The sequence below is a fragment of the Nicotiana tabacum genome, chromosome 3 (assembly GCF_000715075.1).
Source record: "Nicotiana tabacum cultivar K326 chromosome 3, ASM71507v2, whole genome shotgun sequence".
In the NCBI taxonomy this organism is placed as follows: Eukaryota; Viridiplantae; Streptophyta; class Magnoliopsida; order Solanales; family Solanaceae; genus Nicotiana; species Nicotiana tabacum.
This window is the reverse complement of record NC_134082.1, coordinates 153478299-153550387: the sequence shown is the minus strand read 5'-3', so window position 1 is coordinate 153550387 and position 72089 is coordinate 153478299. Positions and strand designations below refer to the sequence as shown.

Sequence of the window (72089 nt, the reverse complement as noted above, 5' to 3'; positions counted from 1 at the left end):
GTTTTTTTTTTCTTCTAAAAATAAGTAGTTATATCTCTACACTGTTATTTTCTCATTTTTTCACGATTTTCTAATTTGTGAAAAATGATGACAACATACAAAATCTTTTGAATTTTCATATTTCTACACTGTTATTTTCTTTTGGAAAATGATGAAAACATACGAAACTCTTTTGAATTTTCATGCTTTGTTTTTATATGTATTTTTATTTTTTATATTTATTATTATTTTCAAAAATGTGGCATGGGAGACATAAGGATTTCCAAGACTTCTTGGATTCCGCAAATGTTTCCCATGCGCTTTTCCCAAAATATGAAGCATGGGGGACATAGGGAATACCAAGGCTTCTTGAATTCCACAAATGTTCCCCATGCTTAATTAACATAATATCATGCATATCTAAAAAATGTGCAACTTTCTTATTTAACGTGATCAGCATGATAAGGAGTGCCATTTGTCCTCAACTATCATTGGTCCGCCCAAATGAACCCTTGAATAAATACAACATGTAGCACATAGGATGCCTTAAGATGGTCCATTATTTTCAGGTTGCTTGTCCTAGACGGACCCAACACCTGTGTTGAGTCCCCTAAGTCAAATGCAACGTGATGCAAATAAGCGTTCCTACTAGGGATCCGGCATGAAGTCACGTTATTCTATGTTCAAAACCTGGGTCGGTGTTCTAGACAGTGTACCCGAGCGGACAACTCGAGCTGAGGAAGGAGCTCCTTTCCGGGAACCAAAAGGCCAGCCGGCTTAGAAACTTTCCGAGCCTCTTTTATTTAGGGTACGACACTAACAGAATAGGGAGTCTCAACCAGTAAGCACATCCCCAGAGGTAAGAAGAGAAGGGTTTCGGCGCAGTTTATATACAGTTCAGATAATATCAAAGCGGTAAAAGCAGCATTTAGCACATTAGGCTCAAACATGTAAAAATCAGATAAAATCAAATATAACAATTTATATAAGCTCGAATTTCTAACCCTGAACCATTGGTTTTGGATTTAGTCCCCAGCAGAGTCGCCAGAGCTGTCACACCTCCTTTTTCCGTACCCGCAAGGGGACAAGGGAGTTTTTTCCAATTAAAGGACAATCGAAACGGAATTGGTTTGTTTATTTCAGGGTCGCCACTTGGGAGATTTAGGGTGTCCCAAGTCACCAATTTAATCCCGAATCGAGGAAAAGAATGACTCCATATTACAGTCTGCGCACCAGAAATCCGGATAAGGAATTCTGTTAACCCGGGAGAAGGTGTTAGGCATTCCCGAGTTCCGTGGTTCTAACACGGACGCTCAACTGTTATATTCGGCTTGACTATCTGATTTAATACATGTTGAACCTATGTGCAAAATTTAAACTTTTAACCGCTTTTATCATTTACTGTTATTTTTATCAAGAATTGCAACGTTGTGAAAATGTATCTCAAACCGCGTTACAATCAATGTACCCGTGGTCGTCAACACTTTGACTTCATTGAGATTTGGATTTGGGTCACATCAATGTGCACCCGAGTTTAAGAAAATTAAATTATTAAAGGCGCGCCTAAAGCGACTAGCGTATTTATTTTGGGTAGGACCGTGGAATTTTGCTAAACGGTCCATCCCGAAATCTAAGCAATTTGAAAGCAAATATTTACTGAGGGCCCCGCAATTTTGTATTTTTATTTGGCGAGGCTCATCTCATTCTTATTTTTTAAAAGGAATTTGCAACGTCATGGATACGCATCTCGAACCACGTCACAATCAATGTACCCGTGATTAGAAACGCATTTCGACTCCGTTGAGATTTGGATTTGTGTCACATAAATGTGCACCCTAATTTAAGAAGGTAAGATTTATTAAGGCGCGTCCTAAAGAGACTAACGTATTGTTATTTTAGGAAAAGGCCGTGAAGGTTCATTAAATGGCCAAATCCAAAGTCTAGTCAATGGTGATGCATTTTATTGAGGGCCCCGGCGATTTTGTGATTTATTTGGCGAGGCTCGTCTCATTTTTATTTTTAAAGGATAAACCTATAGTGATTACATTTTTCTATTAAGTTCGTCTCTAAAATAAAAGAAAATCTCTTAATTATTTACATGCTAAAAAAACGTAACTTATTAGTTATTAGTTTACGGCTAATGCGAATGGAAAATTGCGATCGAGTTTGTACAAAGAAAAACTGCTTTCATTTTTATATTCTGTTATTCAATAATACTAGAACATGAGATTGACCATAATATCAAAACAGATTAATTATTCTTCGATTAATTTAAACTAACATTATTAGATGAAGAAAGTATACATAAGCAACCTCATTATTCATTAATCATTCAACTACATCTTTATATGAAGAAAGAAAAAATTATATTCAACCACAAATCTAAACAGGAGGAATTCAACAGGAACAAAGCCTGATTAATATTTCATTTTTTTTGCTTCAAGCCGAGATTGTACAAATGTGTACCTGGAAACAGCAGTACAAGAACAAAAGAAGGAGAAGTCAGCAACAATAATACCACAGCAACAGCAGATTCAGCAACACCGCAAACCAGTAACAACCAGTAGAATAACCCAGCAACAGATTGAAAACTTAGTAATACCAAGGTGCAATTGCAGTCAAAGCAGAAGAGAGAAAAGATACAAGATGCAGTAGTTTCGGATTTTTGAATAACACTCGAGAAAAGCAAACGGAAATTATTTGAGTAAAAGTTCAAATTGCATTTCTCTTTTACTCTCAAAATGTTTCAAGTCTGTCTGCTCTCAAGTGTAAAAATCTGTTTAATGTTCAAGCTCAAGTATTAAAACTCTCTCCCCAAAATCCTCTCCTCTTATGTTCAAGTCCTCTTTAATGTTCAACAATAACTCTTATTTATAGCAAGACCTTGTCTTGAATTCCCAACCCCAAATTATTCCCCCAATGGCATGCTTTTTCCCCACTATTAAATGTCTTCTTTATTTTAAACCTTGTCCCCCATGCCTTCATTAAATAAATACAATATTCCCTCCCATTATAATTTGTCTCTCATGCCTACATTAAATAAGTACAATATTCCCTCTCATTATAATTTGTCTTGTCCCCCATTATATTAAACAAGTACATCAAAAACCCCACCCCATTATATTTTGTCCTCCATGCTTAACATAAAGAATCAAAATAATGTTCAATTACCAAACTACCCCTCCGACCTTATTGCAATTACAAATCTACCCCCGAATGCAATGCAATTTACCAAATTACCCCCATCAGCTCTAAACACTCAATTAATCATAACTTGACCAAAATATAATCAAGATGACCAATTTTTCAAAAATCTTCAACAACAATTATATGAACACGATGAACAACACAACTCAAAATTAATGGAATGAATTAACCATATCGGGAACCAATCCTAGTTAATTTAGACCATGAATGTATGAGCAAGGATACAACAATATTAACAAAAATATATGATTCAAATTAAATCAACAAATCAAAAACAAACATAAACTCACATTACATCACTGGATTTAAACATGAACTTCAAACAAAGATGAACATGAACTAAATCTATTTTTCAAACAACAAACATGACGGATTCAAACGATTCAAACAACATTAATAATTTCTGGAAAATACATAGCACATGAAACAAATTGAAGAAATAATTAATTAAATTTCAATTTGAATCTAACAAACATTAAACTAACAAATATTTATCTAAACAACAATACAAACATGAAATAACATGAAAAACAATTAATTAATCTTTCATTTGAAATCTGAAAATTAATTTAACAAAGCACATGAACAAACTAATAAAAATTAATTCAAGCGATAGACATGAACAAAACAAACATTTGCCGATTTTAGATTCGAAAATATCAAAACAGAATATGGACAAACATAAAACTCAAAATCTACTAACCGGATCGAACGACATACGTACGGACTGTTTTGACGACCAAAGCATCGAACGAATGACGATGAACTTGGGTGGAAACAATCTGTTCGGAAATGAATCTCGCACCAAGATAACTTGATGCCGAAGACGACCGAAGAAAGGACGACCAAAGAAGTGTGGCAGCCCGTCACAAGAAGATGGATGAAGTAGAAGGCAGCAGCACCCCGGAGAAACAGTGGTCGCTGCTGCAGCGTCGCCTGGGCCTTGAACGTGAAGCAGCTGGGGCACGTTTGGTTGTTTGGATGGAGGATATGAAGGCAGAAGAAGCAGCTCGGAGGAAGGCAGCCATGGCGATGAGCCTCGATGAAGCTGGAACAGCAGCGTCGGGGAAGCAGCAGCGGTGGCACGACAGGTTTTGGTCGTGACGAAGCAGCGACGACGGGGCTTCGAACAACAGAAGGAGTAAACAACGGGCTGGTCGACGCAGCAAGCAGAAGCAACTGGTGGTGACGACGGACTGTTTTGACGGAGAAGATGAAGCTCGACCAAACGACGACGAACTGGAGCAACCATGGTGGACGAAGAAGATGAAGTGCTTGGGCAGCAGCTGTTTGGACGTGAAAGAGCAGAAGCAGCGGGTTGTTTGGACGACGAGGGTGTGTCGAAGAAGAAGGTAAAGGGCAGCCATGGATGCTTGGGGTGGTTTAGTTTTGGAGAAGAGGAAGATGGAGGGGGGAGGCGGATGTTAGTGTTAGGGTTTTTGTTTTCTTATTTTTTGTTTTGTTTTTTATGTTTAGACCAAAAAAAATGAAGAAGGGGGTTGGGTATTGGGTTAATGGGGCGGACCGGGTCGACCCATATGGAGATGGACTGGGTCATGGAGAAGGTTGGACAATTGTTTGGGTCTGGGGTTGAATTTTGAAAAAGTGGCCCAATCCGATTATTCTTTGTATTTTTGTTCTCTTTTCTTCTTTTATTTTCTAAAACTAAATTATAAAAATACTTAAATTATTATTAAGAACTAAATCAAGTTATAAAAGCGCAAAGTAACTCCCAATAACAATTAACGCACAATTAAGTAATAATTAAGCATAAAATTGTATATTTGGACATTAAATGCTAAAATGCAAAAAATGCATATTTTTGTAATTTTTAATTTTTGTAAAACTAATTTAATTACTAAAAATTGTATAATTAAATCCTACATGCAAAATGCGATATATTTTTGTATTTTTTATTAATTTAACAAATAAGCAAACACAGACAAATACAAATAATTATCCGAAAATATCACAAAATCTCACAAAATTGCACACCAAGGAAAATCATTTGATTTTGAATTTTTTGGGAGTAATTCTCATACAGGGTAAAAATCATGTGCTTACATTTATGACCAAAAAAAAGGAGAAAGAAGAAGAGAATAAGTGAAATACGACTTCTTCAATTAATATCCATAACAAAAGGTGATTTTCGTAGGTTAAAAAAAGAAAAGAAGAAATAAAAGGAGGATAAGTAGGAAACATGTCACGACCCAGATTTTCCACCCTCGGGAGTCGTGATGGCACCTACTAATGGGAGCCAGGCAAGCCAAACCTTAACTACCTACTACACTTTCATATTGCTTCATTTTAACAAACACGAGGCGATAACATGAACAATGGAATTTTAAGTAAATAAGCGGAAGTCAACAATTATATAACTTAAGGTTGTGTCTATTACAACTTTAAAAACCTCAATACCCCAAAATCTGATGTCACATTTGTAAGCACGTGATTTTTGCCCTATATGAGAATTACTCCCAAAAAATTCAAAAATAAAATAATTTTCCTTGGGGTGCAATTTTTGTGATATTTTTGTTTCTATTTGTATGTTTGTCTGTGCATGTTTATTTGTTAAATTATTAAAAATACAAAAATATGTCGCATTTTGCATGTAGGATTTAATTATACAATTGTTAGTAATTAAATTTGTTTTACAAAAAATTAAAAATTACAAAAATAGGCATCGTTTGCATTTTTAGCATTTAATGTCCAAATATACAATTTTATGCTTAATTATTACTTAATTGTGCGTTAATTGTTATTGGGAGTTAATTTGCGCTTTTATAACTTAATTTAGTTCTTAATAATAATTTAAGTATTTTTATAATTTAGTTTTAGAGATATAAAAGAAGAAAAGAGAGCGAAAATATAAAGAAAGTCGGAATTGGGCCTCTTCTTCGATTTCAAGTCACAGGCCCAAAAAATAGCCCAATCTTCCCAAACGACCCAGTCCATTTCGAACTGGGTCGAACCAATCCATACCAAAAGACCCCAAACCCCCTTTTCTTTCATTTTTCATAAAAAAACAAAACAAAAAAACAAAATAAACCAAAAAACCTAAGACTACCCGCACCCCCCCCCCCTCTTCTTCTTCCTCTCTTTATCTCTTCTTCTCCAAAGAGCTCAAAGCCCCTCCCATGGCTGCCCCTCTCCCGTTCCCTTCATCCCCACGCCACACACACAACCACGTCGACAACACACACACACACAACCACGGCGACGTAACACACACACACCCGCTACCCGTGTTTCTTCTTCTTCAAGATCGCGATGGTTTCTTCTTCTTCAAGTTCATGTCGCTTATTGTTTCTTCTTCCTCGACACATGCTGCCCGCCATGGCTGCGTCTACAGATCTTCAAAATGATCAAAAGATCTCATCATTGCTGTCCGCCATGGCTGCGTCTCCAAGCTCTTCAAACGAGCACGAGATCCCGTCGTATTGTTGCCCGTTGTTTCTTCTTCTTCGCTCGTCGCTACTGCTGCTTCTCCTTCTTCATCCGGTGAGTAGCTCCAGCCATGGCCGCTGCCACTCTGCCATGGACAACCACCAAACGACACCTGAACAAGACGACCATCTAGCTTCGGACTGCTGTTGCGTTCTTCACTGTCCATTTGCTGCTGCCCGCGCTCCTTATCCTCCAAGATCACGTTGGATTCTTCTTCTCCAAGATCATGTCATTGTTGCTGTTGCGTTTCTTCATTGTTCGCGCTGCTGCCATGCTTCCTTCTCCGTCCTTTTCCAAACAAACAAACTACTTTTCGTTCGAGTTCGTCGTCGCTTCGATCCGGTTAGTAGATTTGAGTTTCATGTTGCCCGTATTTTTGTTTTGATATTCTCGGATCTAAAATCGATAAATATTCGATTCTTGTTTTGTTCGTGTCTATTATTGAATTAATTTTCTAGTTTGTTCATATGTTTTGTTGATTTAATTTTCAGATTTAAATGGAACTTTGATTAATTAGTTTTTCAGTTTATTTCATGTGCTTTTATTTATTTTTGTAAAAAGAGATTCTTAGTTTGATTTTAATGTTGTTAGATTCGAATTGAAATTTAATTAATTGTTTTTCAGTTTATTTCATGTGTTTTATTTGTTTTTGTAAAAGAAATTGTTAGTTTAATTTTTAATGTTGTTATAATCAATTGAAATTTAATTACTTATTTTGGTTTGTTTCATGTGTTTTTATTTATTTTTGTAAAAGAAATTGTTAGTTTAATTTTAATATGGTTAGATTCAAGTTGAAATTCAATCAATTATTTCTTCTTCGGTTTATTTTATTCGTTTAAAAGAATTAAGTTGTAATATAGAAATATGTTAGTTTAATCGCTTGAATCCGTTCTTTGTTGTTTAATTTAGATTTAATTCGTGTTTATTGATTGTTTGAAGTTCGTTTTAATCTAGTGAATTAATGTGAGTTTATGTTTTGGTTTGTAATTTTTGATTTTGTTTGAATCATGAATCTTTGTTATAATATTGTTGGATTTAATTTGAAGATTAATTGATTAGTTGAGTTTTAGTGATTTGAATCTGTTCATTTATTTTGTTTAATTTGAATATATTTGTTTGTTAATATTGTTGAATATGCAAATATATGTGTTGTTAAAAAATTTCGTTCAGTCAAAATAATTCCGATTATTGATTTGTTGTTCATAGTTTAAGTTGGAATTCGTTGATTGAACTGGATTAAGGATTGGTTATAGCTGGTAATTTAATTTTAGGTTCTTAGATAATTTTGAAGTTAAACAGATTTTGAATCGGGGCGTAACAGTAGTTTTAGGGGTAAAACGGGAATTAACCAATTACGGATTATTTAATTATGGTGGGGACCAGACATAATGATAAAAGCAAAAAGGAAAAGGCGCGTAATGATGTCTACTTTACAAAAAGAGGGAACATGGGGCCCACTTTGACTACTTTTCAAAAAGAGGGAACATGAGGGCCCACTTTGACTACTTTTCAAAAAGAGGGAACACGGAGGGCCCACGTTGACTACTTTTACTAAAGTAAAAATGTGAGTAATAATAAAAGTTAAAGGGTGCACATAGTGGAAGGATGGGGTCTTGTTTGGATATATAAGAGGCTCATTTGACACTTAATAGGGGAGGAGAATTTTTTGGGAGAGATAAAAAATTTCAGAACTAAAGAGGAGATAAGAACATACTTTTAATCTTGAAGAAGAGGATGTCTAAAATATCTAAATACTATTTTCCGTATATTCCTGAGTGTGATTTCTGCCTATTGTTTGCTTCCGGGATTTTCAATTGGTTTCTTGAATTAACTGTTGGTCCTTTGTTATTGCTTTATTGGGTGGTTGCTGGAATTTCTGTTCGGTTTTCAAGTCTACTACTGGGTTTTCTGACTGTTGATTGTTTGTTGTTGCCGCGCTGTTGCTACTGCTGCTGATCCTATTCTTCCTTTCTTTGTATTCAAATACCAGGTACACTACTCTGAATCATTTCAACATATGTATTGAAGATGAAATGAAATGGCCGGAAGATTTAAGTTTTTTTTTTAATTATAGAATATTCGCATTTTAGTTAAATATTCATTATGTGTCTCATGTTATGTAAATGGTAGAAGTATTTATTTTGTGAAGTATTAAACTGCGGGACTAGTGGATGGGTGTCAGTATGAACACCATAAGTATTAGTTTCGGTTTTGTTAATTTTTTAGCTTAAAATCGCATTCAAATCGTTAGTAAATATTCAATACGGGAAACCGACTTAATTTGAGGGAAGGTTAGTAAACTCTAGATTTGAATTTGCAAATTTTGAAATAGAAGCAATTTGAGTTTTCTTTCTATCTTTAAATTTTGTTAATAACAAAGGCCCGCAAATATTAGGCAAACATAATAGGCCAATAATTTTGTAGAATCTGCAGGATTACAAATATTTTCATTTTTTTTTATTATTATTATTTTATTTTTTTCGTCATTTATTTAGTTTTTTTTTTTTTTTGAAAAAGAAATTTATAAAAAATAAAAAAAATATTTTTTTTTTTAAAATATTTTCATTTTTTAAGAAAAAAAACTGAAATGATCTTTTAATGGGTGATCAACGTTGCAAGGCTAAGAGCATTAATCCATTAGGTTCGAGTTTGAGCAAGATGAGTCAACGTTTAAGTTTAATAAACTTTTTAATAAGCTTTAGTAATTATGGTTAAATCTAGTTTTAAATGGTTTTGAATAACTAATTTCAATAGTTTTTTTATAACAATGCAAGCTTTAAGTCAGCTATAATCAGGATCTTTTGATTTTTAATTGTCGAACTTCGTAAATATTTTACAATTTCGAATTTTATTTATTTATTTTTAGTAAAATTCCTTTCTATTAATATTTGTCTTAATCTAGCAATTAGTATGTTATGTGTTATTATTTTTAAGCTCGTAATTAATTAGGATTTTCTTTCTTTATTTTAGAGACTAATTTTAATAGAAAAATGTAGTCGCTTTAGGATTTGTCCACTTAAAATAAATGAGATGAGCCTCGCCTAGTAAAATATATAGATTGCGGGGCCCTCACAAATGTATGCATTAAATACTTAGAACATCGGAGTTGGCCGTCTAGAGAAATTTTACGGCCTTTCCCAAAACAACAATACGCTAGTCGTTCTAGGCGCGTCTTTAACAAATCATTTTCTTAAATATGGGTGTGCATTTATGTAACACAAATCCAAATCTCAACGGAGTCGAAATGTGTCGATAACCATGGGTGCATTGATTGCGACGTGGTCTGAAATACGTTTTCACAATGTTGCAATTCTCCGTAAAATAATAACAATAAATAAATAATAATAAAAGCGGCTAAGGGTTAAAATTTGCACATAAGTTCATAATTGTATAAAATCAGATAATCAAGTCGAACATGACAGTTGAGCGACCGTGCTAGAACCACGGAACTAGGGAATGCCTAACACCTTCTCCCGGGTTAACAGAATTCCTTATCCGGATTTCTGGTGCGCAGACTGTTAAATAGAGTCATTCTTTTCCTCGATTCGGGATTAAATTGGTGACTTGGGACACCCTAAATCTCCCAAGTGGCGACTCTGAAATAAATAAACAAATCTCGTTTCGATTGTCCTTTAATTGGAAAAACTCCCTCTGCGCCCCTGCGGGTACCGGAAAAAGGAGGTGTGACAGCTCTGGCGACTCTGCTGGGGTCAGACCCAGAACCACTGGTTCAGGGTTAGAAATTCGAGCTTTTGATAAACTGTTATAATGTTGCTTTATTATCTGATATTTTCATATGATACGTGCTTAATGTGCAAAATGATGTCTTGTTACCGCTTTGATATTATTTGACTGTATATATAAACTGTGCCGAACCCTTCTCTCTCCACCTCTGGGGATGTGCTTACTGGTTGAGACTCCCTATTTTGTTAGTTTCATACCCTGAAATAAAAAAGAGGCTCGGACAAGTTACTAAGCCGGATGGCCTTTTGGTTCCCGGAAAGTTGCCCCCTCCTCGACTCGAGTTGTCCGCTCGGGTAAGCCAGGTCTAGAACAAAAAAAACCCAGGTTTGAAACTTAATATAACAAAACTTCATGCCGGATCCCTAGTAGGAACGATTATTTGCATCATGTTGCATTTGACTTAGGGGACTCAACACAGGGGTTGGGTCTGTCTAGGACTAGCAACCTGAAATGAAAAGACCATCCTGATGCATCCTATTTATGCTGTGCATTTATTTGTTCCAAACCCGCATGTTGACCGGCTTTAATCTCGGGAACGTTGGAAAATTGAAAAAAAAGGGAGAAAAAGAGAGAAATAACAAATAGGGAGTTAATTGATTCTTTAGAAAATCGAGTGTCCAAGTACTATCAGAACTCTGCCGAATTTTTAAAAAAATATTTTACTTTTTAATTTTTTTTATTTACCCATAATAAAAAAATAGAGATAAATAAAAAGCATTCAGTGTAGGAAAGAATCCTTTATTTTAGTTTGCTTTGTTTTCAAAAAAAAAAAAACAGGAAGGAAAAATAGTGGCTTTTGCTAAAAAATGGAAAATATATTTGTTTTCAAAATTAATTGGTTTATTGGCCCGAACTACGCTGGTTTGATTCTCACTGGGTGTGAGATACGTAGGCAACCCTCATCGGGTCCAACCTCCCTTTTTGTAAAAAAATATCCAAAAAGTCTATTTTAATTTTCGTTATAAATAAGTTGGATGATGCCGTTTTTTGCAAAAATAGCCGAATGTTCCTAAACAGAACGCCGGAAGGCTGACATTGCATAAACGGCCATCTTTGGTCATCATTTTTTATTTTTGACCAGTTGACTCTCGCAGCCTTAAATGCTTCGTTCTCGAAGTGCTAAAAGGCCGCATTTGAAAACCGAGCCCATCGTTTTGAAAAAACAAATCTTGGAAAAGAATATAGATAGTTTTATTTTGAGTCAAATAAAAGTTTTTCGTTGGCATAATCACCTTAATAAATGTGCAGGATGAGCACAATACAAAACGAACCCTTTTCAATAATGACCAAGATCCCTTTTGAGTTGCGATTATGGTGGAATGACCTAGGCAAGGAAGGGCAAGACAAAGTAAAGAAGTATCTGAAAGATCTCCCGGATTTGCTAAACATCCAGCCTCGGGGTGATATTATCAGATCATTGGTCACTTGCTGGGATTCAGCACATAATGTATTCCACTTCTCGGACTTTGAGCTCACCCCGATATTTGAAGAAATAGCGGGATACATCGGAAATGATGAAGCTCCGTTAAGGTTCAAGTACTTGATTGCACCCACGGCCGTCACTGTACACCGGTTTCTGGATTCCCTAAAAATACCCCGAACATTTCACCATCCAGATTTTGCAAAAGGTTTCTGCAGTCTCCGCCTCATATATGCTAGATACGGCCACGTGGGCGGGTTCAATAAGCCAGACTTCAAACTATGCAGTAGAGATAACCGACAGAAGTGGGATGAACACAGGCTGGTAGCTTTTATGATAGCTTTTTTGGGTCTTATAGTATTCCCAAGGAAAGACGGAAACATTGATTTGAAAGTAGCTGGTGTCGTCAGTACCTTGCTCACCCAAGATAAAAGCACTCTGGCGCCTATGATTATGGCTGACATCTTCCGGGCTCTCACTGCTTGCCGAGCCGGGGGCAACTTTTTCGAGGGATGTAACCTATTGTTGCAAATATGGATGACCGATCATTTATGCCACCGCTCCCAGCTCTTGGGTTACGGTTCACCTGAGAAGACTTGCATTGGAGAATTTTACACAAGAATCAAAGGGGTTAGTCTACCCGAGGGAGTCACAGCTTGGACGTCATTCTTCCGAACTCTCACTGCCAACCAAATCCAGTGGACGCTCGGATGGTTGCCTGTTGAGGAAATCCTATACATACCGGCAACCAGGCCCCACTTTCTGTTAATGGGACTCAAAAGCATCCAACCCTATGCACCGTATCGGGTTTTGAGGCAACTTGGGAGGTATCAAGTAGTTCCGAAAGATGAAGACTTGAGTACCCAGGTAGTTGAAATCAGTCCTGATGGTCGGTTCCCCGAAAAAGAAGTTCGCCAGATCTGGAGTGAGTGTCAACATTTGACGGCAAATACTTGCGTATTGGATACCGCTAAAGGAGAAGTTTCCCCGGGGTATCACGCTTGGTTCAGAGGTGACACGTCCTGTGAGAGACCAGCTAAAAGACCTCATCTCATAGATTTTGTTGAGTCATCCCAGGAGCAATGGAACTGGTTAGCAAAGGAAAAGGGTTATCGGGCGGAGATCGGTGAGTTGAAGCAACAGGTTGAAAGTCTGAAATTTAATAACAGTGTGCAAGTTGCTGCGGATCGAGGTGAAAGGAATAGATTGGCCCAAGAAAATGAAGAACTTAGGGCCCAAATCCAGAAATTGAGAATGGCTCCTGATAAATAACCAAGGAGTCGATCAGATGAGCAGTTGATAAAAGGGCTGAAAAATGAAGTCAGGGAATGGCGGGATGGTTTAGAAAAATCTGAGAACATCATGGCAAAACTCAAAGCACAGTGGGGTACAAGAGCAGATAAACGTCGCTGATACTTGAATCAATTGAAACGCGACCACGAGAAAGCTCTTGCCAACATGAAGAGAAAGGTGGCTACACTTGAGGGTAAAGCAGTTAAGCAGGCTGAGGATTTCCAAATTGAAAACGGACACTGTTACGACTTGTTGGCCCAAATGGAGGTAGAAGTGCGGCAACTGAAAAATCAGCATATGCAAGATTCTCAGGCATTGAAAACATGCAGTGATCAGATAAAACGCCTGATTCTAGAAAAGAAGCAAGCAAGGGACAGGATTAGAGCCATTGCCCGCGCCATTTTTAGAAGATGTCGCACTTGTGAAGACATGACCCATGCTACTTTTGTCTCAGCAGTGCTGATCTATGTGAAACAGACCATGAATGAATTAGAGCAACTCAAAAGGGACTTGGAACCTAGGCCCGCGGCGAGGCCGAACGATGCCCCGCGGGCACCCATATTTGAAGCTTTAGAGTATGCGTAGTTCATGTCTGTATTTCTTTATATATTTTTTTAGCCTATGGTTTGTCTGTCCATTGTCTTTTCACATCAAAGTGTTTCCGTAGTATTGGAACTTGTATCTGACCTTAGTTTGCGTTTGTCATTTTCTTTCTGCAAAAAGGATTTTAGTTTGTAATGTTTGTTTTAAGTAATGAAAAATTGAAAATCTTTCTGCATGAACTACGCTTGGTCTGATTCGTGCGGGGTCACGATGCGTAGGCAATCTCTATATGATTCCTCCGTAATTGTTAAATAAAAAAAAAGGGAGAAAGAGAAGAAGAAAAAGGAGATTCTGGAACACTCGAAAGAGGTAAATAAAATAAGCCGGGATGATGCGTGCAGTCAGAGCAAAAGCATGTTAGAAATGGTTAACTGCCTAGGAACATTGCATCCCAATGTGCAATAACAATATTTGTTAAGACGCTAACACTGACAAGTTTGTTGTTTTTCAATCCAATACCAGTTAGTTTGTTAGGGCGTGCTGGCACAGTACCATTATCAAACAAGATCGAAAGGTCCTATACCAGAAAGCATGACTGGGTCAGACAACAGCGTTGAGTCAGAAAAGACGGCCAATCAGATGCTGAAGGATGCCTTGGAGAAAATGGAAAAAATGAGGCTAGAAATGAATGAAATGCGGATAGCCTTAGCTAGAGCCCAGAAGGGGCAAGAACTACCCGTTACTCCTACCCTCCAACCAATAAACACGCCGCAATACCTTTCCACCGACCCTTCAACGAGTTTCCCAAGCCATCACTACTATCAGGGAAGAGAGGCCTATGATCACCAAGCCCCACCACCCAGTCAAAACCCTCCTCCACCAAATGTTCCCGTCTTTGTAGCACCTCCCCCAGCCCCATTGCACAGATTATCTAGCGAGCCGATGTTTCAGGCTCACGACACACAATATTACCCTCCTGAACTCACATTCAAAGCACCCGAGCCACATACCTATAATCCCCACTTTGAGGTCCCGGCGGAGATTGAAAAGCCGACAAAGAGCCCAGAGCAGGATGAGGTGATGCGGATATTTAAAAGCCTGGAGCAGTCCTTCAGGAACATACACGGGTTAGGCAACCAGGTCAGCGTGGCCTACAAGGATCTATGCCCTTTCCCTGACGTCCAATTACCAGCAGGGTTCAAGATGCCCAAGTTCGATTTGTACGAAGGGCATGGTGATCCTATGGCACATCTGCGGGGTTTTTGCAGCAAAATGAGGGGAGCAAGGGGAAAAGATAAGCTACTGATAGCTTACTTTGGCCAGAGTTTGAGTGGGTCGGCACTGGAGTGGTACACGAGACAAGATCCGAGCAGGTGGTACACCTGGGATGACTTGGCACAGGCTTTCGCAGGACATTTCCAGTACAACCTTGAGATAGTCCCAGACCGTCTCACATTGCTAAAGCTCGAAAAGAAATCTGGGGAGAGCTTCCGGGAATTTGGTTTCCGATGGAGGGAACAGGCAGCCAGAGTTGATCCTCCGATGAGAGAGGGGGAAATGGTAGATTACTTTCTACAAACTCTAGAGCCAACTTACTTCGGTCACTTGGTGACGTCAGTTGGCAAATCCTTCAACGAAGTGGTGAAAATGGGAAGCATGATAGAAGAGGGACTTAAGTCCAATAAGATCCTAAGTTACTCGGCAATTAAGGCAACGACTCAGGCCATTCAGAGCGGCACGGGAGGTGCGCTCAGAAAGAAAAGGAGAGAAGAGGTAACGACAACAGAAGTCGGCAATTGGTCCAGATCTAGAGGTCCTTCCCCTCATTACCAACCCAGACCCCATCATCTAAATTACCCACACATTCCAAATTACCCACCACAACCCTACTACCCACCACAAGAACAACACTTCTTCGTCCATCAAGCCCAGACATACACCCAACTTCCGGTTCGCCCACAATGGCGCGCGCCGGCTCCCCACAATACATACCCACCTCCACATAACACCTACCCCCCACCACAAAACCCCTATCCACCGCCAAGAGCCTATAGGAACCCTCCAGGGATGGGTTTCAGGGGAAATCCGGCCTCCAGAAATGAAAGATTGCAGAGGCAAAGAACTTTTACTGAGTTGGGGGAAACTTATATTGCCTTGTTCCACAAATTGAGGCAGTTGGGTTTATTAAATCCTGTGGAGCCTAGATTGCCAAATCCCTTACCCCAAAATATGGATCACTCGGTAAGATGTGAATATTGTTCGGGAGCTCCCGGACATGATACTCGAGAAATGTTGGAGGCTGAAACATGCGATACAAGATCTTATTGATACCAACAAGATCGAGGTACAGGCCCCGGAGGCACCCAACATTAACCAGAACCCATTGCCAAAGCACCCCGAAGCCCACATGATCGAGCTTGTGCACGAAGGAGGGGAGCCGAAGAAACCCTCACAGACAGTGATGATGATCCGTGCCACTCCGAAAGAAAAATCGATCGATGAGGAAGCAGGGGTACAGTTGAAGGGGGAAGATGTCAAGCCAGTGGTAATATTGGGGAAGAATCCATCTGCCGCTACAAGGAAACCAGAACCAGCCAAGTTGGTAATAACAGGAGCATCATCTACACTCGTGGTTGTTGTGAAAGGGGTCTGCAGGGAACCGGTCATCATAAAGCCAGTAGTCCAAACACCAGTGATTGATAGCAAGGTCGTGCCTTGGAAGTACGAGAAGGCAGTGGTGATGTACAAGGGACAACAAGTGGAGGAGAATAGTTGTGAGGCGCAGGGACTGACTCGATCAGGACGGTGTTTTGCTCCGGCGGAGTTGAGAAGACCCAATCCAGCTGCAACAAAGAAACCTGTGTCAGAAGAAGAAGCTGAGGAATTCTTAAAGAAGATGAAAGTGCAGGATTACTCCGTGGTCGAACAGTTGAAGAAAACACCGGCCCAGATCTCGCTGCTATCATTACTCATCCATTCGGATGAACATCGTCAGGCCCTGATGAAGATACTAAATGAAGCTCATGTGCCCAACGAGATTTCTGTAAATCACCTAGAAACGATTGCCAACAAAATTTTCGAGGTGAACAGGGTAACATTTTCAGATGATGATCTGCCAGTGGAGGACACGAAGCATAATAAAGCTCTCTACTTAACTGTCAAATGTGAAGATTCGGCAGTTACTCGGGCATTGGTGGATAATGGCTCAAGCGCCAATATTTGTCCATTATCCACCCTGAACCAGTTGAAGATCGACCACGGAAGAATCCACAAGAATAGCATTTGCATCCGAGGATTTGACGGAAATGGAACAGCCACCGTGGGGGATATTGTACTTGAGTTGACCATCGGTCCAGTCGAGTTTACTATGGAGTTCCAGGTATTGGATGTCGCAGTATCTTATAACCTTTTGTTGGGACGACCGTGGATCCACGCGGCCAAAGCAGTGCCATCCACATTGCATCAAATGGTCAAGTTTGAATGGGACAGACAAGATGTGGTGTTGCATGGGGAAGACGTTGCATGCACTATAGGAGGTGCCATTGTGCCATTCATAGAAACCAACGATGACAAAGGCCCTTGGGTTTACCATATTTTTGATGCAGTGTCAGCAAACAAGATCCCCGAGGGTACAAGCATTCCACACCCCAGAATAGCTTCTGCCACTGTCATGATAGTTTCAGAGATGCTGAGTAACGGGTTCGTGCCAGGAAAAGGTCTGGGGGCTGAACTTCAAGGTATTGTCCAACCTGTCTTTTTACCCAAGAATGTAGAGACCTTTGGGCTGGGATTCAAGCCCACATCAGCAGATGCCAGACATACCCGTAAGATGAAGAAGAAAGTTTGGGTTCTTCCCAAGCCAGTCCTGTGCCTGTCCAGATCCTTTATCAGAGCAGGTACCAGAAAGTTGTCGGTCCCGAAAGTTCTCGGACCAATGATTGGGCCAGATGGAGATTTAGATGAGGGCTTTGAAAGGTTGTTTGCCGGTGTCAACATGGTAGAAGCTGGAGAAGGTTCCAGTAGGGTGGATATACAATTTCTGGGGCCTAGGGCCAAGATCAACAATTGGACAGCTACTCCTCTTCCTACCCGGAGGGAGTCTTGGTAGTAGGCTTTGGATTTTCTTTCTTGTTTCCTGGATTATTCCAGAGTTGTAATCCAGTTTTGATTTTTATTCAGTAAAAGTGTGAAACTCTGTTATCCTGCATTTTAATAAGAGTGAAAGTTTCCTTTTCTTGTTTTGTTTTAATTTTGTTTCTTCTTCTTTTATTTCTGAACAGTTCTCTTTGCACGGGTACTAACGATGTGGCATGCACAACGGATCTTCAACCCAGTCTAAATAATCAATTTGATTCTGAATTAATCGCACAAGAGATTGATTACGATGATGAATCAGAATACAAGGAGGATGATGCCTTCGAAGAGATAAGCAGAGAGTTGAGCCAGTTCGAAGAGAAACCTAAGCCCAATTTGAGTGACACTGAAGCAGTCAATTTGGGGGATGTCAACAATGTCAGGGAAACCACAATCAGCATCCACATTGAGCCTAGCATCAGGGAAGAACTGATCAAAGCACTCATTGAGTTTAAAGATGTTTTTGCGTGGTCGTATGATGACATGCCTGGTTTAAGCACCAAGCTAGTGGTTCACAAATTACCCACTGACCCGGCATTCCCTCCCGTCAAGCAGAAATTGAGGAAGTTCAAGACAGATATGAGTGTGAAGATTAAAGAAGAAGTAACCAAGCAGCTGCAAGCAAAGGTTATTCGGGTCACTCGATATCCTGATTGGTTAGCTAATGTGGTGCCAGTACCAAAGAAAGATGGGAACATCAGGGTATGCGTCGACTACCGCAATCTGAATAGGGCCAGCCCAAAAGATAACTTTCCCTTACCCAATATCCATATCTTGATCGACAATTGCGCCGGATGAGAAATCGGATCTTTTGTGGATTGCTATGTCGGGTATCATCAGATTCTGATGGATGAAGAAGATGTAGAGAAGACAGCTTTCATTACGCCATGGGGGACTTATTGCTATCGGGTAATGTCATTCGGTTTAAAGAACGTTGGGGCAACGTACATGAGAGCAATGACTACTGTGTTCCATGATATGATGCACAAAGAGATTGAGGTATACGTAGATGATGTGATCATCAAATCCAAGCGTTAGGAAGACCACGTAGCAGACCTTAGGAAGTTTTTTGAAAGACTTCGAAGGTACGACATTAAGCTCAACCCAGCCAAATGTGCATTTGGTGTTCCATCTGGAAAGCTGTTGGGATTCATCGTCAGTCGGCGAGGCATTGAGTTGGACCCGTCAAAGATCAAATCCATCCAGGAATTGCCGCCCCCGAGGAATAAAACAGAAGTAATGAGTCTGTTGGGAAGGTTGAACTATATCAGTAGGTTCATCGCTCAGCTCACAGCGACTTGTGAACCCATTTTTCGGCTACTGAGGAAAGATGCTGCAATAGAGTGGACGATAGAATGTCAGGAAGCCTTCGACCAAATCAAGGGGTATCTGTCAAACCCACCTGTGTTGGTTCCACCTGAACCAGGAAGACCGTTGATTCTCTATCTAACGGTACTGGAGAATTCATTTGGGTGCGTACTGGGGCAACATGACATCATAGGAAGGAAAGAGCAAGCCATCTATTATCTCAGCAAGAAGTTTACAGTCTATGAGGTCAAGTACACTCAGTTTGAGAAGACATGTTGTGCCCTAACTTGGGTAGCACAGAAGTTCAAGCATTATTTGTCGTCATACACCACTTACCTTATTTCACGCCTGGATCCATTGAAGTATATTTTCCAGAAGCCTATGCCCACAGGGAGATTGGCAAAATGGCAGATATTACTCACAGAGTTCGACATTGTCTATGTGACGAGGACGGCCATGAAAGCCCAAGCATTGGCTGATCACTTGGCTGAGAATCCTATTGATGAAGAATACGAGCCTTTAAGGACGTATTTTCCAGATGAAGAAGTGATGCATATAGAGGAGTTAGAACTGACTGAGGAACCAGGATGGAAGCTTTACTTTGATGGGGCTGCGAATGCAAAAGGGGTTGGAATAGGAGCGGTACTTATTTCTGAAACAGGACATCACTATCCTGTTACAGCTCGGCTACGTTTCTATTGTACCAACAATATGGCTGAATATGAGGCATGCATTTTGGGCCTACGATTGGCTGCAGACATGGATGTTCAGGACGTCTTGGTCTTGGGAGACTCGGACCTCCTAGTACATCAGATTCAGGGTGAATGGGAAACACGTGATTTAAAGCTTATACCTTATCGACAATGTTTGCACGATCTGAGCAAGCAATTTCGATCAGTGGAGTTCAGACACATCCCGAGAGTTCACAATGAGGTGGCCGATGCTTTAGCCACTTTGGCATCGATGTTGCACCATCCAGACAAAATCCATGTTGACCCGTTGCATATTCAGGTTCGTGATCAGCATGCCTACTGCAACGTGATAGAAGAAGAAATGGATGGCAAACCATGGTTTTATGATGTCAAGGAATATCTTATGATGGGGATATATCCGGAGCAGGCAACCGGAGATCAAAAGAGAGCCATTCGACGACTGGCAAATGGATTTTTCCTCAGCGGAGGAATGTTGTACAAAAGAACCCCAGATCTGGGATTGCTGAGATGTATTGATGCGGGTCAAGCCACGATAGTGATGACAGATGTACATGTTGGAGTCTGTGGGGCCCATATGAGCGGATATGTATTGGCAAAGAAGATTCTGCGAGCGGGATATTATTGGCTCACTATGGAGCATGATTGTATCAGTTTCGTGCGAAAGTGCCATCAGTGTCAAATCCACGGAGATCTGATTCATTCTCCACCAACGGAATTGCACACAATGTCAACACCATGGCCATTTGTGGCATGGGGCATGGATGTCATTGGGCCTATTGAGCCGGCAGCTTCGAACGGTCACAGGTTCATTCTGGTAACCATCGATTATTTCACTAAGTGAGTTGAAGCCAAAACTTTCAAGTCAGTAACCAAGAAGGCAGTGGTGGATTTTGTCCATTCCCATATCATCTGTAGATTTGGGATCCCGAAAGTGATAATCACGGACAATAGTGCTAATCTTAACAGCAACTTGATGAGAGAAGTATGTGAAAAGTTTAAGATTACACACCGTAATTCCACTCTGTATAGGCCCAAGGCGAATGGAGCGGTTGAGGCAGCCAACAAAAACATAAAGAAGATATTGAGGAAAATGGTTGAAGGATCCAGACAATGGCATGAAAAGCTACCATTTGCATTGTTGGAATACCGCACTACTGTTCGTACTTCAATAGGTGCGACTCCTTATTTGTTGGTATACGGAACTGAAGCAGTAATACCAGCAGAAGTTGAAATTCCATCCCTTCGAATTGTCGTTGAGGCCGGGATTGATGATGATGAATGGGTCAAAGCCCGACTAGAGCAGTTGAGCTTAATTGATGAAAAAAGATTGGCAGTAGTATGTCATGGCCAATTATATCAGAAGAGAATGGCAAGAGCATACAATAAGAAGGTGCGCCCCAGGAAATTTGAAGTGGGGCAGCAGGTATTGAAACGGATCCTCCCACATCAGATTGAGGCAAAAGGCAAGTTCGCCCCGAATTGGCAAGGGCCGTATGTCGTGACCAGAGTATTATCCAACGGCGCTTTATGTCTGACAGATGTCGAAGGAAGATGCATCGACATGGCTATCAATTCTGATGCAGTCAAGAGATATTACGTGTAATTCTCTTTTGTTGTTTATTTGTTTGTCTGTACTTGGTGTTTATCGGATAATGAAATGACAGAGGCAATTCTTTCTTCTATCCAAACACTGTTACCCTTGCTTTACCCCTTTGAGCCTTACTTATTCTTTCATACCCCTCTCTTGAAATCATTAACAAAAATGAAAAATAATGAAAAAAAAGAAAAGAAGGAAAATAATAAAAAAAAGGAAGTTCGCAAAAGAAAAATAATGGAACCGAGTAAACTACGTTTGGCCTGATTCCTCAAAGAGGATACGTAGATGCCTCACGGCTCGGTCGTAATGTAACAAAAGTCAAAAAAAAATTCCCCGAGAAAAACTGGGGCAGAAGTTATGTTTAAAATTTTAAAAAAAAGAGAGAAGGTTTTGATTCCAAGAGTTGTAATGTTTCACCCATCAAAGTTATTTTGAATTTTTATATCCTTTCTTTTAAGTCCCACATAAAACCCATACTGATATCCAAAAAAGACCTCCCGATCAGTATCCGAGAGGTGCCAAGACAGTCAAGTGAAAGTCGAAGATAACACGTTGGTCCCCGACCCAATAAGGATTATGAGCTGAAAGAGTTGATAGCCATGGGAATTCCCAGCAGAGAGAATCTAACCGGCAATACTCCAATCCCCGGCTGAGAGAAGCAAAATGAGAGAGTCTTATCGGTGAAAACCTTCACATGCACCATAAGGCGACGGGAGCTGTGAGAACTGAGAGAGTGTTATCAGTGGAAACCCCTCGAAGGGCACTATGAGGCGACAAGATAGATTGGCGGAAGGAATCCGCATTTTGCGAAGAATTGGGACACCTATTTATCCCTAGCAAGTGAGGATATCAGAAAGATTGATCGACACAAATAGACTAGGTTGATTAATCCGGAATGCACGACATGATCATTGGAATCGGTTATACCACCCAGATAAGTTCATTTCTTTTCTTTTCTCCAGCATTTGTTCAGAAAGATTTTCTCTTTTTCTATCCTTTCATTTCTTTGTTTAAAAGACTTTCTCTAGAAATTTATTTTTTAGAGAGGTCTTTCAAAGCTTACTACCAGTTGCCAAAATAGTACAATGCAAAATGAGAAGAGGACAGACTAGAGACAAGGCGATAAGACAAAAGACGTTGGTTGCAAGGCCGAATAATATTTGTCTAAAATGGCAAGGAAAGTACGGGAAAGAACCGGAAAAACAGCATGTTGAAGAAATCGTGGGCTAAGTTCCAAGAGGATCCCCAGTAGAACTCCGGCCGATTATCGACCAAAGTTCCGAGGTAGTCGGACAACACAGAGTGGGAAGGGAGGAAAGGAAAATGCATTTTCAGCAAAATAACCCCCACCAAGTTTCAAGACACAGAACGGAGAAGTAATAAATGGAAGAACCATCCCTAACAGAATGTTATCCCCAGCAAATAACAGCATCCCCAACAAGTTTTGGGAACGCCAAACAGGAATAAGGGAGAAAGGGAAGAACCATCCCCAGCAGGAGCGGCACGACCACTCACCATGTTTTAAAACTAACAAATTTTCTTTGATTTGAAGCAGAAAAAGGAAATCTTATTAATGGCGAAAAACATGTCACAAGGAAAGGCACCAGAACTGGGGCAGAAAATTTTCTGCCACTGTTGAAAATTTTCTCGGAGACACGAGGAAACAAATTCATGTTATTACTTAGAATTAGTCGCCCACCAGTATAATGCGGGCATACCTTTCAGTTTTTCATTTCCTGTTCTAGGCGCCCACCAGTATAATGCGGGAATACATTTATGTCTTTTCATTTCATGTCCTCGGTCGCCCACCAGTATAATGCGGGCATACCTTTCAGTTTTTCATTTCATGTCCTCGGTCGCCCACCAGTATAATGCGGGCATACCTTTCAGTTTTTCATTTCCTGTCCTCGGTCGCCCACCAGTATAATGCGGGCATACCTTTCAGTTTTTCATTTCCTGTTCTCGGTCGCCCACCAGTATAATGCGGGCATACCTTTTAGTTTTTCATTTCCATGTCCTAGGCGCCCACCAGTATAATGCAAGAATACATTTATGTCTTTTCATTTCGTGTCCTTGGTCGCCCACCAGTATAATGCGGGCATACCTTTCAGTTTTTCATTTCCTGTCCTCGGTCGCCCACCAGTATAATGCGGGCATACCTTTCAGTTTTTCATTTCATGTCCTCGGTCGCCCACCAGTATAATGCGGGCATACTATTCAGTTTTTCATTTCCTGTCCTTCGGTCGCCCACCAGTATAATGCGGGCATACCTTTCAGTTTTTCATTTCATGTCCTCGGTCGCCCACCAGTATAATGCGGGCATACCTTTCAGTTTTTCATTTCATGTCCTCGGTCGCCCACCAGTATAATGCGGGCATACCTTTCAGTTTTTCATTTCCTGTCCTCGGTCGCCCACCAGTATAATGCGGGCATACCTTTCAGTTTTTCATTTCCTGTCCTCGGTCGCCCACCAGTATAATGCGGGCATACCTTTCAGTTTTTCATTTCATGTCCTCGGTCGCCCACCAGTATAATGCGGGCATACCTTTCAGTTTTTCATTTCCATGTCCTAGGCGCCCACCAGTATAATGCGGGAATACATTTCTATCTTTCTCATTTCCTGTCCTCGGTTGCCCACCAGTATAATGCGGGCATACATTTCAGTTTTTCATTTCATGTCCTCGGTCGCCCACCAGTATAATGCGGGCATACCTTTCAGTTTTTCATTTCCTGTCCTCGGTCGCCCACCAGTATAATGCGGGCATACCTTTCAGTTTTTCATTTCCTGTCCTCGGTCGCCCACTAGTATAATGCGGGCATACCTTTCAGTTTTTCATTTCCTGTTCTCGGTCGCCCACCAGCAAAATGCGGGCATACCTTTCAGTTTTTCATTTCCATGTCCAAGACGCCCACCAGTATAATGCGGGAATACATTTCTATCTTTCTCATTTCATGTCCTCGGTCGCCCACCGGTATAATGCGGGCATACCTTTCAGTTTTTCATTTCATGTCCTAGGCGCCCACCAGTATAATGCGGGCATACATATCATATTTTTCACTCAGGCACCCACTTGTATAACGAGAGGAATACTTTTCAGTCTTATACTGCAGATCTTGAAATCAGTAATCCACCGGAATGCAAAAGGTTACAACAGGAATCCCCAGCAGAAAATAATAATAAAATCCCCAGCACCGGAAAGCAGAAGGTTTCAACAAGAGGTCCCAGCACAAATTCAAGCGCATGAGTCAAAAGGAAGAAAGACGCGTCTTGAAAGAAGCGGCCTATGAACATCAAATTATGCCCAGCATAACAAATCTGATGAAGAAAGTCGTATCCCCAGAGGAACCACCGAAAAGCTTAATGAAGGAGGCCATATCCCCAGCGGACCGAACAAAATGATGAAAACTAGTATTCAGAAAAGCAAGAGGCCAGTTTCATCCCCAAGTTCTCGGAAGAAAGGCACCAGAAGAAGCACAAGCCGACAAGAAAGCAGGGAAACAAGAACGAGTTAAAGATAGATGAGATTTTATGATCCGTAGTCTAGCCTAGCCTCTTGTTTTCTTTTAATCACGGTGTAACAAGGAGATCGATAAGCAGTGGTAATAGCGTGCAACAGCAGTAACATTGCAGTCCCATGGTAGTCCCAGCTACCAAAACTTCCCAAACTACATTGACCTGATTCCTGTTTAGCCCAGGATATGTAGGAAACCTTTGAAGCAAAGGTTCGGTCAAATCTTTTTTAAAAAAAAATGCTTCACACGGAGTACTCGGATGGGCAAAAATCGCTCGCTTTATCTTTGCACGAAAACCCTTCGTGTCTTCGGGCAAAGAGGGGCAGTTGTAAGCACGTGATTTTTTCCCTATATGAGAATTACTCCCAAAAAATTCAAAAATAAAATAATTTTCCTTGGTGTGCAATTTTTGTGATATTTTTGTAACTATTTGTATGTTTGTCTGTGCATGTTTATTTGTTAAATTATTAAAAATACAAAAATATGTCGCATTTTGCATGTAGGATTTAATTATATAATTGTTAGTAATTAAATTTGTTTTACAAAAAATTAAAAATTACAAAAATAGGCATCGTTTGCATTTTTAGCATTTAATGTCCAAATATACAATTTTATGCTTAATTATTACTTAATTGTGCGTTAATTGTTATTGAGAGTTAATTTGCGCTTTTATAACTTAATTTAGTTCTTAATAATAATTTAAGTATTTTTATAATTTAGTTTTAGAGATATAAAAGAAGAAAAGAGAGCGAAAATATAAAGAAAGTCGGAATTGGGCATCTTCTTCGATTTCAAGCCACAGGCCCAAAAAATAGCTCAATCTTCCCAAACGACCCAGTCCATTTCGAACTGGGTCGACCCAATCCATACCAAAAGACCCCAAACCCCCTTTTCTTTCATTTTTCATAAAAAACAAAGCAAAAAAACAAAATAAACCAAAAAACCTAAGACTACCCGCACCCCCCCCTTCTTCTTCCTCTCTTTCTCTCTTCTTCTCCAAAGAGCTCAAAGCCCCTCCCATGGCTTCCCCTCTCCCGTTCCCTTCATCCCCACGCCACACACACAACCACGTCGACAACACACACACACACAACCACGGCGACGTAACACACACACACCCGCTACCCGTGTTTCTTCTTCTTCAAGATCGCGATGGTTTCTTCTTCTTCAAGTTCATGTCGCTTGTTGTTTCTTCTTCCTCGACACATGCTGCCCGCCATGGCTGCATCTACAGCTCTTCGAAATGATCAAAAGATCTCATCATTGCTGTCCGCCATGGCTGCGTCTCCAAGCTCTTCAAACGAGCACGAGATCCCGTCGTATTGTTGCCCGTTGTTTCTTCTTCTTCGCTCGTCGCTACTGCTGCTTATCCTTCTTCATCCAGCGAGTTTCTCCAGCCATGGCTGCTGCCACGCTGCCATGGACAACCACCAAACGACACCTGAACAAGACGACCATCTAGCTTCGGACTGCTGCTGCGTTCTTCACTGTCCATTTGCTGCTGCCCGCGCTCCTTATCCTCCAAGATCACGTTAGATTCTTCTTCTCCAAGATCATGTCATTGTTGCTGTTGTGTTTCTTCATTGTTCGCGCTGCTGCCATGCTTCCTTCTCCGTCCTTTTCCAAACAAACAAACTACTTTCCGTTCGAGTTCGTCGTCGCTTCGATCCGGTTAGTAGATTTGAGTTTCATGTTGCCCGTATTTTTGTTTTGATATTCTCGGATCTAAAATCGATAAATATTCGATTCTTGTTTTGTTCGTATCTATTGTTGAATTAATTTTCTAGTTTGTTCATATGTTTTGTTGATTTAATTTTCAGATTTAAATGGAACTTTGATTAATTAGTTTTTCAGTTTATTTCATGTGCTTTTATTTATTTTTGTAAAAAGAGATTCTTAGTTTGATTTTAATGTTGTTAGATTCGAATTGAAATTTAATTAATTGTTTTTCAGTTTATTTCATGTGTTTTATTTGTTTTTGTAAAAGAAATTGTTAGTTTAATTTTTAATGTTGTTATAATCAATTGAAATTTAATTACTTATTTTGGTTTGTTTCATGTGTTTTTATTTATTTTTGTAAAAGAAATTGTTAGTTTAATTTTAATATGGTTAGATTCAAGTTGAAATTCAATCAATTATTTCTTCTTCTGTTTATTTTATTCGTTTAAAAGAATTAAGTTGTAATATAGAAATATGTTAGTTTAATCGCTTGAATCCATTCTTTGTTGTTTAATTTAGATTTAATTCGTGTTTATTGATTGTTTGAAGTTCGTTTTAATCTAGTGAATTAATGTGAGTTTATGTTTTGGTTTGTAATTTTTGATTTGGTTTGAATCATGAATCTTTGTTATAATATTGTTGGATTTAATTTGAAGATTAATTGATTAGTTGAGTTTTAGTGATTTGAATCTGTTCATTTATTTTGTTTAATTTGAATATATTTGTTTGTTAATATTGTTGAATATGCAAATATATGTGTTGTTAAAAAATTTCGTTCAGTCAAAATAATTCCGATTATTGATTCGTTGTTCATAGTTTAAGTTGGAATTCGTTGATTGAACTGGATTAAGGATTGGTTATAGCTGGTAATTTAATTTTAGGTTCTTAGATAATTTTGAAGTTAAACAGATTTTGAATCGGGGTGTAACAGTAGTTTTAGGGGTAAAACGGGAATTAACCAATTACGGATTATTTAATTATGGTGGGGACCAGACATAATAATAAAAGCAAAAAGGAAAAGGCGCATAATGATGTCTACTTTGCAAAAAGAGGGAACATGGGGGCCCACTTTGACTACTTTTCAAAAAGAGTGAACATGAGGGCCCACTTTGACTACTTTTCAAAAAGAGGGAACACGGAGGGCCCACGTTGACTACTTTTACTAAAGTAAAAGTGTGAGTAATAATAAAAGTTAAAGGGTGCACATAGTGGAAGGATGGGGTCTTGTTTGGATATATAAGAGGCTCATTTGACACTTAATAGGGGAGGAGAATTTTTTGGGAGAGATAAAAAATTTCAGAACTAAAGAGGAGATAAGAACATACTTTTAATCTTGAAGAAGAGGATTTCTAAAATATCTAAATACTATTTTCCGTATATTCCTGAGTGTGATTTCTGCCTATTGTTTGCTTCCGGGATTTTCAATTGGTTTCTTGAATTAACTGTTGGTCCTTTGTTATTGCTTTATTGGGTGGTTGCTGGAATTTCTGTTCGGTTTTCAAGTCTACTACTGGGTTTTCTGACTGTTGATTGTTTGTTGTTGCCGCGCTGTTGCTACTGCTGCTGATCCTATTCTTCCTTTCTTTGTATTCAAATACTAGGTACACTACTCTGAATCATTTCAACATATGTATTGAAGATGAAATGAAATGGCCGGAAGATTTAAGTTTTTTTTTTAATTATAGAATATTCGCATTTTAGTTAAATATTCATTATGTGTCTCATGTTATGTAAATGGTAGAAGTATTTATTTTGTGAAGTATTAAACTGCGGGACTAGTGGGTGGGTGTCAGTATGAACACCATAAGTATTAGTTTCGGTTTTATTAATTTTTTAGCTTAAAATCGCATTCAAATCGTTAGTAAATATTCAATACGGGAAACCGACTTAATTTGAGGGAAGGTTAGTAAACTCTAGATTTGAATTTGCAAATTTTGAAATAGAAGCAATTTGAGTTTTCTTTCTATCTTTAAATTTTGTTAATAACAAAGGCCCGCAAATATTAGGCAAACATAATAGGCCAATAATTTTGTAGAATCTGCAGGATTACAAATATTTTCGCTTTTTTTTATTATTATTATTTTATTTTTTTCGTCATTTATTCAGTTTTTTTTTTTGAAAAAGAAATTTGTAAAAAATAAAAAAAAATAAAAATATTTATTTTTTTTACAAAATATTTTCATTTTTTAAGAAAAAAACTGAAATGATGTTTTAATGGGTGATTCAACGTTGCAAGGCTAAGAGCATTAATCCATTAGGTGCGAGTTTGAGCAAGATGAGTCAACGTTTAAGTTTAATAAACTTTTTAATAAGCTTTAGTAATTATGGTTAAATCTAGTTTTAAATGGTTTTGAATAACTAATTTCAATAGTTTTTTTTATAACAATGTAAGCTTTAAGTTAGCTATAATCAGGATCTTTTTTTTTTAATTGTCGAACTTCGTAAAAATTTTACAATTTCGAATTTTTTTATTTATTTTTAGTAAAATTCCTTTCTATTAATATTTGTCTTAATCTAGCAATTAGTATGTTATGTGTTATTATTTTTAAGCTCGTAATTAATTAGGATTTTCTTTCTTTATTTTAGAGACTAATTTTAATAGAAAAATGTAGTCGCTTTAGGATTTGTCCACTTAAAATAAATGAGATGAGCCTCGCCTAGTAAAATGTATAGATTGCGGGGCCCTCACAAATGTATGCATTAAATACTTAGAACATCGGAGTTGGCCGTCTAGAGAAATTTTACGGCCTTTCCCAAAACAACAATACGCTAGTCGTTCTAGGCGCGTCTTTAACAAACCATTTTCTTAAATATGGGTGTGCATTTATGTAACCCAAATCCAAATCTCAACGGAGTCGAAATGTGTCGATAACCATGGGTGCATTGATTGCGATGTGGTCTGAAATACGTTTTCACAATGTTGCAATTCTCCGTAAAATAATAACAATAAATAAATAATAATAAAAGCGGCTAAGGGTTAAAATTTGCACATAAGTTCATAATTGTATAAAATCAGATAATCAAGTCGAACATGACAGTTGAGCGACCGTGCTAGAACCACGGAACTCGGGAATGCCTAACACCTTCTCCCGGGTTAACAGAATTCCTTATCCGGATTTCTGGTGCGCAGACTGTTAAATAGAGTCATTCTTTTCCTCGATTCGGGATTAAATTGGTGACTTGGGACACCCTAAATCTCCCAAGTGGCGACTCTGAAATAAATAAACAAATCTCGTTTCGATTGTCCTTTAATTGGAAAAACTCCCTCTGCGCCCCTGCGGGTACCGGAAAAAGGAGGTGTGACAACATTGTCACAGACTGTCTAAGAGTTACTACATACAAGGTCTGAAGAAATAACAGTACACTGTTTCTGAAGTATGAAAAATGAAACAGGAAATAGAGATAGAGGGAGACGACAGGGCCTACGGACGCATGCAAGTCTACCTTGGGTCTCCGAGTGGACTGAAGAAAGCCCTCCAACTACTGTCCGAAAGCTGCTCCGGGATCTGCACACAGTGCAGAGTGTAGTATCAGCACAACCGACCCCATGTGCTGGTAAGTGCCTGGCCTAACCCCGGCGAGGTAGTGACGAGGCTAGGACCAGACTCCAGATAAACCTGTGCAGTTATATAACGTATGGCGGAAAAGTAACAAGTAATAAGCAATTAAAGCTGGGGAAGGGGAACATGCTTCGGGGGTAGCTGACAAAACAAAATAACAAGAAATAACAAGGAAGCTAACATATAACTTCTAATGCAGATAAAGAGAAGTAAAGACAGCTTTCACTTTCAGTTTCCATCTTGTTGCAGGCGTGCAACCCGATCCCATTTCTCATATCTTGTGGTAGGCGTACCACCCGCTCCCATTTCATCATATCTTATAGTAGGCCTACCACCCGCTCCCATTTCATAAAATCTTGTGGTAGGCGTACCACCCGCTCCCATTTCATAATATCTTGTGGTAGGCGTACCACCCGCTCCCATTTCATTATTTTGTGGTAGGCGTACCACTCGCTCCTATTTCATTATCTTGTGGTAGGCGTACCACCCGCTCCCTTTTACAGTTTATCACAAAATCACAAGAAATACCAACAAGGGAACATAAGTAATATAATAACTTCCTCGGCAAGGGAATAAAAGCAATATAAAAAATTTCCGGCAAGGGAACAACAATATCGAAATAGTCATCCCGGCAAGGGAGAATCAGCTATAACCAATCTCACTTAGCTGGTACTCAGTTCAATTAATGGAAATGCTCAATCATAGAAGATCATTAATTAAAGCATACAAGGTGTCATTCAAGAACACAACAACTTTCAATTTAAGACCCACGGTCATGCTTGACACCAACGTATAGATACTCGTCACCATGTTTATACGTCGTACTCAACAAGAAGCAAGTAGCAAATATGACTCAACTCCTAATCCATCGAGCTAGGGTTAGACCAAACACTTACATCGATGCAACGAACACAATTCAAGCCTCAATTACCGCTTTACCTCTTGTTTCCACCACCAACTCACTTGTATCTAGCCATAATTTGCTTAACGATATCAATAAATGCTAAATGAATCAATCTTAATGCATGAAAATAGGTTTTATAAAGATTTTCCCAAAAAGTCAAAAATCGACCTCGGGCCCGCTTGGTCCAAACCCAAATTTCGGACCAAAACCCGATTACCCATTCCCCCACGAGCTCAAATATATAATTTATTTTGAAATCGGACCTCAAATCGAAGTCCAAATCCCCAATTTTGAAAAACCTAGGTTCTACCCAAAACATTCAAATTCCCCCATGAAAATCTTTGATTTGAAGTTGAAATAATGTTAAAAGATGTTAAGGAGTGAAGAAAATGAGTTAGAAATCACTTACTAACGTTTTGGAGAAGAAAGGTTGTTTGAAAAATCGCCTCTTATGTTTTTGGGGTTTTGAAAAGTGAAAAATAACTGAAATTCTCGTTTATTTATACCCCTCTCAGACCCCCTGCGCGGACCGCATCAAATGGACCGCGGCCTCACAGGCCTCCCTGAAGACTTACAGTTCAGTACCATGTGCGGACCGCACAAAGGCGACTGCGGCCGCACAGCCTTCACCGCACTCCGCACAAAGGCGACCGCGGCCGCGCTGGCCCCTCCGCGGTCGCACGCAATTTCTCGCGGACCGCACTAGAGTGTTCAGAGACCTGCAACTTCCTGAACCTGCAACATCTGACTTTCTAAGCCTAAGCCATCCCGGAACCTACTCGAAACTCACCCGAGCCCTCGAAACTCCAATCCAAGTATACACACAACCTCAAAAATATCCTACGGGCATATTCGTGTAATCAAATTACCAAAATAACATCACGAGCATCGAATTAAACCTCGAAATCAATGAAATTTATCAAAACTCTTTTAAACATCAAATTTCTCAATTAAGGTCCGGATCGTGTCAAATGACGTCCGTTTTCAACCAAATTTCACAGGAATGACTCAAGTCATATATAAGACCTGTACCGGGTCCCGGAACCAAAATACGGGCCTGATACCATCACCTTCTAATCAGTTTTCATTTCAAATTTTCTTAAACAATTTCTGAAAACAATTTCACTTAAAAATTCATTTCTCGGGCTTGGGACCTCGGAATTCGATTCCGGGCATACGCCCAAGTCCCATATTTTCCTACGGACCCTCCGGGACCGTCGAATCACGGATCCGGGTCCGTTTACCCAAAATATTGACCGAAGTCAAATTTATTCATTTTAACATCAATGCTTAGCATTTTTCACAGAGTTTCATATTTAGGCTTTCCGGCTATGCGCCCGGACTACGCACGCAAATCGAGGCGACTCGAATGAGGTTTTTAAGGCCTCAGAGACGTAGAAATAAATTGAAAGCAAGTGATGACCCTTTGGGTCGTCACAAAACATTTAATATCTCTACTAAAGAAAGCCAAAATTTTGGTGGGTTCAAAAGAAAAAATTAAGAGAATAAGTAGGAGATTTATTATAAATGAATATCCCTATTAACGAGCATTAGAAACGTTACCAATTTTCAATGACACTAGGGTTTAGTTTCTCTCAGTTAAAGATTTCATTATTACTTTAAGAGTCAATTTTTTTTTGTCTTTTACCTTGCTGTCTTTCGTTGTTGATTTCTGTTTTAATGTGAAAAGAGTCTTGCTTTGAATTCTCTTTTATGTCCTTTTTATTTTGCCATATGACAAGTTTGATATTTTCATTAGGGTTGCTAAAGTCTTAACCGATTGATTGTGATTCAAACTCCTTTATTGCTTATTAGTGCTTTTGCTTTTATTTACCGTCTTCTTTTATGTTCTTAACTTGGTATTGTCTAATATTTGTGTTTTCTTCCTCCAAGTTTTAGGTTGCCGATTCTAAATCTCATAAGCTTTTGGATCTTTTTAACGAACACAACAAAGTATATCGAGTATATTGAAGTAACTTGTTATTTTTTTTTGTTCCTCACCAAACGAGATATGAATTACGCCTTAGCATGTGAGTCCCTTAATATTTTTCATTTTACAGAATATTATTGTAACATTTGGCAGTTTTTCTTGGTTTAGTTTGTTGTTACTTTTGTTTTTGATGCTTTTATAGGATTTTGGAAGAATTATTTTTCGCTTAAGTCTTTTTCTTTTCATCATTCAATTCAATTTTTTAAGATAAAAGATTATGTTGGTTAATGCTTTGGGTTAAAAGAGGATTTACGTTTGAGAAAATATCTAAACACTAACGTAGTCATATTATTTTATATTTATATACTGACATCACTATTACACATAATTAATATTATTTTATATTTATATATTATTTTATTAATACACGCAAAGTTCACGTGCAACGCACGTACACTAAAGCTAGTACTATATTAAAAGCACGAAGGCCCTTAGCGAAATATCGTTCGCCTTTTTTACTCTTTAAAAATAAACTTTACATTGGACAAAATTGTAATTGTAGTTTAATTATTTACCTAATACGTAGAACTTTAAGACACGCTAAATTTTATTTATTAAATATTTTTCCTTTAAGGTATCTAAAAACTCCTGATATTTAGGAATCTAAATTGAGTAAAATTTTACTTATAAATATTTTTCCTTATTTAAATCGTGTAACAATTTTCCTCAAATTTGATTCTTTCATGTTTACAAGTTTTAATACTTTTGGAATTATAACAAAAGACTTTTGCAAGTTTCTGCCGTCGTTTTAATTTTTGTAGAAATTATTAGCATTTTTCAATGTTAATCCAAATTTTTACATGTGCACAACGAGTTTAAGTTGACCTATAAATTTGCTATTTTTAATATAAATCTTTTAATCATTAATGATGGATAACATGTAAGTTATAGTTTATGTCAGATATTATATCATTCAAATTATATTTATAACATTAAAACTTTAAAATTAACTAACATTTTGCTATTAATCTTTATTTAATTGGATTATTCGGAGGGAGTTCTAATATTAAGAAATTCAACATCATTCAAAATTTTAACTTATATAACTTATTTTCTTATCTGAATTGCGTAAAATAATCTTTAGTCAAATTCATATCCTAAGAAGTAAAGAAAAAATTTAAATTCAATTCCTTATTTATCAAGATCTAATAACAATCGTGAATATTGAATATCACCAAACTAAGTTGCACACACTTTAATAATTTTTCTTTGGATCAAAGAATAATCGAGAATATCAAGATATATTATCTTCTCTTTAAGTTGAAAAATTCGATCAAAATTATTATATCAGCAGTTCAAATGAGAGAAATGAGTTTGGATATAACGACAAACAAGGAAACCAAAAAAACCAAAGTCAACAAAGAATAAGTAAGAAATTATCGTTTGGATATAATGTGGATCGCTTTTTTACCTTTTATTTGTTGATTTCATAATGGACTAAATTGTTATTTAGGTTATTTTTCTAATATTTAGCAATTTGAAATCCTAATATTTAGGAGTTTGAAATTTTAAAAATGGGTTGATCATTAATGTTTTCTTTTTTCTATATTTTAACTAAATAAAAACAACTAATATGTAGCAACTCAAAATATATATAAATCCCTAGCCCAATATTTTGAACTTTATAAATATTTCTAAAATATATTACTTACCAAGTTGCTCCATTTATACCAACCACTCGATTTTCTCTTCATCTTCTAATTTCATAATGATTATGAATGTTCTTTATAATGTTTGGTGATGAAAAGTTAGTATGCTCCCTAATTTTAGTGATGTAAAGGTTAAACCTCAAGGTCTTTAAAAGTATATCCTTCCCAAACCCATGAAAGAAAACAGTGAATAAGAAGATTTGTTGAAAAAGAGAATTAACTAATATAACTCTTTAAGTTACATGATAATTTTATTATCATTAATAATCTGAAATTTATAGTAAAAAATTTTAGACTTTAAACGAGAGGTAAAGAGACGTGATCGACAAGAGTCAATAACATTAATAATTCTGCAAATATGATGATCCAAAATAAAATATTAGATAAATATTTTACCCGTTAAAAGTAATTTTTTATTGGATAAAATTATAACTATAGTTAAAAATATAAAATTCTTGACGATTTCATACTAAAATATGAATAAAAATAAACGATTTTTTAAATAAATACTTGAGTTTTTAGAATTAATAGCAAAATAAATTCATTTCACTTCTTTTAAAACTATTCATATACGAAAAATTATTTTTCAAGTTGATAAAACTCATATGGCACATAAATTTATTTTTATAAGAAAAATATTTGTGAAAAGAGAAATTAGAGATAGAGCAAACTTGAAGCGATAAGGATAAAACATTAGAAGACAAAGCATATTCTAATGAATTGTAATTTTTCATCATTCACTATAAAGAATGGTAACTCCCTATATTTTTTATACATTAATTACTTCTTGTAAAATATTAACTCAACATTGGCGGAGGCAAACGAGAAAAAAATAATAGTAAGACATTTGAGGACTTATGTGATGACAGAATACTTTTTTTAATTTGTATTTACAACTCAAATATATTATGTGGTATATAAAAAAAAGATAGAGAGAGATTTTTTTTAAATCGTATATTCACGAATATAGTATACACCCTAAGACTAGTTAGACAAAAACTGCTCCCAATTTAGAAACTTATTAAAGAGTTATATATTCAGCGTTGTTATTGTTATTTGTTATACAAAATAAACAAGAATACACCAGCAATCATAACTAGTAGACCATATCGGTTAAAGTCAGCAGCATTAGCAAAGTGTTAAAAAGGGCACAGGGAAAAAGTAGATTACAGTGGAAAAGAGATAAAAAGGTAACACGTGTTGCTTTCTGATTCGCCATGGTATGTACACCTGACTCACGTTTCCACTACACACCAAGGGAGACAGAAAATAAAACCATAAAGAAAATTGTTGAATTTTTGTATATCACTGGCACTGCCCTTGGAAACGAAGATACGTGACTCAATCAAATTCTATAATTTCATAGTACTACATTTTCTGTCACATCTCCTTAGCCAAAAGGCTAAGATTAAGTGCTCGTAAGTATATAGTCGCTTTTAATTACAAAAGATATTATTTGTATATATATACATTATATATGTTATATATAAAAATTATACAAATTTTATATATTTTTCGGCTACCGAATACAAATAATTTTTGGCGCAAGCTAAAAGTGATAATATCTCAAATTTCTTTAGCACAGTCACTCCGGCTCTAAGTTATTGTTTATAGGATTAGTTACCTCCTATAACAAATGTTGATACCTTATTTATTTTAAATAAATATTCTTTTAAAAAATTATATTCCATATCTACCTTTTGATTTTTTTATAACCAAATATCTATTTATAGTCACATCCTACCCTTAAGCCATAAAATAAGCTTTGTATTATTTTTCTCTCTCCCATCAAATTCTAATAACCACTAAACATTTTTCTAATCTAATTGCATGTTCTCCCTCTCTGCCCTTAAACTAGAGGCTTAGGGTTAGGGTTTCTCTGCAATACAGTAGAAGCCAGAGAAAGCATAAGAACATGGCAGCACCAGTGGTGGCTCCGGCAGTGGCAGAATCAGTTCAATGTTTCGGGCGGAAGAAGACGACGGTAGCAGTAAACCCACTGCAAACGCGGGAAAGGCCTCATCAAAACCAACGGCCTTCCGATCGAGTTAGTCCAGCCTGAAATCCTCCGTTACAAAGCTTTTGAACCAATTATTCTCTTAGGCCGCCACATATTCGCCGGAGTGGACAAAGACGACGGAGTTGGAGGCTGAGCAACTTGAATTTTCTGTTAATATATTTTAATGTTTTTCAATGTGTCTCGCTGTATTTTTTATTGTATTCATTGTCTTTTTTATCATTGTATTTCAATGTATCTCGCTGTATTCTATGTATTTTATTGTATTCATTGTCTTTTTTTTCATTATATTTCAATGTATCCTGCATTCCCGTTGTATTCTATGTATTTCATTGTATTTACTTGTCACGATCCAATCCCTGAACCCGGTCGTGATGGCGTCTCTCGTGAAGACAAGGCCAGCCAGACCAAAACGGAATACCTCTTTTAAACAGTTAATCATCATAAACAGTAATAACATATAATATAACACTAATAAATTGCGGAGTTTTAACGTTAACAACAGCAGAAACCATCCCGACACAGCCCAAACCGGGGTGTCATATGTCATGAGCAACTAAGAAGTCCGGATACAAGTCTACTGAACACAAAATCCGATACAATAGTTCAGGAAAAAAACATGGAAATGATAGGATAAGGGGGGCACGGGGCTGCGAACGCCAATAGCTACCTCGTAGTCTCCAAATCACTGCCTGGACTGGGAGAAATCAGCACTCAGGAGCGGACTCTGCGATGCCTGAATGTGCACACATGGTGCAGGGAGTAATGTGAGTACTCCGACTCAGTGAGTAACAATTATAAATAATGGTTGAAAGTATGAAAACACGTAAAGACACAAAGCAATTCCATATTAAGCAGTAAAATCACTTAAAGCAGTAAATCAGTGAAGAATCAAATGATATTCCTTTTTAAAACAAGTAAAACAGGTAATTTAACAAGTAAATAACAAGTAGGAATCCGCCCCTCGGGCATAGTATCAATCGCTCAACATAGTATCAGCCCCTCGGACTCACTCTCAATACAGTATCAGCCCCTTGGGCTTACTCTCGGAATAGTATCAGCCCCTTGGTCTACCTCACAATCACTCATATCAGCCCCTCGGGCATAGCATCAATCACTCAGAACAATGGGTACCCGCGCTCACTATGGGTGTGCAGACTTCGGAGGGGCCCCTTACGGCCCAAGCGCTATATCAAGCCACCTCGTGGCATCATCACTCGGCACTCGGCCTCACATCACTCAAGCCACCTCGTGGCATATAAAGTATCTCAGGCCCTCGGCCTCATATCACTCAGCATATCCTCACATATGGCCCTCGGCCTCACTCAGTCCAAAATTATCACAAGCCCCTTGGGCATTAGTAAAACAGTAGTTCTCAGCCCAAAACATGATGTAGAAATATCATTTAAGTTTCAAATCTGAGCAAAAGTGGCTGAGTTTATAAAACAGTAGATATCAATAGGACTGAGTTCAAATAATAAGTCAAGCAGTGAGGAAAACAAAGATAAAAATCCCCAAAGGGTTCAAATAGTTGGCACGAAGCCTAAATATGGCAATCAGCCCAAATCATGATGATAACAAATGAATTTCAGTCAAATATTCGGTAAAATCATCAATTGGGATGGACCAAGTCACAATCCCCAGTAGTGAAAGACCCCACGCTCATCATCCAGCGCGTATCTTGCCTCAATATAGCACTACGATGTGCAATCCGGGGTTTCAAACCCTCAGGACATCATTTACAACCATTACTCACCTCGAACTGGCTAATTCTCTAGCTCGCGACGCCTTTGCCCCTCGAATTGGCCTCCACGCGCGTCGAATCTATCCAAAATCAGAACGAATACGTCACAATATGCTAAGGGAATAAAGCCCAAGCGAAAACATTCGAAAATATAAAAAATCTCGAAATTAGCAAAACCTGAGCCCCGGGACCACGTCTCAGAATCGGGTAAAATTTACATTTTCAGAATCCTCATACCCTCACAAGTCTAACCATACCAAAATTATCCAATTCCGATACCATTTGGTCCTTCAAATCATCATTTTACATTTTTGAAAGGTTTCACAATTTTCTTCTCAAATTCCATCTCAAATCACGAATTAAATGATGAATTCAGTGATTGATTCATGTATTCTAGCTAAATCTGAGTTAAAATCACTTACCCCGATAAATTTCTTGAAAAAACCTTCGAAAAATCGCCAAAATCCGAGCTCTCTAGGTTAAAATATTAAATAAAACCCAAGACCTCGTATTTATAGGTACCCCTCAGGTTTCAGCTACCGCGGCCGCGACCACTTTTGTGCGGTCCGCGCGACGCCTACCACGGTCGCTCCCGCTTTTGTGCGGTCCGCGCGACGCCTACCGCGCCCGCGCCCGCTTTTATGCGATCCGCACAGCACTCAATGCGGGCGCACTTATTTTTGTGCGGACCGCGTGAGTGAGTTCTGGGGCCTGCAACCCCTGTAGACCTGCTACAGCTATGATTTTTGCACTAAAACATCCCGGAACCTACCCGTAACTCCCAGAACTTCGAACCAATTGCACCAACACGTCCCATGACATCGTTCAAACTTGCTCAAAACTTCGGAACGCTCACAACAACATCAAATCACCAATTTAACATAGGATTCAAGCCTAAGAACTTCAAGAACTCTTAAATTATGCTTTCGATCAAAAGGTCTATCAAATCTCGTCCGAATGCCCTGAAATTTTGCACACACATCCCAAATGACAAAATGAAGCTACTACAACTCTCGGAATTCTATTCCGACCCCAATATCAAAATCTCGCCTATCAGTCGGAATTTGCCGAAATATCAATTTCGCCAATTCAAGCCTAAATCTTCTCTACAACTCCAAAATCCATTTCGATCGCGCTCCTAGATCACAAATCACCTCCCGAAGCTAACCGAACCATCGGAACTCACTTTCGAGCCTTCTAACACATAAGTCAACACCCGGTTGACTTTTCCAACTTAAGCCTTCTTAAAAGAGACTAAGTGTCTCATTTCTTACCAAATCCTCTCCGAACTCGAACTAATCAACTCGATCACATAAAACACGGATAACGAAGCGTAAAGAAGCTGAAATGGGGGAAACGGAGCGGTAACTCATGAGACGACTGGCCGGGTCGTCACATCCAACTGTCTCGCTATATTGCCATGAATGTATTCATAAGTTTTTTAATTAATATAATTTATGTATTATATAATTTCTCTGAAGATTGCTATGTTTTTGGGGTATTTTCTGTTGAGAATCTTTTGTATAACTAAAAATACAAAATTTGTGTGTTATAATTGAGTTTGTTGGGTTATATTAGGAGTCTATTATGTTAATTGATTCACTTTCCCTTTTATATTAGGAGTCTATTATGTTAATTGATTCACTTTCCTTTTAAAAACAGTGCAATCCCCCGTTTCACGCCGTGAATACAGTCGAATGCAATAATCTGTCTAGCTGTAATCCCATGTTTCACGCCATGAATACAGTCGAATACAACAAGTGATTAGCTGGACTTCCCTGATTCATGCCTTGTTTCACGCCTAGAAATGCTATTGTATTCATGAATACAATAGCTTAAATACATCGAATACACTCTAAAAAATTTAAAAATATAGCTATAGAAAGTAATATAGTAAATGATAGCTACAACTAGCTAATAACCACTATGTTATAGTGGTTTATGAAAGTTTGTCTTGTTTATACTACAAGAATAGAATATCAGTCCAATGTTCAAATATGCTTTGGGCTAATGTACCAAAAATAATATGTTTTGGCGTAAATATAATTTATTGTTACATTCCATTTCACTTTCTTTTTACATTATATTTTCAAATTGTTTTATTAAGCTTTTTTATATTTTTCTAAGAGTTTACTAGACCACTAAATAGAAGATAACTAATAGTTTTACAAAGAAAAGATCGGGGCATACCATCAAATTAAAAATCGGGGTGACTTTGATTTCTAATTCAATTTAGCGAGATATGTTGATTTTACTATAATATCCATTTAATTTTTAGAAAAATTAGTATCTTTAACCCTCCAGTCATTATCTTATTCTAGTTTTAATTCCTCTATTATTTAGTTAAGCAAATTTGGCAGTCAGTTAAATTAAATATGCATTTTAATCCAATGATTAACGGAAGTTTAGAGACATTACTTCTATTAAGGGCAATATCGACTATGGTGAACACACAAGGTCCGTGTACTCTCACCCAGGGGTGTTAAATGGGAAGGTCGGAATAATCTTAGACGGGTCAAAATGGACTAAGAGCCCGTTTGGATAAGCTTGTTTTAAGTGACTTTTAAATCAAAATAGCTTTTAAGCCATAAGTTAGGAATTCTAACTTTTTGCTTTTGGCTTGTTTTTGTCATTTTAGCTTAAAACAAGGGCTTAAAAGCACTTTTTTACTTTATTCAAACACTACAAAATGGCTTAAAAGCGATTTTAGCTTAAAAACACTTAAAAAAAGTCAATCCAAACAAACTCTAAGTCAATAAATGAAAGAGTTAATGACCCGCCAAAAAGTAACTTGGGCTGAGATGGATTGGCTCAAATTGGGCTAAAACTTGGGTCATAACACAAACCGCCCAATTCTTACCAATCTTTAATTAATGTGTATTATTTGGGAGAAATTAAAAATAGCCAGATTTACAAGTGATCATTCAAAAATAGCCAAACTTTCAAAAGTAATCGAAATTTAGACATTTTTCATGTAAAGATAAATCTGAGCGAAAACACTGTTCAAAACCCGAAAAATGCGCCAGTATATTATGCTGGAATTCCAACATAAGTATACTTGAACTCCAGCATAAGTACACTAGAACTCCAGCATAATATACTGGAGTTCCAGCAAAATATACCGGTCCAGTATAATATGCTGGAAGTTCATACACAAGTGCTCAAATCTCTAGTATATTATGCTGGAACTTTCCGTATGTTGGAGTTCCAGCATAATATGCTGAAAGTTCATACACAGGTGCACTGAACTCTAGTATATTATGCTGAACCAGTCTCTGTTGCAGCAAAATAACAGTTATTTTTCAATGACTTGGCAAACACTGGCTATTTTTGAATGACCATTCTGAAAACTGGCCAGCCCATGCTATTTTTACGTATTATTTTCATATATACTATTTAATTATCAAATAAGATATTTTTTTTGTATGGTCATATATAATATATCAAATATAAAAAGATTATTTTAAAAATATTTTAACAAAGTTACTCATGAATCAATTTGGACAAATATCAACCCAACTTGAGATGGGTTGAAATGAGTTGGATCAAGATAGGCTGAGTTCAACAAATAGACACCCCAACCTTGGGCGGGTTAGGCAGATCAATGACTACCCCAACCTCGAACGGGTTAGACGGGTCAAATGAGTTTGGGCTAAAATTGTCACCCTTACTCTCACCCCTATGATGTTTTTGGGAAAGTGACATTGCATATACGCTCTCAAAATAATAGCCGAAAAAATATATGTATGTATGTATGTATATATATATATATATATATATATATATATATATATATATATATATATATTTTATATGTTATATATAAAAATTATATAAATTTTATATACTTCTATGATTACGAAACGTAAATAGTTTTTGGCGCGAGATAAAAATAAAAAAAAAGCCCGAATTTTTTTCCCCAAGCAATCTCACATGACTACATGAGACTTGAAAATTGCTGTTAACCAAACAAAAAAACAAAAAAGGAGAATGCAATATTGCTTGTAAAATAGTCCAACTAGAATACCTAACGTTCCAACTTGAACCAGACTTTTGGGAAAGATAAAACGGACTGACTTGATTTAAATTCTTCAATACGAAAGTATTCAAAAATATCTTATAAAACCACAAGTAGCCATCATCTTCCGTTTGAAAAAGCCATCATTTTTATATGTCAAGAGAATGGGCCAATAATTGATTGTTATTCTCCTTTTTCTTTTTTCATCCATCTATATATACCTTTGAGAAATATCCATTTACACACACCACAACAGGAAAGCTAAAAAAGAAGCAAATATGGCCTTGACCCTGAAGTCTTTAGCAACTCCTTTGCTTTTTGGTGCTTTGTTTATCCTTATATTGCAGGTTTGTTTCTTCATTCTTTGAACCTTTCACAGTAGGAGTATGTCTTATGGGTAGTTCTTGCCTATTGAATTGATGATTTTGTTTTAGGTGGATTTAGCGTATTGATTTGATTTGTATAGCTTTTGATGAACACAAGGATTAGCCTTTTTGTGTTTCTTCAGAAAGATCAAATATTGTTGGGTATTTTGGACTTCTTATGCTTTAGTTAAGCGTTGACTAGAAATCATGAGTAGAAGCAAATTTTAATGATTTTCTCATTACCTAGTGAGAATGAGAAAAGAGAAGTATACACATGTTTCTGAAGTTAATTATATGGTTTGATGCAAATTACTTATGTTATGTGTTAGCTAACTTACTTGTCGAAATATAATAACATGAGAGGAAGTATTGCTTCACAAAGAAATACAGAAAGGGGAGAAGAAGGAGGAGAAATAATGGACTAATTACAATTTCTGCTTGTTCTATGATTCTTTTTCCTCTACGTTATAGTGCTTTAGACATATGATGAATTTCCTACAAACTTTTGATTAATTTTCCAGGCTAATAGTATTATAATGTTGAAAATAAAAGTTGTGGAAGAGTTTCATCTTGATTAAAGTGAAACCTTTAGGGATTGTTTGGTTCGCAGGATTAATTATCCCGAAATTAGTTATCCCGCGATTGTTTATCCCACCCTCCCATAATTATTAAAATAACACTACAATCAAACATGGGATAAACTCATCTCAAATTTAATCCCGAGATTAATTATCCCTTATCCCTCGTACCAAACGAGCCCGAAGTTCTTCGTTTGTCACTCATTGTGTCATGCTTTTGTTCCTGGAGTTGCAGCTCTGTTTCCTAAAAGCTTTAAGGATGTCTTTTGATGAGTAGAATCTCTTTGTTCTTATGGAAAACAGGTTGTTGCAGAGCAGCCAATATCTGAAGCTAAAGTTGAATCTGCAATCCTTCAGGTATATTCTTCTTTTCATGTTTAGAGAAGATGTTATTGCCCTTGTTGCTTCAAATTTAAAACTAAGAGAGCTTTTTGGATAATCATGTAGGAATCAATCATTAAAGAGGTTAATGAAAATGCCAAAGCTGGGTGGAAAGCTGCATTCAACCCTCGATTCTCGAATTTCACGGTCAGATCATCATATGGCTTAGCGCTTTCTCTAACCATCAATAACAGTTGCTTATTTTGTTGCTATACACTGAAAACATGCATTTATAATTATGTCCATCTTTGGTATTCACAGGTTTCACAATTTAAGCGCCTTCTTGGAGTTAAGCCCGCACGAGAAGGTGATTTGGAGGGAATTCCGATTCTAACTCATCCAAAGCTTTTGGAGCTACCAAAAGAGTTTGATGCACGAAAAGCTTGGCCTCAATGTAGTACTATCGGAAGAATTCTGGGTCAGTCTCTTCTTGTTCTTGCTTACTACTATTGAATTATAATTCTATGATAGTGATCCTAATGCTTTCCGTCTTTGCACATCAATCACCGGGACAAATTTGCGTCACAGATCAGGGACATTGCGGTTCTTGTTGGGCTTTTGGTGCTGTTGAATCGCTGTCTGATCGTTTCTGTATCCATCATAACTTGGTAAATTTTGTTGAACTGTGTGACCGCCTCATTTAAAAGCTTTAGATGACACATTTTTATGTACTTAATTATATATCTTCAGCAAGTGCTCTCACGTGCCAGCCTCATGATTCTTTTTCATGGTCTAAGCATGTGGAAACCATCTCACCTAGCACAAAACGTATGTGAATCTATTTCTGTAGTTATGGTCACTGATGTTAAACTTCTAATGTGTAATGCAGAATATCTCTCTGTCTGTAAATGATCTGTTAGCATGCTGTGGCTTTTTATGTGGGAGTGGTTGTGATGGTGGATATCCAATAACAGCATGGCGATACTTTATCCGTAGGGGTGTGGTCACAGAAGAGGTAAATGGTGACTTATTTTCACCAAACAGAGGTTACAGCTTCCACTAAAACCATTAGCTACTGTGGATCTTTTTGATCAACCACTAATAAAGTTGTTTTTTCTGGCAGTGTGACCCTTACTTTGATAATGAGGGATTTCACACCCGGGTTGTGAACCAGGATATCCCACCCCAAAGTGTCGTGTGAAGGAGAGAAGGAGATTCTACTATGGGGGAAATCAAAGCATTATGGTGTCAATGCATACAGGATCCACCATGATCCCAACAGTATCATGACAGAAATTTACAAAAATGGACCAGTCGAGGTCTCTTTTACCGTCTACGAGGTAATGAGGATAAGGGGGAGGGTTAAGTTCTGATACTAAAATTATTTGATATAGTTTTCACACATGACATTGTCTGAGCTGGTAAACTTATATGCTGGTCCTGTGGTATGTGTACATAGAAACAATTACCTACCTATCCCAAAATGTGATACATGTAATTATTTTTAAGTGACCTATAGTGTAACTGTTATGATAATTGAGAAACTTTAACTACCGATGTACCTTCTCATTTTATGTTGTCCGAGATTTACTTGCAAATTAATACTTGTAAATGAGATAATTTAATGCTTAGCACAATATGAGAAGTTATCTGGTTATAATTGTTAGTTTCTCAGTTTCTCTAGTATAAACTAATGCTTGTTTGAATTTGATTGTTCTCGTTGATTATAATTGTTATTTTCTCTTTTTCTTAGCAATGCTTTCCGCTAACCCAATGACTTAAAACTTTTTTGTCAATCACAGGATTTTGCTCACTACAAGTCTGGAGTTTACAAGCATGTAACAGGGCAAAGTATGGGAGGCCATGCTGTTAAGCTTATCGGATGGGGAACCAGTGAGCAGGGAGAGGACTATTGGGTATGTTGATGTGTTCAAGTTGTGGTGTCTTATTTTCTATCTAAAATCATATCATTTTATCAAAATCTAATCATCACCTTTTTTTTTAATTATCTTCTGCAGCTTATTGCTAATTCTTGGAACAGAGGCTGGGGTGATGTATGTACTCTATTTTCTCCTTATGCTTTCATATATGAGCACAAATTTCCTTAAACCATCGACATCCTAACTCCTTGTTGTAGATGCGCTAACTATACTGACAGCGTAAATAATTTTTACACTATCTGTGTATCTTAAAAGTTAAAGCAAGTTATTTACTGCACTCTTAAAGTTACTAAATTAGAATTACTTTAGACAGTTGCATAAGTCATCTTAGCCTGAATGATTAAACAAACTGAAAACTATCAATACACAAAAGTTAAACTCTATTTGTATAAGCTTCTTGTCTAAATGTATGTCTATCTCTATGATAACAGGATGGTTACTTCAAGATCAGAAGAGGAACAAATGAATGTGGCATTGAACATAATGTGGTGGCTGGATTGCCTTCAGCCAAAAATCTGAATGTGGAATTAGATGATGTCTCTAATGCTTTCCTTGATGCCTCAATGTAAAATGCTGCTACTTCAACAGGACACTGCATAATACTGTAGCAAAGTATACTGGAGACGAGAAAAACTTATGAACTAGCATATTTATCTCGTGGATTTAATTATCTGTATAATTCATAATTAACACTTTCCAATTCTCACCTTTCAGTTGTGTTTGTCAATTTCAGTTTTCAGTTTTATGACTTAAGAATAATTTTATTTGTTAGGAGTAATAATTAAGTCCTCCGAGCTTAATCAGTGGCCATGCCATCCAAGTTGTTCACACAAGTTACACAATTTTATTTAACAACTTTGGCCCAAATTTAGAGGAAAACATATGTACAAATGGTGATTTTCTTGTTTGTCAGGACTTCTGGGAAAAAATATTTTTTCAATTTGCTAGTTAAGAGTATGTACCGCTTATGTTCTGTTGACTAGATTACTACTTACTCCCTACAAGATTTAGCTGTTTTTTAAAAGGTAAGACGATGAAAAGGTAAGTCGAATTCAGATATGAAAATTTTCCATCTATAAGAATTTTATAAAATTTTAAAAAAGAGAAAAAAAACATATGTTATGTTTACAAACTGGAAATATTCCTCACTTTATCGAGTTTTTTGTGCTTTTCTAGTTTAGGAGTTTGGAAAGATGCATATTTTCATAATCAACAAACAACAAAAATGACTATGTCTTAATTCGAGGCTAGTTAGGGTCAATTATATCAATCCTTCTTCATATCACTCGATTTAGTTCCATCTCAATTTATATAATTTAGGCATTTAAAGCTAGAAATTATCGAATACAAATCGTTGCTTGTTTTATTGAGATTAAAACGATTGAGTCTGAATACAATTTTAAATATTAATATATTGCAATAAGATTCGAATGTTAAATAATTAAGGCGGTTTATTTTTTCAATATTGGAGTGTACAAATTTTGTCTTTATTGAAAATTAATGAATAATAAATTTAATAAAATATTAATTAATCTAATACTGTATCAAATAAATATTAGAAAAATAAATTTATATAGTGGTGGTGGTAGTGATGACTAACAATAGCGGTTATGGCATGTGAGTACTAACTGGTAGTGGTAATTGATGGTGGTGATTGAGGTTCGTAGCTAATTGTGATGACAATTGACAATAGTATTTAACGGTGGTAGTTTGTGATGACGACCGACAATTTTTAGTTTAAACAATTGAGTAAGCCCGGTATTTAAGTTAAATTTTCTATTCTAAAAGGATTCTTAACTGTATAAAGTGGATTGAGTGGTGGTGAAATACCACCTTTATAAAAAACTTGAATGGACAACATTTTAATAATGTTAAAACTTTGCTATAAATTTTAATTATTTTTATATCTATTTAATCTCATTATATGGCTGTCAAAGGAAAAACAGACAAACTTAATAATTAACATTTGAATATTTAAGATCAGACTAAAAACCAAACATAACCAATAACGAAAAATTTAAATGATTAAGATTCATACCTTCACTAAGTGCAAACTAATGGTGCCTTAGCGAATATTGGATCTAAAGTAAAATGAGTCTTAGCAGGGACGGACACACATGAGAGTAAGCGGTGTCATCCGACACCGTTTCATCGGAAAAAAATATTAAATATTTATATTTAAATTCTACAAAAATGAAGCAATATATAGTAATGATACCGCTTCTTAGCAAAGAACACTTCTTTGTCCATTGATTAAGCTTGTATTGGACATGTAAAGGTGGTGAGTTGAAGGTTGGACCCAGACATTCTATTTTTTGAATATTTTTGTTAAAAATTTGAGGTAAAGGAGAATAGAACCTACACCTCATTTTGCAATAATATTCACTAAACCATCGGGCCAAGGCTCTTCAATTTGTGGGAAAATAATATTAAATAATAATTTACTTTTTTATTTATGTACATGCGACACCGCGTACGAAAAATTCTGCGTACGCTACCGAGTCCTAGATATCAACATGACAAAGTCATAATTTATCTCAACTAAGTGGATATTCATGTCTTTTCGCCTAGTTAAATATTCAAATTTTGAAGTAATTTTTTTAAAATTAAACGAGACCCACTACATTATCTTTTCTGTATTAGAGTATCGCCCATTCTTCAATAAATATTGCCAAGTGGATAGTTTCATTCCAAAGGAACAGTATAAAAAATGGAATCCAACTTGAAGGAATCTCTTTTCTAATTCGGCCAACCGCTTGATAAGAGATCTCAATCGTTAATCTATCTTGAAAATTACAAAATTATTGTACTCCCTTACGTCCAATAACAAAACCACACGTGGTCCTAACCTAAGTTTGGCCGAACTTGGGAACTGAATGTTTCCAATTTAATCCAATTCTTTAATTCAAAATATCCTAAAGAGGATCAATAACAATCATCTCTGTAGCTGATAAATAAAGTTATAAACTTTTATTATACGTCAAAAGAGATGGGCCAATAATTGATCTATCTTTTCCTGTATCTATATATTTCTGGGAGTTCCTGCATCTTCACACCACAATTGGAGAACTCCAGAGAAAAGCCAAATATGGCGATGAATCACATGTCCTTAGCCGCTCTCTTGCTTTTGATTGGTGCCTCTATCCTTATTTTACAGGTTCGATCCTTGATTCTTCATATTTTGTGTTTTTGGCTGGTTGGTGTGGTTTATATAGCTTTAGATGAATAGATGGATTGAGTGATTGTAGCAGATTAAAGCCCCATCTATTGTGTTTTTCTTGACTTCTTCTGCTTTCTTCCATTTTTTTAGCTTTTGGGTTAGCTTAATCTCGGTAATCATGATGATAAATTAGTTGATCTACTAATGTACTCCTAAAAGGGAAATCTTTTAAATGTTTCTTGAAGCTTCAGTTTATGTTGCCTGCAATACATGAGGAGGAGGTCTACTTGGTTTTTTTTTCGGGGGGGGGAGGGGAATAGTCTTGTGTGTGCAGATGTTGCCTGGAACCTGTATGTAGTGGAAATATGTTGGGTTGACAGTGTGGAGGTTTTCTTTTTGGGGTGGGGTGGGGTGGGGGTGGATGGTGTAATCTCACAAATTAATATTAATGAGTACATGGATGAAGCTCCAAAAAGATGGGAATCTACTCACCAAACTTATGCATAGTTCTAAGACTATAGAAGGAAAAAGGAGTTCTTTAACAGAAATCTCCAATTTGAATCAACTGCCCTTATCCTGCCTAAATCCTAAGAAAGGAGCAAAAATGTCCAATCTGATCCTCTCTTTTTTCTGCCCACTGTATAAGTTAATTGAGTGCTTGACAAAGGAATAGAACTATTGAATGGTAGAAAGAGGAAACATAGGTGTAGGTTTATCTTCAAATCTGAAACTCATTTTTTTCAAATGGCAAGCAGGTTGTTGCAGAACAACCAATATCCCAAGCTAAAGCGGAATCTGCAATCCTTCAGGTAAGAGTGCCTTCATGATAGAGAAGATAATACTGTCATTGTACTCTGTTCTTACTAAAAGTTGAAAGACCTTTTTGTGAATGGTCATGCAGGACTCAATTGTTAAACAGGTTAATGAAAATGAAAAAGCTGGATGGAAAGCTGCACTGAACCCTCATTTCTCAAATTTCACGGTGAGATTTCCATAAAGCTGTATATTTTGTTGGAACAAACTTCGTTGCACTTTCTTCTGTGCAATGCCACATCCTTCACCACTCTTTTCATGAATATGTTACCTTTCATTCACAGGTTTCCCAGTTTAAGCGCCTTCTTGGAGTTAAGCCCACAAGAAAGGGTGATTTAAAGGGCATTCCTATTTTAACTCATCCGAAACTTTTGGAGTTACCACAAGAGTTTGATGCACGAGTGGCTTGGCCTAACTGTAGCACTATTGGGAGAATTCTTGGTTAGTTTTTTCATTTTCGTGCTTGGTTTAGTGCTATTGTTCTATAGTGGGGTGCTAATGCTTTCCATCTTTTGATGTCATGCACCGGTACTATGGCGCAGATCAGGTGACTTATCTTGGTTCTAGTATCACTCATTTGTATTTCTCCCTAAACTTGCAAATTTCTCTTTCCGGGTACTCTAATAATCTGATCATTTGTATTTCAGGGACACTGTGGTTCTTGTTGGGCTTTTGGTGCTGTTGAGTCACTGTCTGATCGTTTCTGTATTCATTATGGCTTGGTAAACTCATTTCTTAATGTGAGTACTTGCAAGTTTTATTCTAGTTATTGTCACTGATGATTCAAATGTAATGTGTGAGGCAGAATATCTCTCTGTCAGCAAATGATCTCTTAGCATGCTGTGGCTTTTTATGTGGGGATGGTTGTGATGGTGGATATCCGTTACAAGCTTGGAAGTACTTTGTCCGCAAGGGTGTGGTCACAGATGAGGTATATGGTTTTGTTCTTGACTTATTGGACTTCAGAAAGATTATAGCTTTCAGATACTTTGGATCCTTATACACCAGTCAAAAAATGAAACTTTGGATCCTTATTCTCAACTAACTAAGAAAATTTATTCTGGCAGTGTGACCCTTACTTTGATAATGAGGGATGTTCCCACCCTGGATGTGAACCTGCATATCCCACCCCCAAGTGTCACAGGAAGTGCATTAAGCAGAATTTACTCTGGAGTAAGTCCAAGCATTTTGGCGTCAATGCATACATGATCAGCTCCGATCCCCACAGTATAATGACAGAAGTTTACAAGAATGGACCAGTTGAGGTCTCTTTTACCGTTTACGAGGTAAGAACGATTGAGGAAGGAGAGTAAAATTATGATACTGATATTTGAGATACAATTCGTACTGTTAAGATATTAGATATAAAGTTGGATGTTGCATGTACCTTTAAAACAGCAACGACAACTGAGCCTCAATCCCAAACAAGAATCAAAACGCAATTCAGTATATACCCTATAATATTGTTAGCTTGGGTAGACTTCTTTCTGGCTAACTCTAATATACATTGAGAAACTTTAGTTAAATATTATGAGTACTTTATTCTAAATGTTTTTTGGAGAGTTCTTTAGAAAGCATACATGAGCATTTTAATACTGCTTGGCTGAAATGAATGAAATAACAAAATGTAATTGAAATTACTTTCTTTCTCTGGTCGACTGTCAAATTGCTGTCGATAAACTTTTAGACAGAGTTCAAATAAGTTTTGGTCACCAAGTTTACCTTTCTAAATCCTAGTATTACCATCAATCATGTTTGTGGAATTATTATGCCAATTTGTGATCTGTAGTCGTTTAGCCTTCCAGAATATTATGTCCATTACAATGAAGGAGTACCAGTTGGAAGTTCCAATTCTAGGAGTACTATCTAAGGATCATTGTTTGAACATACTGATATCCTAGTCTGGGATATTTGTGCACACATGTACTGTTTGTCAAGTGGTACATGCTTCAGCAGTAGGCTGCTTATGTTCTTTCGTTTGCCTCGGCGTGGTTCTTGAGATTGCATTATCTTTTCTGGTGAAATTAGGATTTGTTGCCTTGGATTAGTTTCTTTATTCTATCTGTTATAATCTCCTATTCGATATATATGCCCTTCCTATACTGAATGACAAGCTTATTTTCGTACACAGGATTTCGCTCACTACAAATCTGGAGTTTACAAGCATGTAACCGGTGATATAATGGGAGGCCATGCTGTTAAACTCATCGGATGGGGAACTGAGGATGGAGAGGACTATTGGGTTTGTTGACATTTTCAAATTGTGCCATTATATCTTCAAAACCATTTCGTCCTTTTTTAAATTTGATCATCTTCTTTTGGCTTTGCAGCTTCTTGCCAATCAGTGGAACAGAGGCTGGGGTGATGTATGTCTAGAGTCAATCCTTTTTCTTTCAATGTTTACTTGAGCGAAAATACTTCATTCTTCCTCGGGGAAAATTACTAAAAAGTTTTAAAACCTTAGCTTTTCCCTTTCAAAATCAGAGTTCACACACTTGACTCATAATGTTCAGTATATGTCTCTTGTACTTTATATATGCGCATTCTTGGGTTTGGTTTGGGTTTTGGGGGGAGGGGGTGAATGCTACTTCTTGAAGACGTGCTAATTGAGCAGAGCGTACATCCTTCTTCTGAAATGTATATTTGTGTTCATGGCAGGATGGTTACTTTAAGATCAGAAGAGGAACAAACGAATGTGAAATCGAAGATGAAGTGGTTGCAGGATTGCCTTCAGCCAGAAATCTGAACGTGGAACTTGATGTCTCTGATGCTTTCCTTGATGCCGCAATGTGAATGCTAATTATTCAACTAAACACTAAATAGAATGCAAGTTTCTGAAGACTGGGGAACAATAACATTTTAAGTTTAACATTCTTCACCTCTTACGTTGTCTGCAATTGTTCCACTATCTTATTATCAGTGGAAGTGCTTTTCTTATCTTTAATGTATTTCTTCAGAAGTACTTTGTCAATCTTGGCACTGTTGTAACATTATTATGAATTGTACTTAACATTATCAATGAACTGTATTGCTGTGATCAAAACTCCGTGTGCTGTCGCTATCTTATAGCCCGTTTGGCCAAGCTGCAAAAATCAGCTTATTTTGAGAATTGTTTTTTTCAAAAGTGTTTTTCTCAAAAGTATTTTTGGCGAGAAGCAGTTTGTGTTTCGCTAATTAGTTTGAAAAGCACTTCTGAGCGGCAATTAGTGTTTGGCCGAGCTTTAAAAAAACTGTTCTAAGTGTATTTTTCTCAAAAGTGCTTCTCAAAAAAGTGCTTTTGGAGAGAAGCTACTTTTTTTAGCTCCTCCAAAACTATTCTGCTTCTCCTCAAAAGAACTTTCTTTTTTCTTCCAAAAGCTTGGCCAAACATCTCAATTTTTGGCCAAAAGTGCTTTTGGCAAAAAAAAAAAAATAGCACTTTTGCTATTAATTTTAGTGAAAATTTAGAAGAATTTGGGTTGTCTACTAATCTTTGAAAGATAAATAGGAATAATTCTAGTTAGCTTTATCCTAATTTCTAAAGGTGGCCAAGTAAATCTATATATATAAAGTTAGGACAATGGGAGATGACTTGACACTTTTCTTTGGCCAAAGATCTTATTTATCTATTTTCTCCTTCTTTTTGGCTTTTATCCCCTTTTCCCTATTTATATGCTATTTAAAAATGAAGTATTCTTCTTTAACAAATTCCAACAATCACTTAATTAAAAAATCCAAACATCACGTCCTTTCACTTTTCTTTCTACCATGTCTTTAGCCGTTACCAACATAATAAACTCATTTATATCTTTCCTCACTACTACTACTACTACTACTATTTATTTCTTCTCCTAAAATTCCACCTCTTCCTTCCTAATTTCTTACCGTTTTTCGTTCTTCTTTCCTACGTTCTCTTATGAGTTGTTCTTTTTTCTTCTTTTTTGTGTGTGTATCTTGTAGACCTTTTTAGTCGAAAAGGTTGAAATTTGTAACGTTAATTGTTACTAATCATCTTTGCTTTTTTATTTCTTTTACTTTTTTTAATTCTTAATCGGAAATAATTGTCATTTTGAAATATGTTTGAAGCCTTTTCCTGCTTTAATTGCAAAAAATTAGAATATTATTGTGCTTAATGTATTATAAGATTCTGATGTTTTCTTTCTCCTTTTTTTTCTTTGATTTTGTTTTTGTGTTTTTTGCAGGTTGATTATGTTGTGTGTAGTTGTTGCATTTGGATTAATTTGTTTCATGGATAATAATGTTAAGCCGTTTTCTAAATTGTATTTTCTGGAGCAATTGCACTTGCAATTCAGAAGACGTTTAAGTCTATCATGAGGAGTGGTAATTGATGTTGTATTATATTTTGCCTGTAATGTTTTCTTTCTCCTTTTTAATTTCATTGATTTTAGTTTTGTGTTTTTTGCAAGTTGATAATTAGTAGTGTGCTTAGTTGCTACATTTAGTTTATTTCATAATTTCTAAGGATATTGTTAAATCGTTGTCTAATGTACATTTTCTGGAATAATTGTGATTTAGAGGAGTTTAAGTCTATTATGAGAATGATAATTGATGTATCATTATCTTTTGCCTGAAGTGTTGGTTGATCAAAATAAAATCTTCGCCTACAAATTTAATTTTATGTGAAAAAGAAATGAAGGTCATTTAATTTTATGGTTGTATGTTTTGCTTTTATTAATTCTCTTATTTACACTTAAACTATATATAAGGTTTTAAGTACAAAAAAAATTGTTCAACTATATCCTACTTTTACCCACTTTTTCCTTCTCTTTCTCCTTTGATTTTCAAATAGTGGGTGAAGTATTTACCTCTATAAAATAAATTTTTAAGCAAGGCGGTGTTTAGGGCAATTTTTATTTGAACATTTCCATTATTATGAATTCTGATCAATTTGGTTATGCCTTTATGGAGAAACGTTTCTCTTTCTTTTTAGTGCATGATGAACTTGAAGTACATCTTATCACACATATTCTGTCCTCTTATTGATAGTGCAATTTATAAAAGAAAATTTACTATTTGTATAATACTTATCCAACAAAATTTAATTTTGTTTGTATTCAAATATAGTGTCAGATTTTTTAACTCACGGATTCTGATTTACAATATTTTTTACATACTGGGTTCTACAATTAAAAAAAAGGAGGTACTTATTGGCGAAAATTGATGGGAGCAAGATGACTATATATGAAATAATGAAGAGAGTATAACATGGAAAGCAAAAACTATTTGAGGAAAAAAAAAATGTATTTTTCAGTTTTTTTCCCGAAAATTAGCAAGAGGAAAAAGAAGAATAAATTTGATTATTTTAGAAAGAATAACAAATGTTAAATATCTGAAGTGCAATAACAAAGAGGTACAATAAGAACGAGAGAATCAAAGAGAAGGAAGAAATGAGTAAGAAAAGAAGGGGGAAAGGGAAAGAAGAATCGTGTGTGTGTGTGTGGGGGGGGGGGGGGGTGAGAAGAAAATAAAGAAGGAAAAATTGGAAATAAATCTCTCACTCTATAATAGAGGAAATATAAATCACGTCTTATATACATATATTTTTAAGAAATTGATCTTCTAGGAATACAATCAAATAAATACTAAATGCAAGTATCCTTTACTCAAATACTTATGAAAATATAGAAAACGAACGTACTTTTTAAGGAATATAACCAAATATACCTACTATAATAGGAAAATATTAAAAAAGGATTCTAAAATCTCTAAAAGCCTTTAATAGTGTTCTAAAATTAGTAGAAAATATTTTTCTTTTTAATTTATCTTCTCCTAAAACGAGAAGACTTTCAAATCTTTTCCGAAGCACATTTGGTAAAATTTTAGGAGTATGAATAGTGAAACACTGATGATGTACGACGAACAATTGAGTTTTATCAAATTGTTATAACAAAAAAGATGTAATTTTACTTGCCTACATTATTGTTACTATAATTTCAATAGACATTAACATGATATTTATAGGCGAGACCAATAATTCTCATGTTTTTTCTTTCTTTTACCTCAATTCACTTTTAAAAAATATTAGCTCATTAATTCATTAATACCTTTTACAAAATAACCGCACGAAGCGCAGCAAATTCACTAGTTCTATCATAATTTTGGTTAATTCATCGTAATTATAGTTAGCATATGATTTCCTTCCCTCCCTCCAATGTGTTTTATTTTGGAAGAAAGTAAATAGGTAACTTACTGTCACTCTTGATCTAGATGGAGTCATGTGTGGTATTGCATTTTCTTTGGGTTAATTTGATAAATTCATAAATGAAGATAAATACGAGCTGAGAAATTATTCACATTTAAATATCTTTATTATAGGCAGACTTAACCTTTCAATAAAGAAAAGGCATAACTATCAGCTATTGATCCCATGCATCCATCTTGTTCTTCTCTTCTCAATTTGTTATAGCTCCAAAATTTATATAAAGGTTCCCTTTTTATTGTTTTTTGTAAGGAAACTATATTGTATAAATAGATTAAATTGCACTTAAATGTACACCGATTCTTTATTATTTTTTCAGATTCAACTCGTTTTATGCTACCATTTTCTCATGGAGTACATAATACTTCTCGTGGAGCCACTTTTTATTTCTGCCATTATGTTCCCATCTTAGAAATTTAGCTCTAATCATCAATTTTTTTAGCTTGTATCTTTTATTATGTCTAATTTGACTCTTTTTTTTGGGTCTTTATCAATGCATTTAAATTATTTGAATAAGTTAATCATAGGATATTTAAGTTTTATTTCACAAATGGAGATAAAATAAAGTTAATGCAAATAATAGGGAATTATAATTATGTATGCGCTAAACATAGTTTTGTTTCCCGCAAGCAAGGCTTCCCTCGTCCCTTCTCCCCGGGCTGGGCTGGTCGGTTCGGTTCGATTGTAAATATTATCCGTTTGACATATCGGTTATCGGTTTATAAATATGTTAAACCGATAACTAAGTCGATTATCGATTCGGTTTATCGATTTACCCGATAGAATAACTCAATCAAGATTCTAGAGGGAAGAAGTAATGAAGTATAATGTGTACTGTACAAAGAATATGATAAACTTTCTTATTTTTGTAACCCTCTCAAAGAATATGATAAACCTTACAATATTGTTTCTCTATGTGTTGAATGACAAATTTGGGAGGGTTACAACAGTAGATAGAGAATTGTGAGAACGGGAAAATTTATATACCTAAGGATAATATCGTATTTTGATAAAGTTTATTGGGTTATTCGTTAAACCGTTAATAAAATTGGGCAAACCGAGATCCGAATCGGTAGCCCAATAGCAAAATAATGCTAAACCGTTACCGAATCATTAACCCAAATAAATTTTTTTCGATTCGGACTATTGGTATTACCAATATATACCAATATGCCCGGCCCTACTCTCCCCCTCTCACCAAAAAAAAAAAAAGAAAAGAGAAAAAAGAAAAAAAGAGGGGGAACCTCAACACGCACATGTAGAAAGGCTACTTATTTCGAATGCTGATTTCAAGTGAAGTCCAGTGAACTCTGTATCTCTCTTCATTTCCCATTTTCAACAGCTGCAAAGCGGAAAATCTACTGGGAGTTTGGGGTCTGTTGTCGCTGTAACAGGAAAAATGAGGATGGAAAGCAGTGAAGAAGAAGATGATTTCCCCTGTGTCGAAAGTGTGACCCCTCAATCCAAGATCGACTCCATTTACCAATCCAAAACTGAAAAAGTATTCTCTCTCTCTCTCTCTCTTTGCCTTTTCTCTACTTCCGTTTCACCCCCATTTTGGTTCATTGCTGAGAAATTAAGTGTGCTAGCAAATTCAACTGCTCTTATCATTGTGTGTGTGTGTGTGTGTGTGTGTTTTCTTCTTTTTTTTTTAATAAAAATTTTGATCAATATTCTGAACCAAATTTGTGACAATTCATCTGGGTGTTCTTTAGTTTTCATGTACTTCAAGTGCTGGAAGTTAAATTTTTGTGCTTTGATGAAACGTGCAAGTTTGTTTATTCTTTTCTCGAGGTTGATCTATTTTCTGAGCTAAATTTGTGACTTTCTGTAGGTACTCCTTATTTTTTAAAATTCTTATTTTGTTTAGTGTCTTGGGGTGTCCATATTTCAAGTAAAAACCTAGTTGTGCTTGCTGAAGAGGAACTGAACTTTTATTTTGGGATTTCAAATTCAATTTGATTTTCTAGGTTAGTTTTTCGAGTGCCGGAAGTAAAACTGTGGTGCTATGGTGAAATGTTGAAATGGTCTGTCTGATATTAGGCTTATGTCTTCCTGAAGTTCTATGGTCATGCATTTTGTTTTGTTCCCAAATATGCATACTCCATTTCCTTGAGTATGCATATTGCCTTTCTCCATTTCTGTTTCCATTTATTTTCCAATAGCTCACGGGGGAAATGATAATTAGTGTTGGAATTTACTAAGAATATATTTCGGAGCCCCGCAATATAGTTGTCTCTAGACCATGGTTTAAGTTTCTCTAGTTGGGATATGATGGTGTCTTGCTTTTCACACGCGAAATCAAAGAAATCTATCTTTTCCACTATTTCTAGGGTGCTTGTTGATTCATCATTTTTGTCTTTTCTTGTGAGTCCCAAGTTTAATGTTCTGAGTTGTGCAGGGAATTAGGAAAATCTGCTTTGAGCTTTTGGATTTGAAGGATGCAGTGGAGAACTTGTGTGGTAATACTCGAACAAAGTGCTTGGCCTTCTTGAGGTATTGGTTGATGAAAGTCTTTTAGTAGACCAAAAGAGAGTTGAAGATTATTCTGTTTCATGCAACGATGTCTTCATAAACCATGTTTTATGACTTTAATATGGAAGCTGCAGTTACCATTCTGTTGAAAACTTAAAACTTACAAGGATACAATAGAAAAACTATCTTAAATCTTTGCACTAAATGACGAAACGTGCATCATCTTAGGTCAAATACAGGTACTACCACCTCAAAGAGATGTGGAATAGTGTAATGCATCCTTTCTCAGCTAGGAGGCAATGAAAACTATCTGTTACTGGAGTCATACTTTAGTCTGAGATTGAGTTCATGTCGGTAGCACATGGCCTGTGCCTAGAAGGACTAAAACCAACCCAGCCGTGTGCACTATTTATTAGTTTTCTCTTGATGTTATAGTCTCTTGTACTAAGAATCCTTGCTTAGAACTATAGAGGAAACCAGACTTCTCTTTCCATCTATTTGTTTCTAAGAGCTCCCTCTTTGTTTTTTTTTTGTTTTGGGGGGGGGGGGGGAGAGATACGAGTGAGAACTTTTGTTGTTCAATGACGTGTCTCAAACATGGCAGGAGAAATGGTAAGAAGCAGAAAGTGGAGAGATAAATCCTCTAAACAGTTGGTTATAAGCAAAGAATTAGAAGATATCTAATAAATAACCGGAAAAATGCATTTCGGCCCCTGTTCCATGTTTCCCTTTTGGTAGCTAACCTTCTATTTTTTTGTTTTGCTGTTTGTTTGTTATATTTTTGAAAAAATATTTAAAGAAGGATAATAAGAGTTGATTTAACAGAATAACAGTCGGATTTAATGAAATCTAGTAGTTCCATTATCGATTTAATCAGAAGTGCTAACACCAATACTGAAAGCTTTACGTGCTAACATCACATTGTTGTATGTTCCTAATTATTATGGGATCCTTTATATTGGAGAACGCTACAAGACATACTTTCTTATCGACAAAAACACAAGTGTTAGATAGTTATGTGTAAAGAGTCCTAATTCCATATGTAATAAGAGTAGAATATGTCCTAGTCACGTATGTAGTAGGAGTAAAATATGTCGTATTCCCATATGTAATAGATGTAGAATATGTATTATATATAAGGCTCATTGTTAATAAAATTAGATTTTTCTCCCGTGCATTCTCACATGGTATCATAGCTTCAATGAGAAAATTAACTTTGTACGTCATTCCAGTGACATCCGGGAAGAAAGATCTCATCGCCGTGCAATTTTCCGGCAACTTCGTCTTGCTCCTAGGGTTCATAACTGCTACAGGGGTACTGTGCATATACCAGTACCACCATCATATTTGAAACCCTTGTGTGATCAAACCCCAGAAATTCTTGTTCCGATAAAAGTCAGTCACCGTGCGTCTTTCCGGTTGACAACTCAAGGTTGATTTGTATTATCTCCTCATCGGTAAGTGTTGTGCGAAAACCAACACTACCATCTTATTCGGAAAAGTCAGGCGACAAAACCCCAGTCAATCGCTCCGGCAGAAAGTCCCTCACGTGCCTCCACGCGTTGCCAGAACTAGGGTTACAACGAGATAAAGTAACTTTTCCGGCGCGTGTGAGCCATTCCGGCTACTTTTTGACAAAAATTTTTCCGGACAACTTGCTCATCCAGTGATTCCGAGCCTACCCATATAAATTACATCAAATTCTAATAACTATTATTTTTTCCGGCGTGAACAGTGCACTTTTTCCAGCGTGAACCATGATTTCCCAGCATGAACAGTGATTCTCAGAAAAGTTTTTGTTTTCTAGTGGTATTTTAGAACCTATTTTGTAGTGTGGAATTCAGCTTAGTCTCACTATTTTCAAATTTTCCTGGCGAACTTTCGGCCAACTTCTGTTTATCAGCAACCACTTATTCTTGTTGCTCAGGGGGAGTCTAATGGCCTTGTATGTCGAATGATCAGCTTGCAGATATTTTCACTAAGTCCCTCACTGATCCTCGTATTAGTTACATATATAACAAGCTCGGTACATATGATTTGTATGCATTGGCTTGAGGAGGAATGTTAGATAGTTATGTGTAAATAGTCCTAGTAGTCACGTGTGTAGTAGGAGTAAAATATGCCCTATTCCCATATGTAATAGGTATGGAATATGTAATTATATATAGGGCTCATTGTTAATAAAAATAGATATTTCTCCCGTGCATTCTCACAACATGTATATCAAGGAAAGAGCATATTGAAAGAGAAAGTTACTAACTGTTCAACTTACCATCTCTAGATGAAAATGTGGATGGTGTTAACAACTCCATAGATTTAGCTCGACTGATTATTGTGTGTAGGCTTTCTGAACATTGCATGTCCAGCTGTTCTTTTTTGCGTCGCTGGCTATTTTTTGCATTGAGCTGCTTTATGCATTATGTAGTTCTTTTTCCTACTGATCACCTTCAATTTATTATCTCCTGATGTATGTTATGTGGGTTTTTCATTCGCCTTGATATACCCATGCCAGATGGGTGCAACTTGGATATGGGTCCTGTCTGCAGATTCTTTAAAGTACATTGAATAATTGGCCAAAAGCATATCGGATACTTATATACACTCTTATCAGATACGCAACCATAATTGAATCCATGTAGTGGTGCATGACCCCTCTTTGTGCAAAGTTTAACTTTTAATCTGTTGTTGTCATTGTAGATTGTCTGAGGAAGTTGTGGAAACAGAACATGAGCTCAATGAGCTTAGAAAGCATATATCTGCCCAGGGGATTCTTGTTCAAGATCTCCTGAATGGTGTAGGTAGAGAATTGGATGAATGGAGCCGAGCTAGTGGTGATGTCCAAGAAGCTAATGAAAGCCCTCAAAGCTTTGATTATGGTGATACTTTCATGAATGCCATGGAAGATGAAAACGTGTTATTCTTGGAGAATATTGATGTTCTTCTAGCGGAGCACAAGATTGAAGAAGCAATAGAGGCAATAGATGCTAAAGAAAGAAGTCAACCTGAGCTGAAAAGTTCAGGAGAGACTTCATCTACTGAACCATCATCTTTTAAGGCTGCTTTGTCTAAAAGAAAAAAGATGCTCGAGAATCAGCTGGTTGAGATCACAGAACGACCGTCAATTGGTATTGTCGAACTTAAGAAGGCCTTGTCTGGTTTGCTCAAGCTCGGGAAAGGTTCTTTAGCCCATCAGCTACTTATTAAGTCGTACAGATCTCGTCTCCAGAAAAGTATTGAGGCTTTTCTTCCCCTTTGTCCTTGTTATCCCGAGACTTATTCGGCAACATTGTCTAACCTTGTATTCTCTACCATTTCTTTGACTACTAAGGAATCAGGCACGATGTTTGGTGACAATCCTGTTTATAGCAACAGAATTATCCAGTGGGCAGAAAGGGAAATTGAATACTTTGTACGGTTGGTTAAAGAACATGCACCGCCTTCTGATGGAGCTCCTGCTTTACATGCCGCAAGTGTTTGTTCTCAGGCCAGTCTTAATCACTGTAATGCCTTGGAGAAACAGGGGCTTAAACTGTCAAAATTACTCTTGGTACTTTTGCGCCCATACATGGAAGAAGTCCTTGAGTTGAACTTTATACGAGCCAGAAAAGTGGTTCTGGATTTTGCTTCAAGTGACGAAGGGAAACCATTATCACCTCGCTTTGCATCTCCTTTATCTACATTTGCAACTACGTCTGATACCTTGCTTGTTGAAAGTGGAATGAGATTCATATATGTTGTCAAAGTAAGGTCTCAATCCTTATTATTATTGTCCGATCTTCTGTTTGCTTACGTGTTAATACTGTATCTCAATGCACTTAGATTGATGAAGTGCATTGTGCGATCTTAGTTTGCACAAATTGCCGTACTTCCTCCATCCCCTTGTTTTCTGATTCCCCTTTATAAAGACCTCCCTCCCCTTGTTATAGTTGTATTGCAAGTCCTTCTGCATAACTTGGCTTATAGGTGTGCGTATTGTTGCAAGGGATCATCACCCAGATCTTCTTGATGGTCTTGTCAACTCTCCATGATTGGCCTTTCTAGACAGCTGAATCTGTCGAGAGACTGGTAGATCAAATCCAGTACTTTATTCTCTTCACTCTCTCTCTCTCTCTCTCTCTCTCACGCCCATAGGAAGAAACTTGGGGGCTAAAAAATGTCTACTTGGTCCAAGAAAACAAATATTTCTAGTATAAAAAATGGAAGTGCCACTCTGTCAAAGAACCTTTCTGCTGAAGGAAGAAGATAAGCTACGTCTTGTATGTAACGTACTTATAGCTGCATATTCAGCATGGTGGTGCAACTACTATTTACAATATTGCAGTATATATGAATATGTGTGTGATTTCTCTCTTTCTCAGCGCATGATTTCTTTCTCTTTCTGCTGGATTCTTCTAGCTGCAATATTAGGATGACCTACAATGCTGTGGCGCTTAAATAGATGTCTCAAGTATTTTTCACTGCTCAAGTAGGAGCACAGATTGATTTGAGATTGCTTGGAACTGCAACATATGAAAAAAGGACAAAAGAACAATAGCAGTGCATCAGGCTTCTGTTTCTCTTAATGGCTTAATAAATAATTTGTTCAACAACTTTGCCCTCCTCTGCAGGAAATAGTGGAGAAGCTCACCCAGTTAGTCATTCTACATTTTGGAGCTAACATATTGACCAGAATTTCACATCTTTTTGACAAGTATGTGGATGCATTGATTAAAGGTCTACCTGGTCTCTCTGAGGATGACAATCTCACAGAGCTAAAAGAACCTGTTCTTTTTAGAGCTGAAACAGACTCTGAGCAGCTTGCTCTATTGGGAACTGCATTTACCATTGCTGAGGAACTATTGCCTATGGTTGTATCTAGAATTTGGAATGTTCTTAATGAAAGTAAGGAAGTGGGTTCTGAAAATATGATGCCTGCCGCAAACAATACCGTGGAGCTCAAGGACTGGAGGCGTCAACTTCAGCATTCGCTGGACAAACTTAGAGACAATTTCTGTCAACAATATGTTGTTAATTTCATATACTCAAGAGATGGTGATGCACGATTAGATGCACAGATTTATTTGAGTGGCGTGGGGGAAGATACAATTTGGCACACCGATCCGCTACCTTCACTGCCATTTCAGGTACTGTAATTCCTTTTTGTCCTAGTTTCCAAATGATCCTTACTAATTCGTGCTGTGAATAGCACACCCTAGTTAATTCCTTTGTCCATCTTTAGTTTGTTCACTTCTTTTTCCCCTTCGCTAAAATGGTGCAAGATTAATTAGTTTCCTTTTTGAGAACTGGAAGAACTGCATGTGCAATTTCCCTTTATCCCAAGTGGATTAATGCTCCTTCTGTTGAGTTTCTGGTTCATCATTTATTGCTTTCCTGTTAGTATGTAACTCCCCTTTCAAAGCCTTCAGTTCCAGTTTTTTCTGGTTGTCATCTCTCACTGCTTTATAGCAGCAACATAAGGTGAATCTTAGTATTTTTTTTATTATACAACCATTCATCATATTATTCAGCAGATGCTTGTTTGGCTTTATTATGAAGTTCAAGCTGGGGAAGCTCCCTGGGATTTGAAATCTGGACCATTGCGCACTGAACACTTGGAATTATGTGGTCTATTCGATGGTCATTTAGAACTGTTTGACAGTTTTTATCAACCTGTCCAAGTTCTATTATTCTGTAATTTTTTTTTCTGGTGTGCTTTCTAGAGTTTGGGTTGATGATGTTGTTGTTTGCTTTCTAGAGTTTCTGCTAAGTGAACCTCATAAATGCTTCATGTTAGCAATCCTTTCATGTGACTTAAAAGGTGGTAACGGTTCAAATCTGTAGGCATTATTTGGTAAGCTGCAGCAATTAGCAACTGTCGCAGGAGATGTTCTTTTAGGAAGAGAGAAGATACAGAAGGTTTTGCTTGCCAGGCTGACAGAGACTGTGGTAATATGGTTGTCTGATGAACAAGAGTTTTGGAGTGTTCTAGAGGATGAGTCGGCTCCTCTGCAGCCTCTGGGTTTGCAGCAGGTATATCTACTACCCTGTCTTTAGCTGTACTACCTCAATATAATACAGTAATACACATTTTTTTTTTTTTATACTTTTCTTCACCTTATCACCTGGCATCAAGCCTACTGCCCGGGTTTTTCATTCAATTTGGAATACCGTGTAGGAACTGTTATAACTTTGTCTAATTTGAACTCTGTATGAAGAGTAGCACAACAGAATGAATTGTATTGTCTATTGCATAATTCAAGTCCTCAATTGTTTAGGAATTCCTGATGGACATTTCTCAAGGATATGTAGTTGGGCATAGGACAGCCATTTGTGTCTTTCCTTTTTTCTGAAAGTAACTTTCTGGTTATTTAGGTGTTTGAAAGTGAGGGTATCTTGTCCATGCCCTTATTACTTTAGCCCGATCAGTATAAGATGTTTATTTGTATGTTCGACAGGTAAGAGCTTAAAGTACTCTCCCAATTGCCGTTAACCTGGTGAAATACCAAAAAGATACCTTAGTCTTCGTCCGGACTATGCTATGTCAACATTCAGATTTGCGATATTCAACAAGAAATGCTCCATTGTTAAGCAAATATTTTGAGTTATGATAAAACTGTCTTCCTATCTTGATATCAACTTTTTGTTCAACAGTTAATTCTTGACATGCACTTCACTGTTGAAATCGCACGATTTGCGGGCTATCCATCAAGGCAAGTGCATCAAATAGCATCAGACATAATTGCGCGTGCAGTCAGGACGTTTTCTGCCAGGGGCATAGATCCACAAAGGTATACCTTGTTCACTTAGCTTACTGCTGTTCACCTTCCTTGGGGGTATGGTCATCATTGAACATGTCTTTTCTTTATCAGTGCCCTACCTGAGGACGAATGGTTCACGGAAACTGCAAAAGGAGCCATAAATAAGCTTCTCCTAGGTGGTTCTGGATCAGATACATCGGAGATTGATGATGAACACCTCATCATGCATGATGGAGGGATGTCAGACTCTGACGGATCACCTTCTTCCCTCTCAAGTGTAGATAGCTCTGAGTCATTCGCCTCAGCACAAATGGGTGATTTGGATAGCCCTGTGTATTTCTCTGATCCTGAGAGTTAAACAATGCTGTCTAATTACTTCCGGCGACTTTGCATTAGAAAAATTTATCTGTTGCCAGTGTATGTGTTAGGATGGTAGGAGAAATGTAAGTACTTGTGTTCCCCCTCTTCTGTTGTATTCAGATAGTAGCCACATTATCAATTAATTAGTAGGGATTAAAGGGTTATTTGCTGCAAGATTATGTTATGAAGAATCCAGAAGAGTTATAGAATTAAGTGTTGCACTCAACGGTGTATGGGAGTAGATGAGCAACAAACCTGAGCTGTAAATGAAAAACACAATTATATCATATCCCAGGACAGTTAAATTATGTAATAGTTATTACTATGAGTATCCTTTTAATTCAAAAAAAAAAAAAGAGGGGGGGGGGGGGGGGAAGGGAACATCATTATTTTCCTTTTCCTTTTTTTTATTTTTCCATAGAGTGGTAGTAGTTTCCTTTTTCCAATTCTTAGATTTTACTACGGCAAGGTAATCAAAGAGAGATATATGGTAATAATATACTTAATTGTAATTAGGTTAATTATTCACTACATTTTCTTTCCAAGTAAAAGAAAAAGGAAGAAAAAGAAAACAAATTTACTGCCTTGCTTCTGGAGGGGGGGGGGGGTTCGGCCAGTTCGGTTTGGATTTTTGGTTTTTAGATTGAAGAAGTTACAATCCAAATCCATTCCAAATAAACTTGGATTAGATCGGATTTTTTAAGTTCGGATTAATCGGTTTGGATATTTCAGATTTTCTGTTTTGAGCCTATAAGTTGAGATGTTTCTTCTTACAAAAATGAACAATCAAATGAAGTATCTATGTTAAATTGCCTAAAAAGTTCCTTATTCTCGTACCAATCATCCAAATAAAGTATTCAAGTAATGAAATCATCAAGGAACTACAACAGATACATTAATAAAGCCAATAAGAATTAGCAATAGTATAACCATGTCCAAATAGAAAATATTATGACAGTAATTTAGTAATTAATATAGAATATATCAGATAATTCTGATGGATAGGGTATTTGATTTATTACTATTTGCATATGGATAATGCACTAAATATAAAGTATAAAAAGTTTGAATTTTCGGATATCCGAAAATTTAAAGTACCAAGTCCAACATTTAATCCAAAATTTAAAAATTAAACCCGTAATCCAATTCGTAATCCGAAAATCCAAACAAAAAGTTTAAAAAATTTGGATTTCGATTTTAGTTTCGAGTTTGCCCCAACTATGTCCGTAATTATCCGCCACCTTGCTTTCTCCAAAAATCAACTTAATTATATCTGGTCACAATTTTATACTTTTCGAAACTAGATACTAATATTCCAATTTCCAAGCTTTTCTATGAACTGGTCTATATATAAACATAAAATTCATGAAAAAGCGCGGGAAAATAGAAGCTTAACTAAAATTAGGGCTTTTTTTGCTACTCATTACCAAATCAACTGAGCTATGGAGAGAAACACCGGCGGAATTTCAGGCACAATTGATTTAAACGGCAATCTGCCGGCGGCGAATGTTGTGGATCTCACCGGGAAAGTGCACCAGCTGCCATGCTGTATCAAGTTCAATGGTCCATCTGATGTTTCACAGTACTTCAAACCAAAACCCACTGGTATAATTGTTCCATTTCTATTGTGCAAGTCAATCTCATACTCCTTTGTGTACTTGAATTTTTATTTTTCGTGTATTGAATTTTAGTTATCGGAAGAACTTTTAAAAAAAAAATTGTTAGTCAGTGTTTGAATATGTGAATGAAATTGAAGGTGTCATTGTTGACGGGTTAAATGTGGAGGAAGCTCATTTTAGAGGAAGGAAGCTTCAGGGAACGACTGTTGCAATTCCTCATGGCTACTCTGGTAAACTCTCTTTTATTTATTTATTTTTTAAGAAAAAAAACAGTAGCATTCAGACCAGCTTGTCTTTTAAAATAAAATTGAACGTAGCACTAGGGATACACTGGTATGTTGATTATTATTGCCTATCCAGCATAACTGATTAGGAGGCATAATTACTGAATGGCTCTGAACCAATTGATATGAACTTTATCAAATCATATGCCAAAAGCTTTCTGTTGATGTGGCAGAGCCTAAGGTCATGTAACCCCACAGTGGAATCCCATATAAACGACATGAGATTGAATCATGGTGGTAGTTTGGCTTCCAACTGTTGATGATTTAACAGAAATTTTGGTTTAGCTTCCGATTTCAATAGGCACTGTCAATCTTAGAACTATGGTCTGGAAAAAAAATATCCAGACGAACTTACGATATATGCTTTTTGAATGATAGTATATTGTCTTTCACCTTTTGTATTGGTGGACTTGAAACACTAATTTGTGTCCCTTCAAACGATGTACTCCCATCCCAATTTTGATACAATTCTGTGATACAAACTTCTTAATATGTATCACTGCATGTGTTGCTGTTTCCGGTGCTATCATCTTTTTCCTTTTTTCTTTCTTGAACTTCATAGAGTGAAACTACCTATATCACCACTCAGCTGCCACCTAAAGTCTTACAATGATTATAGTTTAAATTTATGCTAGGACCTTAATCTTGTTAACTTTATTTTATTTGATACCTCTTCTTCAGGGTTTGTCTTGGGAAAGAAAATGCCTGATGAGAAAAGAAAAAGGTCTGTCGAAGATTCAAGTTGCTGGGGGATGAAGGCGAAGTTCCAAAACATAACATCGTGGAATCATGATTCTCTTCCCTCAGAAAATGATGCTTTCTTGCGTGCCTTCCACCTATTTTCTGTTACAACAGCAGTACGTTTCTTCTTGATACTTGTTAAGGGGAAATGCCTTTCCTGCTCTATCTGTTTGATTATCCGTAAATTTTTTAAGCAAGTGTTCATCTCAAAGCTGCTCCTTAGACAATAGCAGTTTCTACTGACTATGATACCTGCTTTGACGTGACACCATGGTCGCCTAAATTGTTCTTTGGATTGTGCTGTTCATGATGAAACATGCATCACCGAGTCAGCTAATTTTGTTGTTAAACATTTGAGAGTATATTTTACTTCTCCAAAGTTTGACTTTCCTTAGGTAGAAATGAATTGGAGACTGTCTTACTTGGTTTTGTTGAGAGGCGTATCAAATAAGAACCAGTAGTCTCGATCTGCAACCAAATGTTTGGCTAGTTTTGGTTCTCATTTTCTTTCCTCTGATGAACACTAATGTTGGAACATGAGTCATATAGAAGAAATATATGTAGGAACTGCAATTAAAATGGTCTGATGCATTTGTATGGATTCATTACGCTGCTTTGAGTACTTAGTGATGTGTAGCCTTTTGTTGAGCCTTTGTTAAAGTTGCTTTTCATTAATGCAGCTGCATCAACCAGTCAGTGTTGAAGACCTGGAAGCTGCATCAATTGATCAAGAATTAGAGTTATGAATTGATCGAGATGCTGAGATAAGTAGATAATGTCCACAAGGAGCAGTACATTTCGAGCTCGTTTATGCTCTTTTCCAGTTTTTCATTATATATCTATTCAACCAGGATTCTGTTTATCCTTCATCTAATATCTATAAGCGAGAACATATTAAACACATGTATTTCTGATATCTCAAAAAATTCCCTTCGTTTCTGTAAGTCTGTGCATTTTCGACGTATAGTCATAGATTTGTATCCAGTTTTATGTGACATCCTTGGAAGTAATGCGTTTACTACATTGTCACATGAACAACTTCGCCCTGTTCTTATGATCCATTTAAGAGGTGTAATTACATTTCCTCTTTTTTCCTTTTTTTTTTTTTGGGAAGGTAGTTGGGGGAGGTTGATAATAGCAGCTATCTTCCACTCTAAAAAATAACAAGGTAGAGAACAAAGAGGACGACTGATGACTGATAAACTATCACATGTTAAAGTAAAATGCTGACTACGTTTAATGAAGAGTTCAAATTGATGATAATTCCTCCCTTTATTTGGACTTGTTAAGTAGTATATTATAAGGTGCGTTTGGCATGAAGGTATTTTATAAAATATCTTTTGGCAACACACCAAAAAATATTTTCTATTAAGAGAAAAAAAAGACTTTCTTCAGTTATGTTTCTCTCCATTAATCCATTTAAAGTAGTTTTTGTTATGAATAGTTTGTACATTGAATACTACTTTGGATACTACATTGGATACTATATTGGATGCTACATTGAATGTCCATGTTATGAATAACTTAAAGATTAAATTTCCTATTTTATGTCCATCATCTTTACTTTTTATGCCTATAAAAGGCCATGTAATTGCAATGAAACATTACACCAAAGTGAAAGAAGAAAACACTTCTCCATTCTCTCTATCTCTTCTTGTTTACATTTTACTGCATTGCTTTTATTTTATAACACGTTATCAGCACGGAGCTCTAATTTTATTCTTAACTCCCGCTAAGTTGAGCCATATTTTATTAAGGTATGTATCATTATAATCATTTTATTTATGGCAGTACATATCATATGCTCATTGTTTGCAGATTACTTGTGCGCTCGAGCATCTTAAATAGTTTAAGTACATTGCAGTGATAAAATAACTATTTCCTTCTGTGCTCAACTCTTAGAGGACCTCAAAGTCATCAAACTAGCTATGCACTAATGTCATACTTATAATATTCATGGACTCCCTAGATCAAAACATATCTTTAAGACATTTTGAAGAACTGTGAGAAATAAATTGACAAGCAATAATTTTATAGTTTAATTACTTTATATTTATTGGAACATATAAATAATGTTAGTCACGTTCAGTTCTATTAACACATATATATCAATAATATAAAGTGAAATAAAACAAGTATGTAATTTCTACTTTATGGCAAGAATAAAATGAAATAGTAGATTGTTAACATGATATAGCTCTGTTTTCATTTCTTTTACCTTAATCGTTTTGTTTTCATTAATTGTTTATTATTATAATTATTTCTCTAACTTATTCATCTTTTATGATAGTTTTCACTATGTCAAATTTATCAAAACTTGAATTTGTGGCACTTGACATCACTGGGAGGAACTATTTATCATGGGTTCTTGATGCTGAAATTCACCTTGACGCTAAAGGTCTTGGAAATACTATTATACAAGGAAATGAAGCATCAAATCAGGATAAAGCGAAGACCATGATTTTCCTTCATCATCATCTACATGAAGGGTTAAAAACTGAATATTTAACCGTAAAAGATCCACTTGAATTATAGATTAATTTGAAGGATCAATATGACCACCTAAAACTTACGGTATTACCGAAAGCTCGGTATGAGTGGATACATTTAAGGTTGCAAGACTTTAAAATCGTAAGTGAGTATAATTCTGCTATCTTTAAAGTACTCTATTAAAATTATGTGGAGACACTATCATAGATGAGGACTTATTGGAAAAAACATTTTCTACTTTTCACGCTTCAAATGTGGTGCTACAACAACAATACCGTGAAAAAGGTTTTAAGAAATATTCTGAGTTAATCACATGCCTACTTGTGGCTGAGCAGAATAATACTCTATTAATGAAAAATATGAAGCCCGTCCCACTGGGTCAACTCCATTTCCGGAAGTGAATGCTGTAGCAACATATGATAAGTTTGAAAGAAAACAAAATAATAAAAATGAAGTCGTGGACATGGTCGTACACGAGGACATGGCAGGGGCGAAACAATTATCGTCATTATGGTGGAAATAAATTGGAGAACAATAAGGGTTCTCAAATTAACCATTCAAAAGGTAAAGCTAGTATGTGTCACCGATGTGGTATGAGAGGTCATTAGGCACACATTTGTCGTATGCCAGAACATTTTGTCAAACTTTATCAAGCCTCCCTCAAGAAAAAAGAAAATAATGTGGAGGCACACTTGACCTTTCAAAATAATGATGATGAAGCAGGTCCCTCAAGTAAATATGATTCTAAGGCACATCTTGCATATAAAGATGATGATTTTGAAGGCCTAACAAATATTACTCATTTAGAAGTTGGGGACTTCTTTGAGGATATTGACTGAAGAACTAATCATCTTACTGGGGAATGAAACTATAAAAGTTGTTATGTTTATGTTTGCAACTAGTTTATTTTTCTTGAGTGCATTTTCCTAATGCATCATGTGTTGCTAGTTTCTACATTTCTAATGTATTTCTTAATATTTTTTTTCCTGCTTGTCTTTCATATTTCTTATGATGTATTATTTGTCTTTTTTATGAAGAATATGAAAATTCCCCAGTCTTCAGTTGGACTCAAGATTAATAAAGATGATATATGTCTTCTGGATAGTGCTACAACACACACTATTTTAAAAGATAAGAGATATTTCTCTTATTTGGTAATGAAAGAAGCGAATGTTAATACAATATCCGATAGTACAAGATTAATTGAAGGTTCTGGAAGAGCCAATTTATTACTACCAGGAGGAACAAATTTGGCTATTGATGAAGCACTATATTGTAGTAAATCTCAAAGAAACTTATTAAGTTTCAAAGATATTCGCCAAAATGGCTATCATATTGAGACTACAAATGATGAAAAGATTGAATATCTTTATATTACTACAATAATGTCCGGTAAGAAATATGTGCTTGAAATGTTACCTGCTCTTTCCTCCGGCTTATACTACACAAGTATTAGCAGGATTGAAACACATGCCGTAGTAAACGAGAAGTTTACTAATCAAGATAAT

The 72089-nt window shown here is 36.7% G+C and overlaps 5 protein-coding genes across 5 annotated transcripts; all 5 read left to right on the top strand.

Moving 5' to 3' along the window:
• The first annotated feature begins 7289 nt into the window (after positions 1-7289).
• Positions 7290-13865, top strand: LOC142179530 (uncharacterized). Its single transcript, XM_075250094.1, has 2 exons — positions 7290-8623; positions 11626-13865. Exon 2 carries the CDS (start codon positions 11627-11629, stop codon positions 13067-13069), a length of 1443 nt encoding a protein of 480 aa, XP_075106195.1. The 5' UTR covers positions 7290-8623; position 11626; the 3' UTR covers positions 13070-13865.
• Positions 13866-42632: 28767 nt separating this feature from the next.
• LOC107830480 (cathepsin B-like protease 2) lies at positions 42633-46452 on the top strand. Its single transcript, XM_016658044.2, is given in 12 exon segments — positions 42633-42846; positions 43746-43799; positions 43890-43970; positions 44085-44241; positions 44352-44431; positions 44653-44778; positions 44887-44911; positions 44914-44964; positions 44967-45103; positions 45566-45679; positions 45782-45817; positions 46135-46452. Coding segments are annotated over 12 exon segments (1068 nt in total). The 5' UTR covers positions 42633-42777; the 3' UTR covers positions 46273-46452.
• Positions 46453-48636: 2184 nt separating this feature from the next.
• LOC107830479 (cathepsin B-like protease 3) lies at positions 48637-52719 on the top strand. The gene is made up of 11 exons (XM_016658043.2): positions 48637-48860; positions 49619-49672; positions 49765-49845; positions 49961-50117; positions 50219-50223; positions 50324-50398; positions 50482-50607; positions 50744-50962; positions 51808-51918; positions 52007-52042; positions 52335-52719. Exons 1-11 carry the CDS (start codon positions 48792-48794, stop codon positions 52467-52469), a joined length of 1068 nt encoding a protein of 355 aa, XP_016513529.2. The 5' UTR covers positions 48637-48791; the 3' UTR covers positions 52470-52719.
• A 4347-nt stretch (positions 52720-57066) lies between these two features.
• LOC107800946 (exocyst complex component EXO84C) lies at positions 57067-65656 on the top strand. The gene is made up of 7 exons (XM_016624217.2): positions 57067-57376; positions 58277-58371; positions 61048-62092; positions 62958-63473; positions 64171-64359; positions 64981-65117; positions 65199-65656. Exons 1-7 carry the CDS (start codon positions 57275-57277, stop codon positions 65443-65445), a joined length of 2331 nt encoding a protein of 776 aa, XP_016479703.1. The 5' UTR covers positions 57067-57274; the 3' UTR covers positions 65446-65656.
• A 1122-nt stretch (positions 65657-66778) lies between these two features.
• LOC107800945 (uncharacterized) lies at positions 66779-69126 on the top strand. Its single transcript, XM_016624215.2, has 4 exons — positions 66779-67052; positions 67204-67296; positions 68032-68207; positions 68772-69126. Exons 1-4 carry the CDS (start codon positions 66890-66892, stop codon positions 68835-68837), a joined length of 498 nt encoding a protein of 165 aa, XP_016479701.1. The 5' UTR covers positions 66779-66889; the 3' UTR covers positions 68838-69126.
• Positions 69127-72089: the final 2963 nt, after the last annotated feature.

Bases quoted from the DNA above. Each gene is read 5' to 3' on its own strand.
- LOC107800946 (XM_016624217.2), top strand. From the start codon at position 57,275: ATGAGGATGGAAAGCAGTGAAGAAGAAGATGATTTCCCCTGTGTCGAA. The intron at 62,093-62,957 runs GTAAGGTCTCAA...CCTCCTCTGCAG, and splicing joins GATTCATATATGTTGTCAAA to GAAATAGTGGAGAAGCTCAC. The intron at 63,474-64,170 runs GTACTGTAATTC...TCAAATCTGTAG, and splicing joins TACCTTCACTGCCATTTCAG to GCATTATTTGGTAAGCTGCA.
- LOC107800945 (XM_016624215.2), top strand. From the start codon at position 66,890: ATGGAGAGAAACACCGGCGGAATTTCAGGCACAATTGATTTAAACGGC. The intron at 67,297-68,031 runs GTAAACTCTCTT...CCTCTTCTTCAG, and splicing joins AATTCCTCATGGCTACTCTG to GGTTTGTCTTGGGAAAGAAA. The intron at 68,208-68,771 runs GTACGTTTCTTC...TCATTAATGCAG, and splicing joins TATTTTCTGTTACAACAGCA to CTGCATCAACCAGTCAGTGT.
- LOC142179530 (XM_075250094.1), top strand. From the start codon at position 11,627: ATGAGCACAATACAAAACGAACCCTTTTCAATAATGACCAAGATCCCT.
- LOC107830479 (XM_016658043.2), top strand. From the start codon at position 48,792: ATGGCGATGAATCACATGTCCTTAGCCGCTCTCTTGCTTTTGATTGGT. The intron at 49,846-49,960 runs GTGAGATTTCCA...TTTCATTCACAG, and splicing joins CTCATTTCTCAAATTTCACG to GTTTCCCAGTTTAAGCGCCT. The intron at 50,399-50,481 runs GTAAACTCATTT...TGTGTGAGGCAG, and splicing joins TCTGTATTCATTATGGCTTG to AATATCTCTCTGTCAGCAAA.